The 72089-nt window shown below is 41.2% G+C and overlaps 3 protein-coding genes across 5 annotated transcripts in view; 2 read left to right on the forward strand and 1 right to left on the reverse strand.

The window, feature by feature from the left end:
• Positions 1–2241: 2241 nt before the first annotated feature.
• On the forward strand, positions 2242–13054 carry ism1 (isthmin 1; the record flags this gene model as incomplete). The annotated part of the gene is made up of 6 exons (XM_083988635.1): positions 2242–2373; positions 8128–8331; positions 9532–9820; positions 11433–11576; positions 11666–11755; positions 12082–13054. The coding sequence occupies 6 exons, from the start codon at positions 2242–2244 to the stop codon at positions 12597–12599; spliced, it is 1377 nt and encodes a 458-aa protein (XP_083844761.1). The 3' UTR covers positions 12600–13054.
• Positions 13055–17880: 4826 nt separating this feature from the next.
• Positions 17881–46068, reverse strand: tasp1 (taspase, threonine aspartase, 1). Of its 2 annotated transcripts, none has more exons than XM_083988429.1 (14): positions 45870–46068; positions 44933–45137; positions 44750–44814; positions 42886–42954; positions 41100–41220; positions 40183–40267; positions 40028–40107; positions 39795–39901; positions 36207–36326; positions 34668–34746; positions 29500–29610; positions 27057–27164; positions 25934–26007; positions 17881–19102 (listed from the first exon to the last, which is right to left on the reverse strand). In XM_083988429.1, exons 2-14 carry the CDS (start codon positions 45093–45095, stop codon positions 19010–19012), a joined length of 1275 nt encoding a protein of 424 aa, XP_083844555.1. In that variant the 5' UTR covers positions 45096–45137; positions 45870–46068; the 3' UTR covers positions 17881–19009. The 2 variants fall into 2 exon arrangements, with proteins under 2 accessions (XP_083844555.1, XP_083844554.1); XM_083988428.1 differs by having other exon boundaries at positions 44750–44817.
• An 8179-nt stretch (positions 46069–54247) lies between these two features.
• macrod2 (mono-ADP ribosylhydrolase 2) overlaps positions 54248–72089 on the forward strand; it is a 410263-nt gene continuing 392421 nt past the window's right edge. For both annotated transcript variants that reach the window (XM_083987841.1, XM_083987842.1), the window contains exons 1-3: positions 54248–54471; positions 58035–58136; positions 59659–59769. In XM_083987841.1, coding sequence (XP_083843967.1) covers positions 54435–54471; positions 58035–58136; positions 59659–59769 — 250 coding nt within the window. In that variant the 5' untranslated portion in view covers positions 54248–54434. The remainder of the gene's footprint in view (positions 54472–58034; positions 58137–59658; positions 59770–72089) is intronic.

Below are 72089 nucleotides of genomic sequence, written 5' to 3' on the forward strand. Positions count from 1 at the left end.
CAGTGTATTTACATGGATATCTTTAGACCAATGCAGACATCGGCCTTATCAGATATCTGTGACATGAAGTTTTGTCCAACATATAAAGGTATTAATGAGGGATAATCTCAGTTCAGGGTCTTCATTTCATCAAAATAGAACTGGAAACTTATGTCAGCCAGTAGCCAGATATTTGGGGTTTCAGAATTCCACATATCCAACACACAGATACAGAAACTCAGTGGTGATGGGAAAATAACATCTTGCTTATTCTTTTTTTTTTTAGGATTTAGGTTCATTTGTTGTTGTTTTATGTAAATATGTTGTGACAGGCATGATCCGGCCTGAGCTGTGATTTGAAGGTGCCCTGACCTTATCTTTGACATAAATGATCCTGTGCACTGACACACAGCCCCTGACCCCTGCAGGTAATAAGATCTCCTCAGTCATCAGGAACATTATTGTTCCACTTGTTGCCAAACTGAATGTGTTGACTTCAAAGGTGACAGATGTCATTAGAGGCACTGTCGGTCTTCTCCGGGAGCCTCGGGGTGGTGAGGTGTGGTGTGGGGGTCTTCAGTGAACTCACCCATGCTGAAGCAGCAGCAGCAGCAGCATCCCTGCTTGGCGCATAATTTCACACAGCGACCTGTCCTTTGAAGCGGACAATAAAAAGTCTCAGGACGACTAATCACATTACGCACCATTTGTCTTTCAGAAGTTAAGTGTCAAAGCACCTTCCGTAGTGGTGTTTCAGTCACAGTCTGAGAGCGCTGCTGTACACATGTCAAGCAGAGCCAGACCTCCTGTAACGCGCCTCCGGGTGTCTTCCTCTGCGCTGTTGCGCCTCCGGGGACCACCAAGGTTACTTGAGGTTGTCTCCTTGTCTCATCTTTTTTTTTTCTTGCTTTCTTTTTTTTAATTTTTTTTTTTACTTTTCATAATAATAATAATTCATTTAATTTATATAGCGCTTTTCAATAACCCAAAGACGCTTACAAAGAAACAAAAGAAACAGGGACATACAGGGGGAGACGAGGGAGAGACAGTACACAGTGACACATTAATGAGCGAGGTGATGGAGAGACCGGCTATGGGTAGGGGAGGTCATAGGCTTGGGAGAAGAGGTATGTTTTAACACACACACATGAGCATCAAAATTTAACCAAAAGATACAACAGTGATATCAAATTATAATTTATGGATCTCATGTAATTTTGATCCTTGGATTAACTCTAATGTGTCTCATCTGCCATGTTGAGTGGAGAATAACAGACTTTTCACTCCAACTTCCTGAAGCGTGTTTGGTGTAAAACCCTGTTGGACTCGAGTTTGGGGAGGACCGGTTGAGAGGGACGAAAGAGTTAACCAGGGGGAGGGCGCCTGCACAGGGCGTATAGTATAAAACCACCTCAAGAGCACACAACAACAACAGCGTGTGTGTGCGTGTGTGTGTATGTGTGTGTGTAATCCTGTAGATTGATATGGTTTGACTTTTTTCCTCATCCAGCTGGACTCCTTTCACACACACACACACACCAGCCGGTGGGCTCAGAGTCCACAGCAGAATGGATGAAGATTGTCTCTAGGACAGAGCTCCAACGTGAAGTCAGAGCTGAGAAGACACACTTTAACTACCTGTACTTGTTTCTTCTTCTGAAGGTATAATCTCGTCGAAGTTGCGCGCCCGACGCTGCAGAATGTGGACAAAAACAGAAGTGCGTAAAGCGGCTGAAGTGGACGTGAGGGAAAAGTGAAGTGTGAGGCTGAGAATGTGGCGGGGACACCACGGGGCAACTGGGCAGCAAGTTTCCTGAGCTTGGAGATTTTGGCGAGGGCGCAACAAGAGCGGAAAGTGTTTATGCTGCACGCTGGATGAGCCCCGCAGTTTTCACCACTGTGGACCATCAGCACATGAACTCAGCACGTATTTTGGCTTAGAATCAAACTATATGATCGATCTGTTCAAGTGGATACACCTTAATTTAGAACAAACCCACCAGAGTTTACAAAGAGAGTCCCCTGGGTCCAGATTCACCCAGGTTACCTCAGCACTTCTCTCAAATTATTCGACTCCCCCCCCCTCCCCTCCGATTCCTTTTCCCTTCACTTTTTGCAATTCTGATTCCCGAAGTGGCTCCGAAGTGGTGTTGCGGCTCCTCGTCCCCGGCGGATCCGGAGATTGGAGTCTCTGCACCGGGAGGAGGCGGAGTGGGAGCTCCGGCCACACCGCAGGCTCCCAAGAGCGGCCGCGTCAAGAGGATGGTGCGACTCGCGGCGGAACTGCTGCTGCTCCTGGGACTCCTTCTCCTCACCTTGCACATCACAGTGCTGCGGAGCAGTCCGCTGCCCCAGGGGAATGTAACTCTGAGCCTGGACTCAGCACTTACTGAGGTGAGTGGGGGAACCTATTAGTGGTGAGGGGGGCTTTTCAGAAGGGACATTTCTGAGGGGAAACTTGATGCAGAAGGGGTCTCGTTTGGTCACAGATGGGTTTGATAACATGCTCACATGAGCCAACGGCCCAGGTAATATAAATCACCCATTCCTGCGAGTCTTTAGAGATTGTTGACATACACGCGGATGTAGTCTCCCCAGGGTGCCCCCTCCCTCTCCCTCCCCTCTCCTCCGGGAATGGCAGGGAGCCAGCAGAGGGACGGAAGATGAGGCAGGGTCAGAGATCAGCCCCCTGCGCCAGACACACCTCCCTATTGTTGAGGGTTAAATGCTAGCTGTAGGCACTGCTCTGTCATCAGGGGCTCATCACTGTCATCCAAGTGTTCACTTGATGGGGCTGAGGGTCAGAGCTGAACCTCGTCAGTGCCCAACACCACCCCCACCCCCCACCCCCCTTACCCAACAGCCACCCGATCCACCACCACAGTTGTACTTGGAGAGGCTTCTGGCACGTTACTGACTTCAGATCGAGCTTTTAACGCAACTTGATTAATTTGAACCTGCACTTACATGTACTCACATGTTGTGGACAAGGCCACATGAAAACATCAGGATCAGATAGGCCTATTGGTGTTAGTTGCAGTTAATTCATTAGTGAGGAGTAAAAACAACAATATAAGTAAATAAAACAAGTTTTGTGAATCTTTAGAAACTGGTTAAGTCTGGAGAGGACAGTTTTAGTGCCCTCCTTTTTGTTGGTTGTAATGTGGTCCTGTTTAAATCTTGCACCATCAATGCACGAGGGAGACATTTGTCAACATGACACCACTTAAGACAGGTTTAATAGTTTAACTGCCCATTTTAACATCAGCATAAAGCACCCACTCTCCAGCAGAGCCTCAAATCCTGACCCGAGGGTTAAGACAGGTCTGGGATCAACAGGCTTTTTTAGAGAGTGTTAAGCATCCTTCAGCTGCTTTTTGATGTATATTTAGCATGCTACTGAAATGCTGTCTTCATGTCCCAGTGATAAATGGGTATTTATGTCAACTCCCTTCATAAATGCTTTATTGGGGCTTGGGGAGGCTGAATGGAAAGAATGTTTACTTCAACAGATGATGATGGTGAGGGTGATTTCTCTTATGACCACCATATAGACTGACCTGCCTGTGGAAGAAGCCTGTGTTGGTGTAGGATATTAGGGGCATGCAAAGCTGAGGAAGTATTTCAGGAATTTATTGAATATTTGTCACACGGCCAAATGCTGGATCGTACAAGCAGGATAAGGACCAGGAGGCATTTTCTCCTGAAGGAATCACAGTGAAAAATACTGAACGCATGCCACCCATTCCAACCTCCACGCTGCTTTTGTCATAAGTTCACATAGAGATTCTGGCCTGCGATGAAAGAGCCCAGCCTTGCCACCCATGCCCCATGTCAAGGCAAGCGCTGAATGGATTTTTTCCTGCTGCTTGTGAATGCTCTGACTATGTGCACATATGCCTCACTGGTTCGCCACTGAAGACAGTGATGTCATCTTTTAGCCGAGCTTGTCACGGCCCAGGGGATGTATTGTCATCCCAAGGTGTCATATTTAAAATGGCATTCACAGAGAGACAAACGACAGGATGCGGCTCCATGCACCTGTAGTAGAGAGAGAAAACTCTCTGGTCTGAGGCAAATTATCATCAGCGACATAGGAGGGAGACTCATCTGCTGTTAGACCAGATTTTGAAAGTGTTTGTCACAACTTTTTATAAGAGCTGTGTTGATTATGGTTTTGAACTTTTATGAACATCTACTTTTTAACTTTTGGAGTGTCTTATATAAACGGTTGCCTTCCGAGCTCATACCTGCTTATTTCTACTTGATCATGTAACTAAACAAACACGTACACCAAGTATGAGGCGAGTGACGGGGGGAAGGATAGTTTTCTCTTCCACCTACCTAAGTGCAGTGTTGAAAAGCATCTGGCACAATGTGCATTGCCTTCATTTCCTGCCAGCGTCCCTGGGGGAAGGACCCCTGAGTTGCTCCCAATTGAAAATGGAGTCATGCCCCTTTAAGCAGCCCTCACAAAGTGAAAAAGGGGGAAGCGGGAAAAGAAGAGCAGATACTGTGAGGAGGGAGAAGGGGGTGGCTTGTGTATGCAAGTGTTCATTCATGGCTTTGGGGAGTGGGGGGTGACATCCTGGGAGGCCCCTGATGAACTGAGGAATGGTGTGTCACTTTTGATCTTCAAATTAAAGCATTTGCCTCATTGAGGAAGATCTCAGATGAGTGATTGTAAAGCAGCTCAGAGAGAAACACTGATGGTTTTTGGTGAACATTTAATTTGCGCACTGTTACAGTCTGAGCAGTATTAGTGAAAACTGCATGTTTTTCTCATTACGTTGTGTTAAAAAACTCCACAGAGAGTCGTTTGGAAAAGACAGAGTGCGGTGTTTATGTCGACATTAGGAACGGAACAGACTTTACACAACTGATACACAACTGCCATTCCTTCCTGATGAGTAATTCCTATGTTCCCTGTGCATTCTTTCCATCATTTCCAACTCAACTGACTGTCTTCAATCTCTCCTCTGAAATACTGATTGAGATTGAGAATGTGGACGTATAAGATTTCGTGGTTTGTCCTTCACACTGTTAAGCTCCCAGATGGAAAATATAGATTTTGTGAAATCTCAGTGCTTATGAGAGAAAAACGATCTTAGATTTCCCCCTTTTCTGTCCAGTTGGTGATTTTCAGCAGCGCTATCTTAAGGCTTTAATCAACAGTGAGTTATTTAAGGCTGATATTTCTCTGTGTTTTGGCAAGATTTTGATATGTTTACTACAGGGAGAAAATCAGCATCAACGTCCTGTTGCCACCACAGAAAGCAAGACAGTAAACGATGTGTCAATTCTCTGTGCACATTCCTGTGGCAGCCATTGTCAAAGCTTTGGCTGTTTTGTGACTGAAAATGAAAATGTTGATTTGACATAACATATTGACTTTGAGAAATTCTTGACAAGTAAAATTATTGTGCCTTCTTAGGCCCCTTGTGGATGATGCTGACTCATAGACTGGAGAAATAACCTCTACGTTCAGTGTTGCATTTTAAGATTAATATTAGCTGAGTTGCTCTGGATGAGCAGTTTCTTCCTTACCTAAACGTAACTATGCTGGAGCTGCCATATTTAATGTTGGTAAAAATGGGGGATAATTTAAGTAATATGGTTCTCTACCAAGTGATGACTGGTATCACCTGGGCTGATCATGGATCACTTTTTAACCTGTGTAGCTTTTTTGCAGCCCATAGCAAACTGTCCAAAACCTTTTATTTTGATATCTGAGTTTTACAGATCATTTTAATATGGAACTCACTGCAGAGTTTAGCTAGTGACTGGACTTTATTTTAATGTTTTTGTTTACAAACTGTATCTCTATCCCACCATCTGCTACATAATCAATGCCCTAAACTAAATCACATTCATGCTCGTATTCCTGCATTTGCTCATAAACTGACACAGTCCCTGTGTTTACAAGCAGGCTCCAGCTCCCAAACCTGAATGAAACATCGTCATCAAGTGCAGCTCCGGGATTAGTTGGAATACTTTGAAGTTTTCCTTTCAATAAACCAAATTTATGTCAGGATTAGATGATCTGCCCGCCATGTGTAATACAGCATAATATGATACAACAGAAGATTCAGATAGGATTACACTGGATAAGGGAGGATTAATCTGCCAGCAAACACTGTGACTGCGTTTCCTGACCCAACACTTCGAGTGTTGTGCAACATTTGTGTTGGCATCTGCTTTTTTTTATTAGACCAACGCATGGAGAAAGTTGCAAGTCATTACTCAATAACAGTTATTATTGTTCTAATCATTATTATCATTTAATAAACATCCCAGAAGGGATTTACTTAAATGAGAGGCTTCGTGGATGAAATGTCACAATCTTCTGATGGTAAATGAAGAGAATTTGTTAGTTAAATGTTTTCTGGCAACAGATTTAAAAGACTCTTTGTAGTAATATATCATATCAATGTCATAAAACAGTAATGTCTGGAATGAGAAGCAACTTGTGTGGTCTGAGGTTGATGCGATTCATTGCGCCTAGCTTTCAATTACAATTGAACATAATTATAAATGTATGTACTGTGTGTCTTTACACTGTGGCTGAGGGTTGTGTTGGAGCTGCTGCCTCAGTGGAGCTCGGTTACAGCCACTGAGTGACTTCTGAGGGCTGGGAACTTGAAAGGCAGGGTTATCACATGGTCATCTCAAAGCCCAAGTACCAGCGATAGAACCAAAGAGGGTCCTGTGATGTTCACATAAAGGGTCGATAGCCGATGCACAATCTAAGCCGCTGAAATGATTTCTCTCTCTCTTTTTTCTGTACCGAGCTTCCTGTCATAATTGTTTGGTGTGTGGTTTTAATTGGAACCTTCTTTTCTCAAAACCCTTATAACATAAATTCTCAATTAAAAAAATCTCATCATCTTATCTGAAGTAACCTCTCCCTCCTGCAGAACCATTCCCTCTTCCTCTTCCAAATTATGGGTCATTGTATAATGATTGTAATTATAGCGTCAGGTTGCCCACATTAAGAAATGTGATTTGAGGGTTTTTATATTCTTTTAAATGCATCATATTATCACATTAACTCCATGTGGCCTCAGGAGCAGTAAGAAGTGACTGTAAATGGATGAGGGAAGTCTCTCTGCAGCTGAATTCAAGTAACATGTACATTTATAATCTTTCTTCTCGTGCTGTGCAGCTCCATTTACAGTGCCTATATTGTCCCAGAGTGCACCTTGGCTGGACACAAACAGCTCCACTGGGGGCTTTTATTCCCACCACAATGTGGCTGAGCTGACACTTTGTCTGCGACTGGCCACCGCAACTGTATAGCACTGCTGCCATATTCTCAGGCCTCAGCCCGGCCACAAAAACACTAGGGAGGAGGAAAGGGGACATGAAAAAAGGAAAACAAGGGACGTGATTGATGGCTTTCTTTGATCTTATTTTCTGCCAACCCAGAATGGATGATTGCGGACTACTTTTGGCTATCTGTCGAATTGAGGAGTAATTGTTTCTTCTGTGCATACCTGACAGGGGACATATGCCCTGACAGTCCTTTAGGGACAAATTTACAACCCCCCCCCCCCCCCCCCCCAGCCCAGCCTTGCCAGAGGACCAAATGTTTTTTTTCTGTCTACAAGAAGGCAGATGTAATTATTTTTCAATGTTTGCTTAGGTTTTTCTGTATAACCTCAGCGTAGGAAAACCATCAGTCTTACATAGCTGTTTTCTCTCAGCCAGCACGAGAAGAACATGCTATATATGCCCACATCGTATTGCTACGGTAAAGCAGTGGGCATTCTGTGTGTCTGGTAAAAATGGAAACATATATACAGTCTTACTGTGAGACTGGCTCTGGATGCGGGCTGGAGACGTGTTATATTTTGGAGCAAGCAGACAGACGCCTAGGGCTCAGGGTGATGTTTGCCTCAGTGTGTCAGTGGCTCCTTCTTTCTGGGCTCCGACTGGTCGAGAGTCCACTGTCTGCAGGATTTATGACAGAGGTCACTGCCGCGTGAACCTCTGTCAACATGAGAGGTCAACCTAATACTGCTGGGAGTGCACGCTGCGTAGTAGTAAATGTCATTAGTTTTAACAGTAACACAAAAGATACTTATTCTAATCTTGTGAACACACCAACAGTAGATTAATATCGTGCTCTGTCTTGTGTCTCTGCAGCAGAACAACATAAATGCAAAAAGCAGCTCCTCTGCCCAGCTGGCTCCTGAAGACCGGAGGTCTGGTCCAGAACACCGGCTGGCCCTGCCCTGGGCCAAAGGCAGCAACGTACACAGAGACGGTCCTGGCACCTTCCTGCTAGATCTGCACAATTTCCCCGACCTCTCCAAAGCCGATATCAATGGACAGAATCCCAACATACAGGTGATGATGTGTGTCTGTGCACCTGCCAGTGCGCTTTGATGCTTTCACCCACTTGTAAGACATGGCTACTCAAGCACATAGGACAGGAAGAGCAAACAGGAAGAAGGAGAATAGTTTGGTGCACATCACTACCCCCTTTTTCTGCCCCCTTCCTCCTTCCTTCTCCCCCTGTTGCCTTTCACACTCCCTGGTTCATAGTGAAGCTTAAGATAGATACCGAGGTCCCACGTCCATCATAAAGACAGCTAAAAGGCAGGCGCTAACCAGCAGAGCCTCACTGCTAACCCATGTGCAGGAAGACAGGCGGCGGCTTATGTAAATGTGTGGCAGGCCCTTGCCCAGAAGTCCCTCAGTGGTGCAGATGGCCGAGTAACCGCTGCCATGTTTAAATCATTCTGCTGTCTAATCCAGCGAGGGGGTCTTTCCATTTCTGAGAGCATCACTGCTAAATCCGAGCACGAACAAAGTGTATTAACATCTCAAGATGTGGTAAGAGAGCGGAGCAACCAATTGAGCAAGGGCGTGAGGCTGTGGGAGAAGGGGAGGAGGGGCTGGGTTGTGTCTTTGATCCTGGGATTCATCTGGCTTTCATGGTCTGGAGGAGGCTGAGTAGCCCTTTGAACTTTGTGTTTAGGTGGAGAGGGCCCGAGAGGTGGGAGGGTGGCTGTGGGGCAGGGGTGGTCGTCCCCCCTCATCTGGGAGGCACATGTGTTAGGACAGCAAGGGGGAGGGGGTAATATTGTGTGTAGGGGTATCAGATCAGTGAGCGTCACCTCATTGTCCAGCTCTGTCCTAGAACGTTACTGAATTAGCGTCTGTGCTGCAAATCGACTTTAACCCTCCTGTTGTCCTTCTGGGTCAAATTGACCCAATCTGTTCACTTCCTCCATCCTTCCTGTCTCTCTTCCTTCTTTCCACAATCCTTTTTCCCTTGCTTCTTTTCTTCCTTCCTTCCCGTCGTCCTTACTTCTTCTTCCTTCCTCTTTTGATCCAGTTGACCTGATCTGTTCCCTCCCTCCATCTATCTTTCCTTCCCTTTTCCCTTCCTTCTTTCCTCCCATCGTTCCCTTTGTCCTTCCTTCCTTCTTTCCCTTCGTCCTTCCTTCCTTCTTTCCCTTTGTCCTTCCTTCCTTTCGCCCTTCCTTCCTTGATCCAGGTTGACAGCAGGAGGGTTAAACTGACTTGTGTTCTTTCCCCCAGGTGACCATTGAGGTGGTGGATGGACTGGAGGGTCATGAGCCGGAGAAAGGCCTCCGCAAGGAAAGCAAACCCAGCTGGGCTTCTCCTAACTGGAGAAACTGGTGGCCTCATACCTCTTCATCATCCTCCTCATCCTCCTCCTCCTCCCCCTCCTCGTCCACCACGCATCAAACGGAGAACGATCGCTCCTACACGAGCAACAGCGAAGACAGCAACTTCCTCAGGCCGCCGGCAGACTGGGACAGGAGAGGAGGCGGCGGGGGAGGAAGCAAAGCCCAATCTGAATATGGTGAGAGTGACAGGAGGGTGCGCTGGCTGTTTTGCACGGAAGTGAGTGCACAATACCGCGCGCGCTGCAGAATATTCAGCCAGGGATCCATGGGCTCTTATTTGCGCACTGGTCCATCGTTTCCACAGATGGTCATAGTCTGATGTGGAATCTGTAATTTGCAGATTTGCTGATTTAAGCTGTCACCATAATAAGTGCAGTCATCCCAGGCGAGCCTCTGGGAGCCCCTGATTGAAGCCTTTAACACTCTTTTATGAGATGGATTCCTCTGTGGTGTGGAGCAAGCTACGTGACACAGTTTAAACGCCTGGCGACATCAAAGTTCAGCAGCAGGAATGGGGCCAGGAGCACTGTTAGGCTGCCACACCATTCTCACAACACTCTCCAAAAGTAACCCCACAGATAAATCTGCCGGGGAAGAATTTACACTCACTGTCATACAGTGTGCGTCGAGGCCCGTGTTGTAGCATGCCTAAAACCAACATGGTCGAGCAGGAATGCGTGTGCTGTGGAAAATGTCATTTCATCCACTTGCACTTGCTCTGCAGTGGTTAGGAAGGCGATTTTATAATCTTTTTTTTTTTTTGTCAGACCATAGCCAATGTTTAATGTTCCTGGCTTATCGCTGCGGTCAGCTCTCAGTCATACCACACAAATAGACAAGGAAATATTTTATCATCATTACTGTCCTGGTTTTAAACCTAATAGTCATAATTGCGGACAAGCGGTGGGGGTCATTCATCACAAGCCATTCGTAATGTATTCACTTGCGGGCTGAGGGCAGGTTATTATAAAGTTCTCTAAATTCAGAGTTTTGTCAGAGTGGCCACCATCAGCTCTCAGGCTGTAATAAGCGATGAGAAGGAGGGGGGGACAGGAGCAGAGCTAGACAGCTATCTGGCCTTTATTCATATAAAATGCTCATAATGAGGGGCAGATGGCAGCGGGGGGAATTACTTCCATCCCAACATGCCCACATTAATTCTCCTCATTGATGGAGTACTGCTTTCAAGATGTGTGTGTGTGTGTGTGTGTTTGTGTGCAGTATTGATGGCGGCGGCGGCGGTGGTGGTGGGCCGAGGTGGTCGTAGAGCCTGTTGAAACCGTTTCCATGTATACCCATTATAGCGATCTGCTCAGAGATAATTGGAGTTAAAGAGGATTTCTCGCCATTTCACTTCCTATTTTCGAAGCAATGAATCACAGATAGAGCAGGCGGATGGTGTCCTGTGCCGCTGAGCCTCTGATGCTCTGGCACCACTGAAAATTTCTATCTGTAAATTGCCTGCTGGATCCCTGGGAGCTTTGGTGGAATTTGCAAAATGCTGCCCCGTTACTCCGCTTTCCCATCACAGCATGAACATGTTAGTATGGGCAATAAAGTGCATTGTATGTGTGTGTATGTGTGTGTGTGTGTGTGTGTGTGTAGCCTAGGTATCTGCTTTGTGGGGCAAAGTCAGAGAGAGAGAGAGAGACTTGGAGCTCCCCTTCTTCCCCTTTCATGTCCTCCCCCCACTTATTATTAGTGAGGCATGTTAACAGGCTTGAGTAAGTTCAGCATGTGGCCTGCATCAGAGCTGAGGATCTCTCTCTGTCTGTCTCTCCGATCCAGACTACATAGATGGAGAGGGGGACTGGAGCAACTGGTCAGCCTGCAGTGTGACCTGTGGAAACGGCAACCAGAAGAGGACCAGGTCATGCGGCTACGCCTGCACTGCCACCGAATCCAGGACCTGTGACATGCCCAACTGTCCAGGTAAAAGTCTTGACTTTGGATCTCACAACAAACAAAAAGTTTAAAAAATCTTTTGATCCACCGTAGACTGATAATCCATCTCTCTGCAGGTATCGAAGATGCCTTCAGGACGGCAGCGACAGAAGTCAGCCTGCTAGCGGGAACAGATGAGTTCAATGCAACAGAGCTCTTTGGTGTTGGTAAGATTTGCCCTGCTCTTGTCTTGCTGCAGACTATCCCTCATTCAGATGTTCTTACATTATCAAAGGCAGTTCATCCATCTGGCAGCAAAGTTCCTGCACACACTTAGCATTCCTCATGCTCGGGCTGCGGCCCATTACTGCGCAGAGATGAAAATGTGCAGCAGGGCAGGAAGAGCACAGTGTGCCGCTGCCCACTCCATCTTCATCTGCCTGTTCTTAATCAGCCCAGTGAAAACACACCTTCATGTTCAACATCCCTCCTTCACACTTCTGGGTTCATATTCTAAAGCTGCAGCGTTTAACAGTGTCTTCATTTCCTCCAGACACAGACAGCTGCGAGCGATGGATGAACTGCAAGAGCGACTTCTTGAAGAAGTACATGACCAAGGTGGCAAACGACCTTCCCAGCTGCCCTTGCTCTTACCCGACCGAGGTGGCGTACAGCACGGCAGACGTCCACGACGCCCCCACGCGCCGGGATTTCCGATGGAAAGACGCCAGCGGGCCAAAGGAGAAGCTGGAGATCTACAAGCCCACGGCTCGTTACTGCATCCGCTCCATGCTGACGCTGGAGTCCACCACGCTGGCAGCACAGCACTGCTGCTACGACGACAACATGAAGCTCATCACTCGCGGCAAAGGGGCCGGCACGCCCAACCTCATCAGCACCGAGTTCTCAGCCGACCTGCACTATAAGGTGGACATCCTGCCCTGGATCATCTGCAAAGGGGACTGGAGCCGCTACAACCAGGCCAGGCCACCGAACAATGGGCAGAAATGTCCCGACAACCCCCAGGACGAGGACTACTACAAACAGTTTGAAGAAGCAAGGGAATTCTAGCCCAGTGCGGTGTGAGAGGAGGAAAACAAACACTGCTTAAATATTCAGCTAAACCTCAAATTGGTGCTGAAACAATGTTTTAAAAAAAATCTCTTTAAGGTCAAATAACAAATGAACTTTTAGGCTCTGAGGAACAAGACTCACGTCTCCAAGAGGAATAAAAATCCAGTGTCAGAAGCCTCACTCGGTCAAGGAACATTTCTTGACTTAACCAAAAACAGGCACAAAATGATGCTTTGTTTTTAATGCTGTTTTTTTTTTTTTTTTTTTAATAAAAAATGCCTCTGATATTGCGCCAGTAATTGTGTTGCCAATTATAACTCTGTCAGATTTGGTCACTAAAGGGAGAAACTGACTTTGTATTCTTAAAAGGGAAAAGTGTTATTCTAGAAATGATCTTGTAGATTGTGTCCGTGTTCGTCTCCATAGGTTGTTTGTGTTTGGTGAATCTGAGAGGCCTGTGATAATAGAATAATGAGATCCTTCAGGAATGTGTCGGGGGGTGGGGGGTTAGGGACATAGGACAGGGCAACAAACGTATCCCATTTTCTCCATTGCAATATCCAGGTTCCCATGTAAGCTTGTGAGTATGTTTATTTAGCATGCACATTTAAATCTCTAACAGTAATTTACCACCGTGTCCCTTTGGGTCTCTGAGGCAGATCTCCATTGTAAAAAGCCTGCATTATTTTTGTAAAGTATTTATTAAGCTGTAGCTGTGTATGAGTTGGGTGTCTATGACTGTGCTTTCTGATTCACAGGCTGTATGGCTCAATGCTAACTTGAGATTCCTCCCTAGATCCAACTCCTCCACCAATGTGTGTGTGTCCCTGTCTCAAGTTAGGATTAAACCGTAATAGACCATAAAGAATGTGTGAATTCAACTGTATGGAAAGATTTTTTGAAATATAAATCTATAAATAAATTTTTAAAAAATGCCAATGAACGTGTCGCTATTAGATTTCCCTCCTGCTGTCAGAGGAAATTCATCTGTAGGAAAGTAAAAAATAATAGCATCTCATCAATTAAACTCCTCCACCAGGCTTAAGCCAGCGCACAAGACTTCCATTAGTTCCATCCAGTGTGGCTCTCAGGCCAGGCCTTTTGATGGGATTGTGATATTTCTTCAGAGGGCGAGGAGGGTAAGATTCCCTTGAATGTGACTCAAATTATTTGTCTTTGGCATGTATCCTCACATTCCTGAGTAATTTCTCAGTGTACACACACTCTCTCTCTCACTTTCTCTCCATCTCTCTCTCGCTCTCTCTCACACATACTCAAAGCTGCCTGTCCATAGCAGGGACCTCTGACCATTCCCTCCGCTGAGTGCTGCAGTCATTGTCACACAGAGAAAGCCATTCATGGTGCCCTCATTCCTGCAGTCTTGTGTACGGCACAGCTGCCTGGGTGCAGTGCTTGTCTTTATAATGAAGCAGGCCCCAGCACGTTCCACACCCCGGAGGCGCTACTTGCAAGCGCCTATCACTAGTCATACAAAATTCCTCCGTATGCCTCCTTCCACCCATTTATCCCTAAAACGGCCTTTTATCAATGACCCGCCCTCTAATGCTCACTGTAAATCACCAAGATGCTCCTTTAAACTGTTGATATACTGTGTGTGTCAGAGCTGCAGTGTGTAAAGCTCTTTTAAAGTCCTCTGTCTGTGTCTCTAGTAAAGGCATGGTCCTGGTCTAAGATTACAGTAACTGGTGTGGTTATCTTAGTAGACCGTCTGCTGAGCAGGCCATGCAGATCAAAGCAAGGTGTTGGTCTTTTATTTTGAAACATTAAGGCCCAGCGCAAATTGATGACACCACCCTCCACAAAAACCACCTACCCCCCCCATCTCAGAGTCCTGTGTCTCTTCTCCAGACAGGCTCCACGTGTCTCCATAGCACACAATTACTCATATACCCTCCTCACTTTTCATCTCTCATGTCGGCCCCCCTCCCCATGAAACACTAGCCCAGCCTCTGGAGTGACTGCCGGTGCCAAGGTGCAGGTAAGAATACAGAGCCGAGGCGTGGAGGGTGTGTTGGTGTAATTGGTGTTAAAACGCATGAGAGCGCAGACATACTGTAGACCAGCGGGTGCAGAGAGCACAGGGAAAACTTGTTGCGTTGGCTGCGGGACGTCAATGAGGCCTCGCTTTTGTGTTACTATTTCCAGGACCCTACTTTGGTATGTTTCAAAGGATGCAAAGCACCATATTAGTGGTATATTGTCAAGGATCCGAAAGGGCTCATTAAGCATCACCAAGATATGATTGTTGGTATTTTGCCTCTATTTTTGTTATGAGAAGGAAATTATGTCCAACGAACTTACACTGTTTTAGACCCAGTTTGACAGCGCTGGCTCTGTGACTTCTCAGTAGATCTCCACATAAGAGCAAACTGTGGGAATATGAAAACAAGGGGAGTTAAAAAGGAGAAGAAAGCAATGGAAACTTGGATGAGTTAATGTTGTAATAAATGAAGCGAAAGCTCAGCTGTTCTCCACCTCTTTTCTCGAGAAATATTTTGCGTTCAAGCGAGTCCAGGTGGTTTGTTGTGCGAGCTGGAGCTCACTGTGAGGATCTTTGTGTAAATATCAGGGCGCATGGTGGCAATCAGGCATCTCTTTGTTTTGTGGCGTAGTGCAGATGTGGCAGAACCGTATTTAGCCTCTCACTCCCTCACTTTCTTTCACTCACTCACTCCCTCTCTCTGCTACTTTATGGGTGGTGTAGCACAATGCAGGAAGTGTCTGGGCCGCAATACCACAGGGCCCTAACTGCACGGCAAAGCTAATTAAAAGGTTTTTCTTTGGTCTTCTAATCTAGAATAGCTGACCTGGACCAGGAGGCTGCTTATCTAGTTGTACTGCGAGTACAACTACACCCCCACCCCCACCCCATCCCTCCTTCCCCGGCGTGTCCTACCAGCAAAAACAGGGGCAGGGCCACTGGCACTCTGCTCACCATAGGTTTGCATCTTTGGCACAGAGAATCAGGGGAGGGCGAGGTGGTGGGGGCAAACATGTGCCTGAGTGTGCAGCTGAACAAACAGGTCAAGTAGCTGTGGAGCATCCGCGAGGGCAGAGTGCCTCACTTAACCCCTGCTGCCAAGAAACAGGCTGAGCCGAGGTGCTGCAGGGATCTACAGCTACACCATCTATAACATAACTGAATGCTCCATTTCACTTGAATATACCATGTAGCCTCCCTGTGTTATGAACAGCATCTTGTTAGACGGCCTTCATGTCTTGAGAGGTACCTGACCCTTTACTCCTGACTTCAATCTAGCTCAAACAAAAGCTAGAATAACACGCACCCACTCATAAATTCACCCAATCGAAGCTGTGGCATTAATGAGGACAACATACCTCATAAAAGTGTAATTATATTCAGTAGCTTTCATTGAGCTGAACTTATGACTAATGTACCGCCACATTTTACACGCTCTGCTAGCATCATGTGCTAATAGAAGTTAGGGAAAGTCAGTTTCAGTCAAATGCAAATGGCCTTTTAAAGAGGCCGACATTATTTAAAATCCAACGGATCATTACATAGAAAAATAACATCCATTTTCAATCAAATACACAACATCATTGATTTCAGTGTTTGAAAGAAAGCAAATGCAGGCTCAGTGAAATTCTGCACCGAGAGGCAGGGGTGAATAAAGTGCTGACATGCTCCACTGTTTGGCTCTGATCATGCTAAGAGCAGATCCTGATGTGGATCAGTGTGAGGGAAGTCTGGCTCCTCTGTGTCCTCGGGGTCGGCTCGAGCTTCGTCTCACAAAGGCAGCTCCTTTAACCCTGTATGTGTGAGAGTTGATGTTAGACACTGGCACAGAGAGGCTGTAACAGTGTCAAGGGGGTTGGTGGTGGTGCGTGTGTTTATGTGTATATGTTTGTGTGTCTGTGTGTGTGGTGGGGGGGGGTCAGAATGAGCATGGAAGCTGCATGGCCGTGATTCACTGTGACAGCACCGCTTGGCATGTGAGGACAGCAGGCCAGGCAGGCAAGGCTGCCGCCTTTGATCTTTATTTGCTTCACCGTCTGTTTTGCATTTAAGAGCCTTGCTGAGCGCGAGGCATTGGATACACCTTGAATGGCTCAGGACCCCGTCCACTTTTTTAAAGACCTGGGATCCTTTTTCAAAGCTAAGGGGATCCAGGACAGAGAGGGATGATGTTTGAAGGGGAAGGTCCTGAGCTGAATAGGGCACCGAGGGTCTCCCAGCAACACAGATTAGCTCTGAGGGAAAAAAGAAAGAGCGCTCTGTAATAACACATAATCAAGCTAATGGAGAATGGTGTGAGCGCGGGTGAGGGGCAAGGTAACCTGCATCTCCTTTTAGATGGACCCTCAAGATCAAACCGGGGTCAGGGGGCTGTGGAACAAAAACAAACACGCACAGCACCTCCCCGGCCAACCTTCTGCTGCTCCTCCTGACCTGTCAAATTCATTTTGCACGTTAGTGATGTCGAGAGACTGTGACATCTTACACCTGAGAGGGAAAGCAGCTGGAGAGCATCAATACTATCCCACAACCAGACCTGATGCGCTGACAGCGAGGCATCCCTCTCTTCAAACAGCGAATATATTTATCTTCTCCAACATCTCTATTGCACGTTCCTCTCAGACACAGTGGCCATGGTCCAGAGTCAGCAGCTGTGCAAACTCTTGCTCTTGAGAGTGATACAATTGATATAAATAGCTGCTCCGTCTAATCAGAACCTTTAAAATTATATTAAAGAGGAATCAAATCATCACAAACACTGGAGAGTGAAAAAAAATATTGGTTTGGGGTTTTTAAATGAGAAGAAAAGCTGAAATGTCATAAACAGAAGCTCAGAAAAAGAACGTGTGTGTGTGTGTGGCAGAGATGCACATCACATTTTAAAAGCGACCAATTTTCCTCAAGATGCACAAACTTCATTCATTTCTCCTCTCAGAGTGAAATGTTTCAGTCCTCCTCGCAGAATTCTTTCTCCACTCCACTTACTGCCCAGCATGTAATTTATTCCCAGACTATACATTTTTGGCAGTCCACAGTTCAAATGATGATATTTATGCTGCCTGTCGGGGTTTACACACACACACACCCACACACCCACACACCCACACACACACACACACACACACACACACACACACACACAAACAAACACACTGCTCTCTGAATAGCAGTGCGTGTCTTTTTGTGGAAAAGGTACAGGAAGAACATGTCTCGTGTGATGGAGGCAAAAAGACAAAAGATAAATGTAGCAACATAGATTTTATTTACTTTCTGAGCACTGTAGACAGATGTGCACATATTTATCATTTCCATAGCTTATACCATTTTATATTAGTTGCATTTTCAAGTAAAGAATATTTGTGGAGACTCTTAGTAGTAACTGAATGAAACAGCGAAACCAGAGAAACGGATTATCCCAACAGAAGTATCAATTTAGGCCATTTCTCCTTTCAAGTACAATTCTCAACAGCACCATTTCATGGGCTTGATGCATAAATTAGTTCTTAGCTGTCTTTTTCAGCAAGAAAATACATGTCTCTCTCAGCGTGACAATACAAATATAAATTGTTATCTTTAAATGATGACTAACAGTCATGTTTGGCGGTGGGGTCAGATGCTGCTACCTGAGCACTATATATATATTGTATATATATATATGCCTGTCAATATATGCCTGTCAAAGAACAGAAAGTGGCTTACTGTAGATTTTGTACATGCAATATCTATGCATTCACATTTCAAAACAATCAAAGAAAAGCGTTCTATGGCTGAAATGATTATAAAATTCATCAAAGATGCACATGATGCTACATTATACAGTATGCTGGAGGATTAATAACAATGGGCCTGCAGGAATACATGAATTCATAATTATTTTGAGTAGCAGGCATTCCACATTCCACAAGGTGAAATCTGACATCTTCTTAAACATGAAAAGTATTAAAGAACAAAATACGGTCTTGCGTTTGAAATTCCTCAAAGTTTGAAAATAGTCACATCTGTTGAGCGATACAAAAAGAAATAACATCCACCCTGTTTTCCTAAATCATAGCTTATATACAAAAGAGAGGATGTCACTTTTTGGAAAAGAGTAACAAAGAATAAATGGTGCATCAAGTCTAATCCAGGTGACACTGCAGAGCCTGGGGAGTTAGATTGGCATAGAGTACATGCTGGAGGCAGACAGTGGCAAAGGGAAGTCCTGTAAGTGCACTAAGTAGAAGCTAACACCCCTCCGTCCTTCCCGGACATCTCTTAACGCAGCTAAAGCTCATTTACTTCTGCCATCAAAAAGGTGGTGGCCTGTGAGGGTGCAGTACGTGCGAGTATGTTTGTGAGTGGGTGGAAGAGTACTGTATGTATTGGAGTATTGCTGAAGAAGCCCAGGAGAAGGGGCGGATGCGGCTCACTCCACTACGCTCATCAGTCGGCATACCCCTCCCTCGATGGCCAAAGACTGTCCAGGAACTGTTCCGGGTGGTAATCTGGATATGTGTGTCTGAAGGCAATAAAAAGAGCACACACAGGCCACACACACACACACACAATGAGAAAAACATCCAAGGAAACATATACTTAAAGAAGCAGGACCACATGGGAAAAACATTAACAGGTTGCTCTTCTCTGATTTTCACTATATGTGGAGCAAATGTAAGAACATGAAGGTATGCACGATGATGGGATATGATCTTTATTATTGACTGTTAGTTCTGATAAAAAACTACAACAAGAGAATTTACACAATACCCCTTTAATGTTTTTATTTGCTACAGTTCTGTGCATTGGGAATCTCTCTGCGCCAACACAGAGACACAAAGTGGCTGTGTTTTTTGTTGCAGCACTAATGTGAGTTAAACACAGCATCAAAATCTTAATTCCAGGGTGCTGAGTGGTCAAGTGGCTAGAGAACATCCCATGTTGGCACTGCCCGAAGCAGTGATGGCCAGTTCAACTCCGGACTGAGGCAGTCTTTACCGCATGTCTTCCCACAGTCTCCCTCCCTGCTTTCATCTTTCTCACTGTCCTGTCTAATAAAGGCATAAAATGGCAAAAAAAATGACTAAAGAAAAATCTAAATTACTTGAGCTAACCTTAAGAAAATAATTCAACATTATGTGGAAACAAACTGCTGCCCTGGCTCTGATCAGGCTGACTCCTCCCAATACTCCTGCTGTTAACAAGTAGCTCCACCTGGGAGACAGGACTGGGTGCTACTGTATCTGAGACCAACAGCTCACTGGGGGCATTAAAGCTATAGTGCGTAACTTCTACGTGTCTGTAAATATCCGTTTCACCCAAGCCACTACAAGAGGAGATGATACAACGCTGATTAAGCCGTTCGGCTCCTCTAACACCTCCCGGTATTTTTCAGTATTTGTTCTTTTTGTATTTGGTGTCTGGGGCGAAAATTTTTTTACCTGACAACGAGAAGGGAGGGGGGAGGAGAGCGCTGTTAGAAGCAACATGCCGGAGAACCCAAAGAAGCGACCAAGAGGTTCAGAAGTGGATCCTACTAAAAAGAAAAAGCCTTCCCGTTCGGCAGAAGAAAGAGAGTGACCAACGGTAGCGGTGGGGAGGGGAGGGGCGGGTTATACCGGGCCATACGCCATATTGAGGTGCCGGCCGTATCGTTGTAATAACACAGAAATCCTCTAGGGGGCGATATATGTTACGCACTATAGCTTTAAGGCCACCTAAACACAGCAAAATTTTAACTGCTTTCTTAGTAAATGGGTATGTTTCTAAAACTATCTCAATCTCATTTCATTAAAACCATATAAAAGGGTGACAAATAAAAGGCAAACCACAGAACATCCACAGGACTAACTGCTGCAGCATCATGAGGATACACAGCTGAAGTATGAAGATGCCAAGTGAGCATTAATAGACAGAGAACACACTGCCTGTGTGTTGTGTTTGAGTGGAGACAGAGGGGACCAGTGAGAGGAGGAGGAGGAGGGCCGGGGGCAAACACAGCTGTGAGGACGGGAGTGATACTTCCACTGGGAGATCAAAGGTGACTGACTCTCCCTGCGCCAATAATGGCTGTCATCCTCCTTCCTCTCTCTCTCTCCCTCTGCACCGAGGGCCAGCGCTGGCTCCAGCCCTTCGGCGGTCCATCCACTTATCGACCAGACCACTGAACTGAGCCTGACATCGCTCCTTCACTGGCAGGAGACTTCATCACCACTGGGCTTATTTTTGTGTCGGTCTGAACTCTGGCCCCCCCCGACACCCCGAGGGCAACTGCTGTCACTACAGAGGGACAACAGCCAGACAAGGACACGCACACATGGCAGCACTCTCAGGGGCTATTAGGCCTGCAGCAGCGCTCTCTGTGTTCATCCTCTCACCTTCATCTTCTGCAGATGAGATTAAAGAAAGGCCCTGTTTAAACTGTATTGAATGAAGGTCCATAGCTGAGTCATAGCAGACTAATGGTGACATGCTAAATGTTTTCCTTCTGATGTCCGGGGGGAGAGAGAGCTTTGCAATGTTCTTTTTTAAATTCTTACCGCATTGAATACACAGCTGAAAACACACAACTAGGCACAATTAGTGGCCAGCTGTATGACTTCATGTATTTAGCAAGAAAACTGTTTCTGACAGTGACACCGATGCACCCTGAAAACCTCAGCCCCTTCATGAGACCTTCGCGCCATACGCCAAGTCTTCTCGGTTTCAATCTGACGGAACGGAACAAGTTGAATGAGCGGGCAGGAGGAGTTTAAGGCTTACTAACCCGAGCGAGTGGGTAAACACGCCACCGCAGCGCTAACAGCATCGCGTGCCTTTTACAAACTGTGGCCCCGGTTCATGAGGGACACAGAAGTGAGGATGAGTTTTCCCCAGAAGTCACACAGCAGATGTCGTAACACTTCTATGACACCACATAGTCTGGTCAGCATCAGACAAATAACACCACAGCTTTATGTGTCAACACTAAAAAAACTAAATATTCACTGTTGTGTGTTTTTTTTTTTTTCAACAATCACTCAGTCAGAATTGATGTTTGGATTGGAAAAGTTGCTGCGCTCTTCCTAATATGAAGTCAACCACATAAAATGCAGCTACTATTTGAAGATTAGTTTATACTGATTCTTAGCTCATCTGTCAGTGTTTACACAAGCAATGTAGAATCATTCTAACTTTAGTGGGACGGAAAAAAAGGAGCAAAGAAATGAAGAATTAAATGATAGTTGGGTTAGATCGACTGAAAAAACAAAACAAAAAACAAAGACACGCAAACCTACAGGGAGTCTGTTGTCAGCTTGTTACCCAGTGATTGAAGTGACCACATGACAGGACTACAGCTGAGTCAAAACATAACGTGAAAAAAACAGTACCATTGTATCTTTTAGAGAAAAACAACATTCTTTGGAGATATGAATGTGTTTAGGAGCTGGAGAAGCCACACATTAACACCACAGTGTAGGCCAACCGACTATTTTAGCTCTATGACTGCGCTGCCGTTTTTGTGTTGTGGTTTTGACATTCTTTTCTTTTAAAATAAAAAAAACAATCATATGCTATTTATTCTCCACACGAGATGGATAATAAAAACAAAATGTGCCATAATAAAAAGCATTTTATCATTTAATGTACACAGCAGACAGTAACCAGAAGGGGTGAACTGCATGCCATATGATTTTTTTGACTAAACCCCTAACCCTTACACAATTTGACCGGCAAAAGCTTTATAGTGCTAATGATGTCCAGCAAGGGGAGAACGGAGCCATGGTGCCAGTCCTGTGGACCCTACACTTCTCTTTCATCTGTCTAATCAAGACAAACAATAGTCCAACTGTCCTTGAAAACACAGCTTGATGCTCTGATGTCCTATCCAGTGCAGACACAGGTGAGTGTTTGAACAAAACCAGATGCTCTCCCTTGGTGGTTTTATATACAGTACATATACACACTGCTGCTATTTTACAGTAATGTCAAAAGGATTAGGACACAGATTCGACTTTCTCCAGAAACATCTGATTGAAACGTACAATTCCAGTACAGTCTGTCTGGAAAAACTGGCCTGACATCCAACAGATTTGTTTGACAGAGATGCAGCATGCTTCAGTTTTCTCCTGGAGTTTCACTGTCAGAAAAAATACATACAAACAAACCAGAGAAGCCGATGTGCTTCAATACGAATTCAGGCTGACCTCTGTCCTAAATACTCCCGCTCGCGTGTATCAGCCCTTTTATGTTCTTATCACAGAAAAGCAGTGGAAGATGGACTCCGACTGGCTGGTTAGAAACGCCCAGTGGGATGCTAATAGGAATGGGAGGAATGTCTGTGGAATAACAGCTGAGGCGCTGGATGGCTCTCTGGCGCTGTACGCTTTGCAATCTCTGCAACTCAGCGTGCTGCAAACTTGTACATGCTTGAATGTAAATAAATTATGCAGACATCAGTGGGGACACTAATCCACTACCAAGTGTTTATGACAGCACAATCAAGGAAGTCGTCACAAGCAGAGCTGGTTCATTACAGCCCGTACTGCTGCGGCAGCATGGTCACCAGCATCGCTCCGAGTGAAGACAGCGATGATGACGGCAAGATGACAAAGACGTGAAACTTCTCAGGAGGACGCCAGGTGCCACATCCATGGCTCACAGATGACTTCCTACACACACAGCAGGTGTCATGACTGGAGGATAGGTTCTCATCTCTGACTTGTGAACACTGTGAGAGAAAGCAGATGCTCTGTTATAGTGTCCCCTCAATGAGCGATATATTGTAAATGAGCCGGGGGCCGACTCTGTGCCCACCTGGGAAGTGATGGGTAAACCATAGTTTTGTCTGAGGGCATGAAGAAGAGAAGAGCCAGGGTCTCTGGCATGCAGATGGTGAGAGCCACAGAGGCAGCCTCAGCCCCACAACTCGCTGCTCCGTCTCTGACAGAGCAGTGTGGGGTTTGGTGAAGCAGCTGTGTTCTTGGCTGCAGTCTCCAATATCACTGTGTCACCACCACTAGTGCCCCCCTCCCAAGAGGAAGTGGATACCCTATCACGGGGGATCCAGAAACCACTACTGACAGATGATTCCCCTGGATCTTAACCCAGTGGGAATGTTCATTTTATAAAGAACGTTGTGCATCTTAATGAAGTGATGCTGGGTGACTAGTTTGCCACATTAGAGGTGGTTACTTTAATGCCTCAGTGGTGCCCAGACCGAGATGTTTCAGCAGTTTAAATTTAGGGGAACAGCATGCAAGTGCGATGGATCGCCACTCTGCTCCTCCCCAGCTCTTCACACTATTTCTGTGAGGCTGTGAAACAGAACAGCAGCTCGAACCACTGTGGCAAAACATCTAAGGTCTCGTCCTCCAGTCTCCTTCCTGTGACAGCCCAAACAAAGCACATACCACTGGATATCTGTATTTGTCATCAGCAGAGGAGATATATAAATCCACTGTTGGTACCTACCAAAACTCCAAGTGTATATACATATAAGAATGTAAACAAAAACAACAACATACAAATAAATGCACAATTTTGGTGACTGAAAGCGCTCTGGACTGTATACAGTTCACTGTGTCCTGCTCAACACTTTGCAATGGCACAGGCGTGAAGGGAGAGCCTACACGCTCACATTCCTCCACAGGGCCAAATACACAGAGCACATCTGACTAATATGCAAATTGATACTGATATCCCCAGTGGACATGGCTTTCACTAAACTTTACGGTGTTTTAGGACCAGGTAGGGCCGGAGAGGGGGAGGGACCAGAGGAGAATGAGTGAGGGAGAACGGGAGGCGGGATGGAGGGGGAAAGACTTTGAAATCTGAACCAGGCTTGAACAACAGTGCCCTCTCTTCATACAGTGACAGCGATACATTGGACAAACAAATCAGTCTGAGCAGAGCCTCCATTTAGAGCCAGGAGACCAGAGAATTTAGGTCCTGTTGCTAAAGAAGACACAGGCTGCTTTAAAAACGATTCATGTATTGCTAATAATCTTTACTAAGTTAGCATCATGAAACCAGCCTCACATATTAATGATGCAGCTATTTACTGACCAGAGAATGTAATGTCTACTTAAAAGACTTCAGCTAAGAGTTTCACTCCCATAATCCTAAAGCCAAGGTCACCAGCAGAATTCATACCAAACAAGACAGCAAGCACAGGTGGTGCAGGGGAAAATTCTTGCCTATGACCACAGGGACCTCGGGTTTATCTTGGATGTGCCTTCAAGTGACACAAAAGCCTCCGGTGTTGGCAGGAGGGAAGACTGGTGGTGACTGGTTTAGCACTTTCAGCTGCATTAGCAACTGTATTGGTTAGGGAGGAGTGTGATCTGATGGAGATCGCATGAACCTGCACATTACACCCCTCTGGCAAAGCCCATCACCAACAGGTGAGAAGCAGCAGCTGCTCCCTGTGCATCATATACTGTGTATGTCATAAAGCTGTCCACCATGATGATGATTAGCTACAAATACCAGTTAACCGGGTAAACAAATATATAATAAATAAATCCAGTGACAAGAATAAACCAAAACAGGCACACATATGTTAAAATGTCAGAGATTGAGAATTCAAAATGACTGAGAGGTATAAACAAATTCATTTTTAAATTTAAAAAGTTTTTTTGGTTCCAGGTGGATGGTGCAAAATAGCCAAGAGCAATATTCTTAGGTGATTGAACTTGTAAATAAACAATGAGGAAGTTACAAACACACTGGCAGCCGCAGTCGAATCAAAATGAACAATCCGAAGTATAATAAGAAGTAAAGCAGATGCACACACTCCTGAGTAGCATTAAATTAAACACCCTCTACAGTTTAACATTTATTGGCCACAAATAGTGACCTGACCATTATTATTATTATTAATATTATACATCCTAACATGAGAAACTGAGTCATTCCTGGGAACTGTCAAACAACAGCCTACTTACTCTAACACACTTCTATTTATGCATTTAGAATTATATTACTGCAGTCTGGCAGAGTTTACAAATCTGTCATGTTTTTTAAACCTGGGTTTTTAATGATGTTTTTCCAATTATCATTATTCATGCTGGAAAATATGACGTGGGACTTCTTCATAAAAGTCAGATCTATGGCTTTAACTTTAAGTGAGAGACTGGGAGACAAACTAGAGCACATAAATTACCACACGAGCAGATTCAATTTTAAGCTGCTGGCTCTGGCCACTGATGCATAAATATTATACAGTGCATTTTACAAACTCTGTAATATGATCCAACAACCATGTGCTGTGTTAGGGTTTTGTTAATGAGGTAATGAAGGTCATATCCCAACCTCACCTCTCTATATTTGAAACTCAGCTCCAGACATTTTGCATAATTGGGAAGCTCACCTTTGCTTTACTATCTTGGGCAGACATGTAGCCAACACACATGCTCTCTGTGGTGTGACTCCATAGGAACTCCACTGTGAAAACATAGAGATAAAAAGGTTCATTACGAATATACATGGAAGTGTATTGATATAAATGTTACAGAGAGGGGTGGGGAGGGAACAGACTGTGTAGCTACAGTTCAGTGGCACAAAACAAACAGATAAACAGTCTTTCCGTCTGCCAGAGGAAGAAGTTTGGCAGGTGATTTGGTGTGCTTAACTGCAGTAAACGCTCGAGCATGCCCATTATTATGAAAATATAGGACTTGCGGTTGTGACATGACTGCAGAGGAAGGTAGAAGTTGTGGGTTGGATAAGAAACTCAATTACAGCAGCAAAAGGGATGTGGCTGACATGCTGTTTATTCTTGTAAATCAGCACAGAGCCCTTCGTAAGCGGAGGTAGCCCACAGTCTGCTCATGGGCTACGCTCCGTAAACAGCAACAAACAGGGTCTGTGCATCATAGTGAGAGCGGCATTTTGTAACATTTTATTATTCAAGATGACATAATGTATAATATAAATCATCATGTTTAATTTGAAATCTAGACATCATCCCCTCCTACACTGGGGAAATAACTGCTCTACTGCTCTACTGTCAGTGAACTTGAACTCATCCACTGGTTTTCTTTGGCACTGAAGCTTCGATACACATCATGTTAAAATTAACACAAAGGGCAAAGGCCACTGGCAAGTCACATGGCTCCTTAAATTCCATGTCAGTAGCTTTGGGAAGGCGAGAAGCATTCTCAGAAGCTCCAGGTAGAGAAACCAGATCCACCAATACAATCAGCCAAACTGGGCCGTATTCAGAAGGCCTCCACTTGTCTGAAGATTAGTGGTTGATTCCATAGTGGGAGGTCCCTGTTTGAATCTGAGATGAAGGGTGTGAAACCAGAGCCTGATTGTGCAAGTTAAAACACAGACCACCCGCGAGGAAAGCCGCAGCGCCTCCTCCCCCTCCTCCTCCTGACTATCTCAGGAAGGATTTTTGAATATTAACAGAAAAAAAATCTTTGTCCACCACCAACTGTAGCATGAACGTTCGAGCGTGATCGGGCCGGAGATGATTGATGTCTTACCCAATATACCCTGAATATTTTGAGATGGCTGCGCTTCCACACATCTGCAGCAACGCAAGACAATTACTCCACCCAAAACACGATCCTCACTGGCCAGAAAGGGTGAGCCTGGACACACAAAAGAAAACACAACACCTTACTTGACTAAAATGGCATAAATATGGAAAGAAATGGAAAGTTTCTCCTCAATCAATAACAAACTTTCAGTTCTTCTCTCGGACACGTTTAGCAAAGGATAACACATGAAAAGACTAGACAAACACAGCCCCATCAGATGGAGGTGATCTATGAGACAAAAATCCTTCCATTTGAGTTGTTTGCCTTTTTTGGCCAAGTTAAACAACTGTAAGCAATTATTCTATCTTGATGTATTTACTTTATTTAGCAGACTGTTAAATCTAAATATTTCACTCCATCTGTATGGGCAAATTTTAGCCTATAATAGCTTGTTGACAAGTACTGTCATTTTTAACTTTCTGCAAGAATATTTCAAGACAACTATAAAAATACATTGTGTGAAGTGAGAACCTTTCCTGCTCCCTGACTTAACTTCATAAGAGGCAAACTTGAATGAGGTGTTGTCTATACTAAAAAAGTTGGATTGGCTGATTAGTGTGAGCAATAAAAGGGTTTGGGTTTGGAAAAGAACAAACTAAAAACAGCTCTGACATGTTTTGAAATGTCAGAGCAAGTAAAACAAAGGGGAAAAAAACAGGACCAATTGATGAAAATATTGTTGTGTCTGCATGCCATTGTTTCTCGGCCGCATTTCGCAGATTTTGGTTCCATGTTGTAATGTTCCCTTCACTCTATAAAACACTGTTTAAGTGTAGCTTGGACAACATTCACACAAAATCTTGGTATTGTTCTACATTTTAAAAAGGCTCTTGGTGTTTGTTGTAATATTCAGTAACAGCTCAGACACACACTCAACAAGCACTTCATTAGCCCATTAAACACCAAGCTAATATTGAGGCACAGCCTCAATTGTTTGAGATTCTGCTCCATGTTGACGTGATAACATTACATCATTTCTGCAAATTTGTCAGCTCCATGTTCAAACTATTTTCTCTCATCCCAAAGGTATTCTGCTGAATTCAGATCAGGGGGGGGCTTTGGAGTTAATTTCATTCATGAAACCAGTCTGAGATGACTTTTGCTTTGTGACATGTAGCATTATTCAGAAGCATCTGTTAGAAGATGGTGAACTGAAAACGGATAAACCTGGTTCTATGTGTTGTTTGTTCAGAGGCAGAGTGGTAAAGTGTTGTTATCTGAGTTAATGTAGCATTTCTCTCGGCTCCACCCAGTCCGTCCCTTCTCCTATAACCTCTAAACGCAAGTAAAAACAGACTGTTGTGTGTGACAATCCTAGGGAGTCAGCAGCTTCACACATCCTCTAATCAGTCATTAATTCCAATGTTCACATGTTTGATGTGAACATTTACTGAAGCTCCTCACCTGCATGATCTGCATGATCTTATGCAGTGCCACATGGGTGGATAACTGCTTGAATCAGCAGGTACACTGGGGTTCTTGATTAAGTGTTCAGTGGTTGTATGTACCTGTTGTAGAGATGAGAGTTGTTCATCATCATCTTACCCGTGAAAATAAATAAGTATTAACCAATGGGATTAAACTATCACTAAATACAGGTGTGTGTCTTTGGCAGGTGTACCAATACAATAATATGGATATGACACAAACAGATCTAAAAGTACTGAGGGCATTGTAATTAAAAAATACTCTTCTATTTAGAGAACGTGACCCGGATGTATCATGGAAGTGAGTGAGTGGCCTCCACATCACAGACAGTCATCATTGCTCCTTCCAAGGCCGAATTTATGGAGCTTTGTTTAACTTAATGTGCACCTTGAAAGGAAACAAAGGAAGAATTAACTTCAAATTGACTTCATCCAGCCAGTCCAAATGTCTTGGTGTTACAGATGTCCAAGACAAAGCCAAATTGGGACGGACTTCTAAAGGAGGCCAGAAGAAGGCAGAAACCACCACATGTTTCCATGTGTCCTTTCTTCCTCTGCTGTCTTCTCTGAACTATCCAGTGGTCATTCACAGGCACAGCAAACACAGTTAACAAGACTTTCTAAAACTGACCACTTCAGAGAATATAGCAAGAAAAAAAATTACATCTTCACATGAACTTTCAACAAAACAACCAACAGCCACAAAATTATCTGTGGCTGTCAGCTTATAATGTGTGGAACATTTGAAGACCCTGTTTAAACGGTGAAAAAGATCCATAAATCAAAAGCCGTCTCTTCTGATTCTATTATTTCCAATGTTTCCAGTTGTTAGCTAACCTTAGGTTACGCAACATCTGTTTGTTCATTTTACTCCCTCTGTGTGTAGCTGTTTCTTGCAAACACGTTCTTGGCTGTAAGCTCTATGTGTGTGAGAATCAGGCAACATGTGGTTGACTTACTGATGAACTTGTTTTGCATAGCGTCCAGCAGTGCTTGGTGGGCATCTTCAGACTGCATGGCAGCAGAGCATTCCCGTGCCAGCATGGTGCGAATTAGATGCTCTCCACAGCCTGGCAAAAGACACACAGACACGGCTGAACCTCTAACATTAACTTGTATTATTTCCCTTCTTTATTGCAAGCATCAGCCCCTCAATCACAACTGCATACGGTAGAGAGAGGTGTAGCACATGTAGTACACACCATTTACACCCAAAAATCTGAGGCACGTAAATAGAAAAAAAGTCAGACTTTTCAAACTTCAGTTGTGTATGGTATTAATCACATCTTGATTTATCCCATCTTGATATTTAAGTGAATTTTGAACAAACCAGTATGTACGAGCACTTCCTGATTAACATTTGTAATACTATGCTTTGATATTCAAAACCTATTAAAAAGATCATCTTTTTCCAATGCATCTTATTAGGTTTCATAATGGAAAATATTGCAAAATGAAAGGATTTGATTTTTCAACTCATACAACACATCTATGCTACTGCAGTCATTTTGGCACCTTCTTCTCAGTGTAATTAACTTTTATTATTTCAGGTCAAGTTGACAGGCCCTCGGGGCTGCCAAGTGCAGCTGCCTTGCTCAAGGGCACACTGACAGTAATTGCCAAAGGAGGGTTTAGGTTTCACATTCAGCTCTCCTGCCCAGATTCCCAGCTGGTCTGGGAATTTGAAATAGCAACCATCCAGTATGAAGTCCACCTCTCTAAACTCTGTGCTGGCTCACTGCACAACTGCACAACTCCAGTGTGTGTGTGTGCATACCTGCAACATTTATGCATCAATTTCATGTTTATTAGACTGATATTTATTTGTAATTATAAGATGTATTTTAGGGACAATATGTTCACAATTAGGCTTCATTGGCCAAACACCAAAAAGATGTGTGGATTAAAAAAGAAACTATTTTTATGCTGGTTAAGAATGGGGAGTCAAAACTTGAAAGTGGTGGGATGTAAGTGACTTCATGCCAAATGTAACACTAGCTATTTTATCTTAACTTCAAACAATACACAAAACAATGCTACAGTGTAAAAGTTATGTCTAAACTCATTTAAAGTAAAAATGGCAGTCAGTGTGCTCCAGTGGACTCTAAGAACCTGAATCAGTCTGATGCTCTTATTCTGCAAGTGGTACATAGAAAGCTCCATGGAGAGAAAAAGCATTTAACCAAACCAGGAACCATAAAAAGTGTGGGCAGCTTCTACAAATGTCTCACCTTGCCCTCTCCCACTTCCAAGTCAAAACACAGCAGGTGTGCTTTTTTATATCTTAGATAATGTGCTATGTAATGCTGAAAGGACTAACATTAAAAACCAAAACCTCGCTGTTGCTAGGGAAGTGACAGATAATAAATGTATACTGCAGGCTTATAGAATGATCTTTCTCAAAGACAAGAAATCTAAAAGTAAAAATAAAAGACATCTGGCAAAGGGTCCTGTGAGAACCCATAAAGACTTGTTGTTTCTGTAAACACAAATCAAGGACTCATAAAATGTCAGGTAACTACAACAAAACTGAATGCAGTTTTGTAACCGTGGAGAACAGATGCCTGGAGCAATTTTAAGTTCTCATTTAATGAGAGCAGAATGTCCGACTGGCCAGGTACTGTGTTTACCATGACCAACGTTGTCTCGGGAGAACTTGGTATTATGGCAGCACAAACACATCTGAGCTGGAAGTGCAGCGAAAAAGTCCAGACCAAAGGCAACGGAAGAGAAATGTAAAAAATAAAGAGGCCAACAAGCAGAGATACTGTATGTGACAGCCAACAGCTCCATGAGTAAACACTGAAGTTAATGGGCTGTTCTCTGACTGGCCACAGCAAAGAAAAGGCCAGATGAAGCAGTCAAAGCATATAAAACACCGACCCACATGAGCTGCACATTACAAAACAGACTAGAATGAGTGGTGGGAGGGAGGGAGGGCAGATGGGCAAAGTGGTGGTGAGGCGAATGAAAGAAGGAGTGACACATAGGGTGAGGATCATACTCCACGTGTCAGGATGAAAATGATTGTTTTTCAGTTTCTTTTGATGGGAATGCCTTTCATGTTAGGAAATTAAAAACAGGTGCTGCACTGGAACACACATTATGTTCCCCATACCCATAAGGAAATCATCTTTTTTTTTTTTTTGCAACATCAAAGCCAAAAGCCACAATATAGGAAGAGAGGATGAGGTGAAAATACTTACAGAGGAATATCTACACTTCATCTACTATATAATATAATTGATGAGCAACAGACTACTTACAAAGGCAGTGGTCTTACGCTGCTTGTTTAGTGTAATGCTGTACATACAGGAGAGATCAGTTCAACTCAGGCCTTACTTATCACCTTCACACTGCAGACCACAAGAAAGTGACAGACCTTTACTACATTGTTATCTGCATTCGGAATGCAATTTACTATTTACAATATCACAATTTACTTCAGTCTGTGTCAAACCTCCTGAATGTAAACAACATATAAAAATGGTAGGCTGCCATTTTTGTTTAAATAAAATGAGGCAGAGAATGTCCATAGATTGAGAGGCAGATATTTGTCTGGGCCTTCTAACACGGTATTTTTGGCAAGTCAGACGACGGCGAGTTGTTATTATGGTACAAAATCCTATAACCCTATTATAGCTTAGACTAAATAATAGGTTTGGTGTGACTGCTTTTGTTGAAACACATGCCAAGATTTCTCACTGATTGCTCATCATTTAAACAGACAAGCTTTATGGTGCAAAATGTTGCTTATATTAGCGGTCCAAGTACATATGACTCAAACTTCAGCCTGTCTGATCAAATCAGCTCATCTGCACTGAGATGCATTAAGCTTCAGATCCACATCAAAAGGTTTTAATGTACCCCAGAAGCTATGTCACAAACGTCTACACATCTTAAAGAAGTGGGCTAATATACCGTAGCCTCGCTGCCTCGCATACAAAAACATACAGCGCAAAACCAGCAACACTGCTTTCAGCTGGAAGAAAAATTATTTTTGGATACACTAAACTAAAGCATGGTTGTATACACTGTAAACGTTCAAGAAGAAAGCAACTTGTTTTTGCTTCTAGAGTGATCATGGGAGCAAAGGATGCCTTTGTCTAATTAACTCTCTGTATTAGTGCTGGAAGACACAGACTCCATGATCCTGTGTGTGCTGCCCGCAGAATATGGGTGGAAGGAGGAAGGTGGCTGCTGTTATTTCTCCATGTCGACTTGTAATGGCTGAATATTTTTTTAAATCACACACTTCACAAGGCTCTTACTGCCATAATTTCCCTTTTTCTGAGATAGATGGTGAAGGGAAGGCTACGTTTTAGGCATTACAAGCACAAGCATATGCTTTTTCTGTGCCATGATTATGTATGTACCCTCGCCCATTCTCCCCTGTATCATTTTCATTTCATTACAAGCCTCTATCTTTAAACACAATTAAATCCTGGATACATTTACTATCTAATGAAGTCTCAAAAGTATGGAAGCCCTAGAAGGCAAGCAAACATTTTTCTTTTTGCCAAGATTACTTTTGACTATTTTTTTTCTTCATCCGTAAAAACACCACAGGGAAGCAAGTGATTTTTTTTTTTTTACTAAAGAATTATTAATCAAGACCACAGGTAGATGAGATTAAAAAGAAATCCATGGAATCAATCACATTCAAAATTAAGTTAGAGTTAGACTTGGGTTGTGGTGCACTTCACCCTCTTATTGCTGAAATCAGAATGACAAAAAGAAACAGAAAAAAAATACATTGCACGAATACTATGTTTTATTTGAATATTATTCCTATTTTTTTCTTTCTTTCTTTTTTTCAGATAACAGATGAAAAGTTGAACGTAACAAAATTACAAACTTGTGTTTCAGAGCACTTTTTTCACAGATGAAAAATTAGCTTGCCTGTCATCACTTCCATACAAAAAGTAGACTTAAGGGTAAGGTAAAAATATCTTCTTAAATGTATAAATAATTTCTGTATCTGTGAATATATCTTCAAATGTATGAGTTTACTTTATACTTTGCCTTACAAGGACTTCTTTGAATATGAGCTTTAAAAAATGTCCTGTGTGATGAATGTGATACTTTAAAATGTAAGTTGGCCTGGGCTATCGAAAGAGTTCTGATTGATCATTACTACTGCTTAAAAGGGCAACCCAGTAAGACTGCCAGTTGGCTTAGCTCAGCTTTTCCGCATGAGGAGAAACAATAGCAACCACCTACTTCCTCCCGTCCTCCCCCTGAAGCTGACACGGCAGAAAGAAAGAGCAGTAAGTGACAGTTGACGGCTATAAATCATTACTATCACACTGTGTCTGAGGTGGGAGGGTAGTGAGGTGAATATCAGAGGCTGTCTACAAATGAAACAAGTGACAGTGCAGAGGATCTGAGTTAATTGCTTACTATGCATGTACTGTAAGAAGGTTAACAATTTACTCTGTCTTTTTCAAGTAAAACATCTGTAAACTACTGTAAAACAGTCAACAGTGCCTTGACGCAGCAAAAAACAGAAGCTCGAAGTATCCTGTAAAATCTGCATGACGTTTAAATTTGTATGTTTAATTTGACAAAAAGTTTTGATTATATTCAGATTTAAAGCTCCAGAACTGGCTCAAGTTTAGCCATTTTAGAAATATATTTAAACATAAATAATAACACATGTGACAAAGGAAGAAAAACACTGCATGTACTGCAGAAATATACTATCTGGATCGAGATAACACCACTTGAATGTTGCAAATGTACCATCTTCTGCTGCACTCCCAGCAGCAGTTCTCCTTCTGTGATATCTACAGCAGGTGTCCCATGTCAAATGTCATTGCAAATCCAAAGAGCTTTGCAATGCACCTGGCATGCAGCTGACTAACAAAGAGCAGGGGCTGATGACTCAATCATCGGAGGAAGTGACTGATGAGGATCATGCCGCAGGAATGGTTGGAGGTCATTGGAAAGTATTATCAGGCTTTTTGAAGCTTGACTCACTGAGGCTAAATATGAGGCTCACGTTAAACATCTATTTCTGATTCGTATAATCTCCATGACAAAGGGCAGGCTGGTGGTAAACATGAGTGGGAAAAGTGACATACACACAACTGGGAAATTTGTAAGAGAATGTGCTGTAGTATACCTGAGGTACTCACTGCTGTAGAGTAAGGGTTCATATTACAAGCATTTTCAGCCCAGCAGCCACATCCGTAATGAGCAGCCTGAGAAAAGAGAGAGCATTTTAAATACATGACCGTTTGTTATTGTTTTAGTTTGCGATATTTGTGTTTAACCAGTACTGTAAATACTGTGAATTCTCAAATAAAGAGACTGAGAGTAAAACTTACTCATGTACAAATAAAATCCTTAAAAGCCTAGAGTAAACGCTGAGGTGGTCATTTCAGCCTAATTTACATTTCCACATCATTAACTACATTTGAACAGCATGCCATACACGCTACTCTTGCTCTCAGCCTCAGGTTTTTTAAAAGTGTTAATGAGGTTAAGGCAGTAAATCCTATCGGTTCATTCATTCCACTCAGCCCTCATTGTTAAGTTGTTGATTTTTTCTTCCAGTTAAGCTGCTGTTAATGCAAACTCATAACTTCCTGCAGCTGTCACAACGTAAAAGACTTCCAGCGCAGAAATGTTTTACTGGGGTTGTTGAGTTTGCATCACCATTTAAAAAAAAAAAATGGGGCACACAACATGAGGATGATCAGAGTGAATTCTACTGTGGCAGATAAAAGGAGGGGAAGCTAAACTTAAGCTGTGTTAATTACATCAAACAGCAGCAATGTTCGAAAAACACAGCAAAGGGAAAATAAAGCTGGTGGGCTTCTTTGGTAACAGATGTTCACTGGCAAATCTTATCTGCTGCTTTCAGTCTGTCTAAAGCTGCACCAATGAATTAATTTTGGCCACTAAAAAGCATAAAACACTCCAGAACACACAGCCCCGGCCTATTATCACCTAAATAAATCATTAGCATTATTGTGTTTGCAAGAAATTGCCAATAATCTTCTCACTGGCATTGTGTTTACGGCCACTTCAGGACAAGCCACATACCAAGCTTTTTTTTTTTTTTAAAGCTTGTTTGACAACACTTAACACTTGCTTGTATAATGATAAAGTTCTGTCTGCATGCACGTCACCCCAGGGTTCATTTGCGTTCTGAGTCTGCTTTCTCTGGCACACCTTGTACAGTGTGATTCCCACAGACAGCTGCTGAAATTACCCAAATCCCCTGTGGTTTATATGTTGTGAACTTCCCACTTCCCAGTAAGACAAATATATGGTGTGGCCTTTTATGGTTTCCACCAGTACAGTATGTGCCGCTACCTGAAATTGTCTTTTATTTCTCGGCTTAAAAAGTCTGCCTGAGGAAAACAGTAGCCAAAAAGTAGAGAAAGGTATGGCAGCATGCTATTATTCCCTGCAGCATCTGGAATTTAACAGAACCCATATAGAGAATATACAGACGAGATTATACATTATGGTACTAAAACCTACTTAATTTCAAGAAAAAAGGACACCCTGACATATAATCATTATAAATTTCCATTAATAATGGTCTAAAACAAAGGTCTGATTCAACTTTTAGTGACATAATAATGTATAATTCAATAAGGTTGTGGATAAAGACGTGGACAGTAGATGGGTGAGAAGAGGGTCTGCCTACCTGACCAACCCTGCCGGAGTGTTTCATGGCCAGGCCTCCACTGGACACGGCTGCAGCTACATTCCCTTCCAGGTCCACCACCACGGCTCCCACGGTGTCGAGGCACCCTGAACCATTTTCCTACATCACAGTAAGTGGAGGAGTCACATGTAGACAAAAACAACAAATCTATACAAAGAGATAATTTCAAATGAGAAATGTTGTCATGTGGAAATTCAGGCAAAATACAGGGGCAGAAATCCAAAGGTTCACATCATCATCTTTGACCAAGGACAGATTACAAACTGTAAATACTGCCTGGTTATTGTTTGTCTCCACCAATCATTCAAGTTGCAAGAAATAATTTCACAATTGCCAGTTCTTTACCTAAGTCACAGCATTGAATAATAGTGAGAGCTATTTATGCAGAACATTATGATGTCAAGTTGTGAAGTCGACCTTTGACCACTAAGATGTCACCAATATGGTGGTTTATCCAATCAGACTTTTGTGTGAAATTATAATGAGCAAACAAATCCATCAGTTGTGGTCAAAAGGTCATATTGACCTTTGACCACCAAATTCTTATCAGTTCATCCTTGAGTCCAAGTTAACATGTGCACCAGATGTAATGAAATTCTCTCCAGCCGCTCCTGATAAATTGCATTCACTAGAATGGGACACACATGAGGTCATAGTGACCTTGACTTTTGACCACAAAAAACAAAATCACTTCACTCTTGAGTCCATGGGAACATTTCTACCTCATTTGTGGTAATTCCCTTAAGGCGTTACTGAGATATCGTGTTAGCGAGATGAGACAGACGGACGGACAAACAACCTGAAAACATAATGCCTCCAGCGCTGAGTGACGCCAGCATTGAGGAATAATCAAGGCTTTGCTGCATGAATTTCTGTGTCACTCTTACTTGCCCTTCATATTTCGGCAAAGAATGTACGTTTGTGATTTCAATCAGCTGTTTCCCTTCCCTGATTGCAGTTTGCTTTGGAAGTGACTTCTTTGTGAACCATCATGACTCAGACTACATGATAAATTCAGCTCTACAGAGTAAATATGCAAAATGGCATCGTGTTACATGATCAGAGCTCCTCTCCTACCAGTAACTGAAGTAGTTCATTGAACCTTGGACTAAAGACGCAGAGTAAAAACAAAGCTGCAGCATTTCTCATCTGTCTTATGCACTTCTAAATCAGTCCTGTCTCTAAGATTTTGAGGCCAAATAGAACCAGAGCCAGACATTTCGAAATGCTACAAAGACCATCTTGTCACTCCCTATCAGTGTCCTTAAATAAAAAATAAACAGCAAATAATGACTGTGAAACTTAAGGGCATCTTTGGAATTAAAATTATATTTTTTTAATTTTCCCAAGCAATACACCATCACAAGACAGGTGCCTATATTGCACTGAAAAAAAAGAATGGAAAGATTTTATTGCTTGGCAAAAAGACAGAGGCAAATAAAAGAACCCTGCATATGATGATTTAAACCAGATTTACTGCAGTATGTTTTTGTTTTTTTTTGCTAAATCCACAAGTCAGCAATTCATGATTAAAAAAAATTGGTTATTTCCGCTTGTAAAAATGAAACATAAGGTAGATGCCAGTGTCCCGTTATATGATCTAAAACTCTGAGCACATAGGCACCGTGTGAACACAGTCTCAGTATTAGTCCTGTCCAATTCAGTGTGAACTCAACAGCACAAGTGGTCACATATTAATACTGTAGGGTCAAGCAGTTCTTTATAAACAAGTAAGTGACAGATGAGACCAGAGGCCGAGTCAGACCTCAAACCCTCATTTGGCAAACTTGTCATTTGACACAAAAATCAATCATATATTACTTGAACATGCCTAAATCAACAAACAGTCCATCTCAATTGTTAGTCTGTATCATTAATACTGAGGATTGATGTGACTGAACTAAATAAACAATATTGCTGTACAAAAACAGCTCCAATGAAGCATTAAGGGCTGTGGCCGTTGGTGCGTTTTACTCCATTTAACACAACTCACATCAGAACCAAGACAAACTTGCCCTCCCTTTTCTGTGCTGCCGCCACTGCTCGTGACTTCAGTGCAGAGTGAGCCGACTCAGCCGCTTTCACCTCAGCTCATCATCAGGCCACTCTCCACCTCTGTTGCTCAGGGCACTGAAACCTAGCACTACCTCTTCTGAGAACTGTCTCTATCTGTGCAACTGAGTAATGCCATATCTGTCAAAACACATACGGAGTCTACTTGATCTTTTTTTTTTAGCCTGGACCAGCAGCACTTCTCTGAAAGGCTGTCACCGAGTCAGTGAACTGAGTTTGCGATGAACTTGCACCATTGGTCACTAACTGCCATGCTAATTAGCATATTTCAGTAACATTTCACAACTTTCCCATCTGGCTTTAGCTACTTTCCATTGCAGCAGTTCCTCTAAAATACTAGCTTTTGACCTCCTCTGGTTAAATTCAATCTGGTGCTTTATTTTCTCATACAAAGCTTAACATCTGGTTTAGAACCTGCCAAATGAACTCCATGCATCATAAAACCAACTGAGCATCCAAATTTCATCATTAATAAACGCTTCTATAGATCGACTGATGCCCCACAGTCATGATGAATTTTGAGTGAGGCATGTGTCCCTCTAACTTTCTCCATTTTTACCTTTGTAGTCTAATATTATGTAATGAAAGTTTGAACAAGTAATAACTCTGGCTTCCTCCCAGAACACCATCCACATAGGAATTTGTTGAATTCCAGGGTTATTATTGCATTTACTGCAGTAAGGATCAGTCCAGAGGTGCAAATCCCCCATGCTTGCTTAAAGAACTGTTACTTAGTTTGCAGCAGTTATCTTTTAACTTTACTATAGTTTGAGATTGAAGCTGTTCTTGTAAAGAGCAGCAGAGGAATTAGATGAGTATTCGATCTCATCTGATATTTCTGTATTTTCTGAATGGGATTAAGTCAAAGCTTTTTTTTTTCTTTTGCTTGCAGCCAGGTTTAAGACACTAAAGACTACAGGTTTACCCAACATGCTGCTATTTGCTAACCACTCGTATAGAACATTTTGAGTTGCCTCTGGTTTGATGGTGACAGCCCAACTTTATACAAAATCAGCAGGAAAAACTGGGTCCATTGTCACTGAGGTGCTGCTGTTGAGAAGGAACTGACTTAAAGTGACAGTTCAATATTTTGGCAAATTCGCCTATTGCCATAATCCCTATAGTCTTAGGGGTATCATCAAATACACAACTCCGAAACGTCACGTGGGCAAGTTGTGACCTGCACATTCACCACGTTATGAGATAATAATGTAACATTACGAGACAGAGAAACTACATCCAGACACGGCTGCTGGGCGGAGTGATTTCAAAACGCAAGTAGTTCCGAGTATTTCCTTCATATACGTTATTATTTCATGGCGTGGCAAATGTGCATGTTATAACTTCTTCACGAGAGCAGCTCTGCCCTGCCGATCTAAAAATAGCTTGCACTGACAATTAAAGGTAATGAACCTTCCTCTAATTTGTGAAAATGTTGAACTATCCCTTTAATGCAGTTAAAGTAAGCACTCCGACGAACAGTATAGTACTCACATTTTCACTTGATTGTCTCCTTTTCTTTGTCTGATTATGTCCTGTGTCCATTTTCTCTGCCAGCTCCATCTTTCTCTTGTTCCTCTTGTACGCAGATAAACTGAACTCTGCGTGTGACAAAATATTCCTTTCTACTGCATCTACATAACGTCATGATTCTTTAAACAGATTTTCAGCTACAAAAAATGCATTTCTTCAGAGACTTATTTGAGAATCAGTGCAGTAGTACTCACTGGTGGCCATTTTCTCTGAAGGGCATGGTGGTATTCCATGGCTGACGGCCCAGTCATGCGCTCCTCGCCCCACTAAAAAGCTAATAAAAATAAAAAAATTAACAAGTGGATACAGTCACATTATTACAACTTTAATTAATAACCATGATAATCACCAGGGTGGTATTCTGCCAGCTGATAGTTTCCCTTTCTGTGCTTCACTCAGTAGACGGTTTGCAACTAAGACTGGGTTCTTAATACCTGAAGGAAAAGTGAGAATTATCCAAGGGCTAGCAGTTAATTTCAAGTGCTTTATTATCATTTAGAACACGGCTCTCTTGAATACTCGATTCTGATTGGTCAATCACCAATATTCTGCGGTATTTATTTCTCGAGGACCGTTGCTAGGGACTCGATAGCAACGGCCAACTGGAGGAGTAATCACTCATCAATCAGTGAATCTGTCCAATCTCTTTTAATCATTATTTTGTGTTACATTATTGAATGATTTAGTTGTAGGCCGTGTTCTAAGCCGGATAATGTATAGTTGGTTGGTTGTTAATGGAGAAATAAACCCCTTCAGACATCCTGTCAGGGTTTATTTCTCCATAACAACCTCCAAACTATACATTATCCCTCACATAAACAAAGCAAAACACTCAGATTATGATTACGCTTCACAAATACATAAAGTCATCCTTTAATCATACTAATGAGCAAAATAATGGATTTAAATGAGAAAACAGGAGTCGTTAAAATACTAAATCAGGAATCTTTCGGTGACCTGTTGAGTTTCATTGTGCAGGTGAACTGAATGTGATTTGTTTGGAATAAATCCAAAATTAATTTGGTAAAAGGCATCAAGGAAAACTAATCCCAAGTGTGGCATTTGAATTAATGAATGACATTTATTTATTTACTCAATTAATGGTTGGCCTCCAGGTAAAAACAGAAAGGAATCAAGTCTAAATCACTAAAACATATAACAGAGACTTGGCCCATTGCATTTACATTCAGTTGACTGAACTACATACTATACGTCACAACAACATAGAAGTGTTACACTAAAATCAAAACATGTGTAGTAACTCACCACTGATAGCTCCTACAGCTCCATAATGCAGCGACTTCCCATCCATGATACTTGCATCACATTCAATTTCTCCTGACAAATTAAGGTTGGATCCCATGCCCGCGTTTGTAAAAGGAGAATCCTGAGAACAGTTGAGACATGCAGATGCTACAATTGAACTTTATTTGCAATGAGCCATGATGCTGATGCTCAACGAAAGCCATTCCTTTGCAGATAGTTAAAACAATAACCTTTTATGATCTTAAGTCTGAATTGCATTTTTGTTCAAGGTAAAAAAAAAAAAACAGTACAAATTGTAATTACTACTTTTTTTTATAATCACTGATATCATTTTCAGGTTCCCTGGGTGCAGACAGTGCACATATTTACACTGAACAAAAATATAAACGTGGCCTTTTATTTTGGCCTGTGCAATAATCATGCTGTCTAATCAGCATCTTGATATGCCACACCTGTGAGGTGGATTGATTATCTCAGCAAAGGCGAAGTTCTCACTAACACAGATTTAGACAGATTTGTAAACAATATTTGAGAAAAACCTTTTGTGCACATAGAAAAAGTTTTAGATCTTTGAGTTCAGCTCATGAAAAATGAGAGCAAAAACAAGTGTTGCATTTCTATTTTTTGTTCAGTGTATATGGTTAAAGGGACAACGAGGAGTTTTGGAAAGCATTTCCCATGAGCCTCCACACGCACGGTGAAATTCTTGGACCGGCGCAAGACGAACAAAAACGAAAACATTTGCCAAGAATGTTTTCATTGATCAAGAATGAAAGTCGGAGGTTTGAAGACGATCAGATACCGTCATAGTTCCGACCATAAATGGTGATTCGGCAGCGTTATTCCCATGACCCGCCGGGCAGCGTCAGTGAAACCGAAAGCAGGAAATGCTTGGCGAGAAGACCACTAAATAATAATAACAAAATAACTATAAAGACAAAACGATATATTTATCGAAAATGGACCCATAAACAAGTGTGGGTAACGTAGATTCATCCACATTAAAGCAGAAGTAAGTGGTCCGGTCGTTTTCGCTAATGCTGCGTTCCAGGCAGGCTTTTGATATCGTAAATTACAGCTTCAAGTCACAACTTACGACTTTGTAGCGTTCCAGGCAACCCACTCGTGTTTTTCCGACCTGTTTTACCGGTGAAAGTCACTATAACGGCCACTCGTAACTTCTGACCCGTGAACTCGTACCAGATCGAACTGGTACGACTTCACGGTCGGAAAAATACGAGTTTCCTTGAACGCACCATAACAGTCCTCGTCCCTATGTCGCCACATTCACGGCGTTCCTTGGCTGCACACACAGCCCTGCATGCCGTTCACTCTCCTCATTGGATAAAAACTGTAGGATACGATAAATGTTTTCTCCTAGGCTCAGAGCAGAGCAGAGTTACTGACAGACCCGTGTTTCAGACCAAACACTCTATGTAAGTGATTGCTGTTGGAAGATATAACTATTTAAGACTTATATTAACACAAATATATCACTTACTTCTGCTTTAATATGAGACTTTTTTATAACCAAATACAAACTCCTCGTTGTCCCTTTAATCTAAAAAAGAATTTGCACTGTACCTCTCTGTACATGTTCATCCATGTAAAGTAAACACATACAAACGTCATATCAGTTTGTCATTCTTGCATGCATTTTGGTTGTTGTTTTTTTTAGTTCAAACCAAGCTTAAAATAATTGTTCTGTATATGTATCGGTAGTGTTTAGGGGGGAAAAAAGTTAATAATTGTTTATATTGTCAAACCTGGTTCACAATCAACTCACCTCAAGTTCAACCAGTGCTGCTGCCACTGCTTCCACTGCAAGAGCCCCTGCTTTGAGCTGGTCCACAGCCTGTAACAGACAGATTCAGACATCTTTTTGAAAACAAAACTTTCCTGTCAAAACTCCAGATACACCTTCATGTTCGCTTTGGCTTCTTCCATTACGTTCTTTCACCTAAGTCAGTATGTAACACTAAGACACTACATGGACAGAAATTATTTATCTTAACTTTTTTCCATCAGACTTACTTGTTGTTGTTATTCTCTGGCCCCTACAAACACACAACTACTACCTTTGTTTCCTGCCATTAAACAAATACAATAAAATGTTTAAAAAGTTGTTTTCGCAATTGGCCTTAGAAAATTAAGTAGATTAAGCTTCAGCAAAAGCTCACACTGGGAGATAGATTTATTTCAAAGCAAGATTGACAGCAATGGACTTGTTTTTAAGTGTTTTAAGGATGGAAGGAACTTGAAACTACGGAAGGAACAATGAATAAAATTAAAGTGAAGTAAATTTTGAGAACCTGCTTTAGAGTGCCAAAGAACAAAGAGGTCCTTCCAAAAGCAAAATGACTTTAATACAGCCAAATGAAAACTGGAAGGACTTCAAACCAAGAACCGTGGAGTGCTTGAGTGGTACAGCCAATACACAAATTGGAATCCCATTGAAAATGTACAGAATGACATCTGTTCACAGATGCCCCTCATCCATCATTTGCAAAACATTTGCTGCATGTGTCAAGAAAAACTATACCCTTTCCAAAGACACTGGACCCATTGATAAAACAAGAACAGACCACATCTGTGTGTAAAAATGTAGCACAGAAAAGTTAAACACACTTCAGAATCAAGCAGTTTTCAATTACCAACCGGTTGCGACACCTGACTCGATTTTAAGGTCAGAGCAAGAAAATCAACTATCTGGGTAGTCTTCATTGATTGGATGAAGGCATATTCATTTTCTCTCTCACATAGAAACATTTGATGCATGGGTCACAGCAGAATTATTTGGTAACAGGACATTATTAACACCAACATACGTTTCATTATTAAGAAATACATGTATATTTAAATATGAGTGTAATTGACAAAAGCACAGAACAGCTACTTTATTTTTGACAGATGTAATTTTGTCCTGTTGCTCTGAATTCAGAATTGATCCTTCATCAAATAATATGAAAAGTGAAATTAAAGCAGATATCAGTGGAATGTTTTTGTTAATATAAGTCCTAAATAGTCCTATTTTCCGTCAGCAATCACTTACATGAAGTATTTCAGCCTAAACACGAGTCTCTCCGTCACTCTGCTCTGCTGTAACCCGAGGAGAAAATTTTCCTTGTGGGATACAAGTGTTATCCAATGAGGAGAGAGAACGGCATGAAGGGCTGTGTGTGCAGCCAAGGGATGCGCGTGAATGTGGTGACGTAGCACGAGGACCAATTGATGCCTGACAAGGGCGGGGGCTGCTAACTCATGGTGCGTTCAAAGAAACTCGTACTTTGTGTTTTTCCTTCCTGTGAAGTCATACCAGTTCGATCTGGTACGAGTTCACGGGTCGGAAGTTACGAGTGGCCGTTATAGGGAACTTTCACAGACAACAGGATGGTAAAAACACGAGCTACGGGTTACCTGGAACGCTACCAAGTTGTAGTTGTGACTTGAAGCTGTAACTTACGGTTTCAAAAGCCTGCCTTGAACGCAGCATTAGCCGAAACGGCCGTGAAGCTGATATCTGCTTTAAATGAATCAAACTTTACTAACATTCAATTTAGAAAACAACAGATCGTGTGCAGTGCAAAGTTATGTTCCTCCGTTCCACACACATACAAATTACAATGGTGATACTCATAAAGTAAACTTACGCGCTGGCAAGCTCTTTTGCACACATGCTTGTACTCCTTTGCCTTAGACTCTGAATGGTATCCTGCTCCTGAAAGTAAAGAATGGGAACGTGTTGAACCATTTATAAAGTGACGATAGACAGAAGGATTTTAACTAGCCTATTTGACTTCAGTCTACTTGTTTATGAGGGTGAGAATAATTACCTGCATGCACTAAGACAAATCCACCAACACCTTTTGTTTTTGGAGGCTTGCTTGATTCCTGTTTTTTGGACCATGCGTTGAGCAGGGGAGAGGAGGGTTGCTGCTCTTCAGCAGAATTCATTAGACTTTCCATAACCCCTGCATAACTTGACAAGCCTATCATGGCCTATCAGACAGAGGTAAGAAAATCATTTTCACGGCACACCTATGACAGAAAAGGAAATACAAAAATAAGTCACGGATATTTTTCATGTACAACATAAAAAGAGGTTGTTTTTAGTAGTATATGGTTGGATAAAGTACAAAGCTATACACAAAATAGGGCTGCATGATATGCAAAGAAAATCATTTTTTTTTATATGAGCAGAAATTGTGATTTGAAATATGTAGCCTATTTGTGATTTCAGCTGAAATTTGTGCTTTTCATTTTAACTTACAACATATAAAAAAGTGATGATATGATTGTTTGGGGAATCTTGTATCAAACCAACATGTCCCTTTACATCATGTGTGGTTTGTTGTTTGTTTTGTTGGCCAGGACTTCTCTGTAGCAACACAACACGTATGGTAGTAACAATGCACAACATTGTTGTGACACATTAATCAAAAAACTTGCTGCTCATGCGATTTGGATATTGGCGTTAATTCAAGCTTGCACCAAACACTATTTATTTCCACTTCAATGGTAACATCCATATCGTTAACGTATTAGCTATGACGTTGTCAACTTCTCAAACAGTTCCTGTTGTCAATGCACCGTTAGACGTGTCCAAGTCTGCGCTAGTAAACACACCTTACTTGATTTGTGTTAGGCTTTAATTTAACGAGTAAACTGTTAATACAGTCAGTCAAATGAGTTATTTCAAGTCAAGCGAACAGTGCTGTCGTTAGCTTGTTAGCTAACCGCTCGCGTATCAACAAAACAAGCTCAACTTACACTTTGCGGTCCTCTCCTGTCAGCGACACAACTGCCCACTAACCACGACGTGATCCGACATGTGTTAAATGCAGGCGAACAGTAGCTGGACTCATAAATCTAACTAAGACAAACTTTGCTGTCTTTCACTTTCACCCCACTCTGCTATCCATAGCTAGTTAGCTACAGCGTACACAAGTACTTCCTGGTTCAGATACACGTTGCTAAGGAAGTGCGTTCACTGCAAACATTGGCACACGTGGATGAGGCTGCTCCATACATCCATGGGCTGCTCCTGCAAAACATGCCTTTTCCCTGCGGACGTACAGGCTACATGCACAAAAATACATGCAAACAAAGTACAGATGATGTACTATAAAACCATGCATAATTAAATCATTATCAGTTCACGATTTGACGTTTCCATTCATATTAGGCTACTCAGATATAACTATTCTATTATCTTTAGCATTAAATGAGGTCTACACTGAATTCTCATATGACTGCCATGAAATTATTATCTCACTCTGCCGACAATCTGTTTTTAACATGCTTTAATATTAACTAAAGCAAAACACTATATATTTTCATTTGCCAGCCTCTGAGGTAGCCTAGCCCAGAGCGATAGATTGATAATAGATGTGAGTGGATACAATGTCTATGGTGCTCACAGCATGGAATAAAATATTTTATTTGTTTGTGTGTGTTGTCTGTCAGTTTTTACTGCAACATGTCATTTACATTTCTTTATGTCCTCTTATTCTATAAACAGACTTTGTTGTGGGCAGTTTCATAGATCTAGTTTAGATAGGCTATAGTGACATAAATGCACCATTAATTAATTAATTGGCAATAATTATTAGAATGTGCCTCCAGACTGCAAGATAAACCATTAAACAATAGGGGGTTCAGGTTTTGTAGTATTTTTAATTCAAAAATAAAAATTAAATCTGTGTTCTTCTCTTCATGGCATGGCTAAATGTCTACTGACCGGTGGACATTAGTCTCTTTTGTATGCTTCTATGACAGATTTCTGTATGACGTGCTGGAATCTAACATCTTTTTTTCTTAGTTGTTTTTGTTGGATGAAAGAGGCCCAGTTTGTGCCCAAGACCACTTCACCCCTACTTCACACAAAAGTCTCAAAAGCTCAAGAGAAAGTCAAAGAGATGGTCAGAGTTTGAAATAAAACAGTTATTTCTTTCACAAGAGATAAGCCTGAGTTGGCTCTAAAATTGAAAAACTTCCTCAAACTTAAAGCACACCAGTCTAATTAGGTCAGGACAGTTCATTTATTGAGTGTAGGCTATATTTTTGACATGTAATTATCAACAGAGTAGGCTACGTTAATAACTCTGCGTTTCATAGTAATGGTTCACTTCAACAGTTTTGCTGCATATTTCTGGATACTGTCAGGTTGAATAACTGAGAATAGTCAACCCGGGCCATCTTCTAAAGAGATATTTTTAGTTCAAGGGTAGGGCCCACAACTGCAAATCAAGTCAACAGTAATCACATTGCTCTCTTTGAACAAGAGCAGGGAGATGGGGCGGAGAATAGGATTTACTTGTAGTAGAATGCGGGCACTCTGAAATGTTGCACTGAATTTGCGAGGCAGCAAGAATGACTCAGTGTTTCAGTGTGGCTAGACACAGATAAAAGTGTGAGATATGGGCCACTCAGTATCGTATTTGAATGACCTTAAGATCTGAAAATCAGCTCTATTTCTTCCAAATTTATTATTATTAAACCACACTGTGAATCACCTCAGCATGGAGCAACAAATCAGCTCATAACCCCTGATGATCGAAAATCAACAGAAAACCTATATCATTATTGATCTGGAACAGGCACTTTCAAGTTTATGGCCTGTGCAGAGGTTGTGTGGGTGGACCAAAACAAGCACATTCCTTAATCATAATGTGCAGCATAATGTTATTTGTTTTGGATCAAGTCAAAGGAGATGAAAGAACGCCGTTGAGCAATTAATGGAGAGAGAGCTGGGGCCAGAAGAGGGGCCAGCGAGCCTTTAGGGGGTGGCTTTAGTATCGCATGCCATCAAATCTCTGTGGAAACTTCTCCTTGCTGTTGTTAATGGTGTGCAGAGGAAAACTGCCAGTTCAGCTTTAATAGAGGTGTTATCTGTTATGACCACACATGCGGCAGACATGATTCATTTGAGGCCCCTTCCTCTTCATCTTGAGACAAATTTACCCTTGCATATAGGCTATTTGTGAACTGAAACCAGCTATACTGTAGCTACAAAATGACCCCACCATAACCTCTGAAATTAAGCATCATAACAAGTTACTTTCAGAATGCTACATACCCTGATGTGTTAAGATATCATGAGAAATTACATTCCTTCCACAAAGGAAAGATAGATAGATAAAGTTACTGTAATTTGCCATTTGTACATGTGTTAAGGTATAGGAATTCTTGTGCAGAGGACACTCAGAGTAGGCTACAAACATAAAAAAAGAAAAAAAAAAGAAAATAACCGAAATGCCTTTGAAAAATAAATTCACCTTTAATGGGCAGATTCTTGAAGCAAAAGGGCATTGTGTTGAGCTGGATTATTGCAGTGTGGCTGGGGCATAGATAGAAGTCCAGACACAGAAAGGAGGAGGCTAATAAACCTCTGTAGCATTAAAAGAGCGGGCAATATAGTGTGATGGTATTTTCTCTCTCTCTCCGGGTTTCTACCTCCACAAAGCCTCTGGCATCTGGCAGACAAGGTAGTTGCTCATTTGGGTGAGTAGCTCTTTCCCACTGTGAGTATTTGCATAGTCACAGGGAACATGTGATATTTTGATTTGTTTAAGAAGACTGCAGCAATGGATTAAAAAATGTTTCCATCTTTTTCTTTATTATTTTGTTTGATTAAAAAAGGAGAACAAGTCAAAGTTTAAAACACCATTAAAGTATATAAAATGAGTTACTGTGCTGGAAAAATGGAAATGTAAAACTACATATCAATATAATATAAGTAGAATTATCCTACAAAGCAAACTGTTGATACATAGAAGCCACATTAGTTTGGATCACTTATGTGCATATGCTTTGAACATCTGAACATCTATCCACACTAAATCTATTCAGCTTGAGTTCAGCCAGCGATCAGGGAGGAATTCCTGCTGCTTTGAGCAGGCAGAAAGCAGGCGTGCTCTGGTGTGAAGAGACATGCTGGATGGGGGCTTTATTAAATAGACTAAAATAAACAGAGGGAGCCGTTGCAACACATTTTGCCAAAGCTACAACCCACAGGAATCCTGCAGGAAAAGAATACTCTCAGTGTGATGCTTTTTTAATCCAACCCCAAACCCATTCTAAGGATGTAGACTAAACAAAGTACCATTCAGTAAACCACCATATTCACATCAATACATCACAATGCATCTCATGACAAATTGCTCTTGCAGTTGAATTACAGACTAGTAGACAGTGTGAACTACAACAGAAAATCACAAATAAAACAGATGCCAAAGCCAGGAACGTGAAATGCTATTGGAAGATTAGAAATATAGGACATTAATATCCTAATTGAAAAAAGATAATATTATTGTGCATAAAAACAAAAAACAAAAATACATTTGTTAAACACTCTTTCATATTCACAGGCTGTTGCTGGAGCTGTTTCTTTTCACTGGTTTGGTAAAAGTAATAAAATGGAATTTTTGTGATTATTCGCTGCTCAGATGAGTCAGAACTCAGGAGCATGCTTCAACATCAATCTTCAAGGTTATTTCATATTTTTGTCAAATACATTAAAAGTGCACAGTTTTTGTGATTCTGAGTAAAACAAAATGTATATTTTGAAGTCATTGACAATCACAAGTGCAATTTACTGTGCATACTGTAGCTGAGATTATTCACAAAGTGTTATCAGGGACTTTCTTGTGCACTGCAAAGTTGATCATTTATTCTCATGAAGCATAATGTTTTCAGACAAGTGTGTATCAGATTGTGTCTATGCACACATGTCTTCATTGAATTAGCCTACTTGATGAAAGTTTTGGGCTCTTTTTGATCAGAATAGGGAGCCGCTGTTCACATCTGTGGAACACATGAGCATAATGTACGGCAGGACACAGTGAATGACATGGGCAGACAAATGTTTGATTGAGAAGGTTGAAAAGAACCCACACAAACCACCACACTATACAGTGTTTTCATGTTCAGGGTAGATATTGCGTCAAAGATGGTGCTAAGTGATCACAGCATAGATTCTCTGACAGAGTGGCATTGCTACAAATTTCCCCCTCTGTTAACTGTAAATTAGAGCCATTGCAAAGCTTTATATAAAAAACCTGTGGTATGTCTACATGTGAGTGTATGCAGATTGGCTGAGGAATTATTTTGGTTCCCAGAAATCACCCTCAGCAGGCTTTAATGTGCTGTGTGTGCACACTGTCAAACTTTATCTCAGGCTTTTAGTAAGAGATGTTTTCTGTAACTTTTATTGTAATTGGCAAGTTATGAAAAATTCTATAAACATTAAGACCACTGCAGAAAGATCCAGTTTTTCATCAGACATCCCCATAGAATAGAATGATTTAGTCTTCACTTGGGACTTGAACTATGACTGCAAAAACAACTAATTCTTGTATTTAACAAATGATGTGTTTTATCACCAGGTAGCCTACTGACTGCAAACAGACATGATAATATAGTTTCTTCACAGAAATGTCAAAGGACTTACAGATAGTGACAATAGAACATGTATGAACAACATTTGCCATAATTATAGTTCCTATAGCTTCCAGGCTGACTTTAAGTTATGGATAATTTTGTGTATCTCTCTGGAGATGATTATATTGCTTGCTGTTAGTATGTTATGTTCATTAGGTAGCCTACTGTATGTGAAAAAATACCTATCAAGCCAACAACAGATCAGACAATGCAATGCTCTTACATGTATGCACAGCCACTGACATAATCTCCTTGCGCTGTTACCATGACAATAACTATAGCCTACGCATGCTTACACAAATAGATGCTCCCCAGTTTGGAATATACAGATTGCCCTGCAGAAAATCACTATTCACTGGGAATAGCAGCCAAGTTTTCTACTTTTGCTCATCTCAAACAATGAAAAAGCTTATACTTATATGAACTGTATAGAAATACTGTAAATAATACAGCCCAGACAATACACGGTTGTTATTTGCGATTCATCAGATTCATTGTGCTTTGAGTAACCACAAAAAAGCACATGTAAAAAAAATAAGAAGAAGAAGAAGACTGAATCCAGGAATTTACAACACTTTTTAACACACTTGAGGAGTTGTTCTCCTGATTTTAGAGACATGATTTTAAGGTTGAAAAACTACATACTGTTGCTTTAAGGCCACCTATACCTACACAGGTGTTTTCAGTTACTCTGGCTGATTAGACCACCAATCAAGTTAAACTGTATATTAGGAATAATGTGATGCCACAGATCTCCATGGACCATTAATGACAATGACAGGGTATACTGGCCCATTGTAACAAATGTAACAAAAGTATCCACATGTCAATGAAGACTGGATTGTACACAGTCAAGAACAGGACTAATCACGCAACATAAGTAGACACACCTCTGTGAGTGCGTGAGTAGGAGTTGGGAGCTCATAACCATAAATATAGGCTATGGACTATACTTCAGTATACTGTATGTACTGTAGTTCATAGCTTCATGTTTTCAGTTTTGTAAAGTGTTCTAAGGCCTAACAATAGGTTAAAATAATCTGGACCAGGACCCTCAGATTATTTCACCACCTATTAATATAAACATATCTTTTAAAAAGTAGATTTGATTATTGACTCATTACTATTCACTAATTTGACTAAAAAAATACCAATATCCAAATGCCTCAGTAAAATGTATCCCACTGATTATAAGATTAGTTTTGAGTCATAAACCTCTCCCAGGCTATTACATGTGATGCCAACTATGACCATTGCTTATGACCCACACCAGTTTCCCAAATCACTCTCACTATGCACTGATGTTTATAATGCTGCAAGATCGACATCTAGTGGCTCAGTTTGAATAGTGCAGGGGGCAAAACTGCAATGGCCACTTGAGTCAAATTACTCAGCTTGTCTAGACACAGCTCACAATAGTTTAGAGTTTGTTATCCAATTGTGCATTTCGGCCTCATGGCCATATACTACAACAAACAAACAAATAAACAAAAAGCATTAAATATCACTTTTATTTTAATTAAACCAACACTGATACTTTGTTCTACTGTTTTGAACATACAAGTAAGATTGTTATATTGAAAATGTATTAAGATTTTACAAGAACAATGATGAATTTCTGTGCTAGATATGAGAGCTGATTACTTTGTTTTAATTTCCTAAAAAGGGCAGCAGCTCAATGAGATAGAGATCTTTAATTTGACTGCAATATGGGATGGCTGATGAACATTGTTAGAGAATTGTTCTGCCATGAACCAAAATGCAAATCTTTTTTGCCCTTTGAAATATGAGTTTTAGCTATAATAAGCCCAACTGGGTCACAGCTCCTCACTATAATGGCAGTTTACAGTCATAATTATTGATATGGCCTATTTATGTATACATCAACCAGCTGCAGTCACTGAAGTGTTTCAGTAAAATAAGTCTCAATTTTAAAAATCTGGATCTGGATCATACCAAGCCTTCAGCTTGGATGAAAGTCATTTTCCACTCTGAGATAATGTCAGCGTTTTTTGGAGCAGATGGGTTTGGACCAGAGCAGAGCTAACACAACAGATGACAGACGGTAGTCTCTGGAACCAGGCTCACACATATGACAGCCTGAGTTACTAGTCTGATCCGGTCTATCCCGTAACTCTCCTCTGCCATAAACAAGGGTTGGTTACCATGCATCTGTGTCCATTTGTGTTCAGAATTGTTAAAGTCTCACAATATTATAACAGATAGGCTACTAGATTACAGGTTTTAATCATCAAAACAGTCCTCATGTTACTTAAATTCAAATGATTACCTACACAATAATTTTGTAGGTAATATTATAGTCCAGGGTTTCAGCATATTATCAACAAGACTAAGAGTATTTACAACGAGTTTGAATTTTTTAGTTTGGAATCAAGAAAGGTTACAAAAAAGGCAAATAATCCAATTAAGTTCGTTATCAATGGCCACAATATTTCTTATAATATTTCCATTTTGTCATTCTGATACAGGTTTAACGACTGGGAATAGTAAGATGTGTGATATAGCCTAAATAAGTTATTATAATGATGGCTTACGGATGAACATGTTATCACCAGTATCCCTGTATGCACCTGTGTCCAACACTTTCCTATACAGTAATGAGATTATAAATGAACTCTAAAGACACGCTATGGTAGGGGAGCAAAAATATACCTATCTATCTATCTATCTATCTATCTATCTATCTATCTATCTATCTATCTATCTATCTATCTATCTATCTATCTATCTATCTATCTATCTATATACAGACTGCATACATTCAAGTCAACTTTATGTCACTGCATGGAAAAACCGTCATGTAGCCTACCTTTATTAAAAAAAAAAGATATAATAAAATGATATCCTAATATAATATGATAATATAATATAATATATAATAAAATGAAATATGTATAATTAAAAAAAAACTAAATATATATATAATTTTCTTTATATATATATATATATATATATATATAAATGTACATGACGGTTTTTCCGTGCAGTGACATAAAGTTGACTTGAATGTATGCAGTCTGCATGCGACTGGCCCGGCGTTACCAGCCCCAAGGGGGTAGATCGCACTACACGCAGGCGCAGCTCACAGTCGGCCATATTTGAACGGGCAAATTACTCTGACTCTGGCTGCAGTTACAGTGCAGTAGATAGGTGATCCACTCATCTTCATTAAAAAAACGATTCATAACTCTGTGAAAAATAAATCAGTATGTAGCTATTACTTTAACTATTTGCATAATGTCACTGTAATGTTACTTTTACCAAAAAAAAGTACATGATTAAAATGATCCGTGATTTTAAGTATGCTGCATCATAACTGCATAGACGTTCATAAAAAATCAAACCGTTTTGAAATCGGACAAAAACTGAGCAAGTTGTGGTCATTATAGCAGAATATGCACCATAGGCTCAATGCTCTGAAGGAGAGAGTTGCCCGTTCCAAGATGGCCGCCGTACTGGCTACGCCGTGTCATTGGGAAACAGCTGTGGGTGAGTCATCTAGTTCTTATATATATCTATGTACCAGCCCACTACCTCACACGCCAGGCGGATGACCCGCCGGAAACAGCCTAGCCTGCTTCCCCAGTCTGTGGAGCTCGTGTGACTGACTGGACCGCTGAACCAATCAGACGCCGAGTTCTCCGTTTTCGCTAGCCAATCACTTCACCAGGATTTGTACACATAATTTACGGCGCAATCACGGTAGGTTGAGCTGACAGAGGTCCATAGAAATTTGACAGCTTCACAGGTGAGACAACCGTCCAGAGGCTGTTTCACTTTCCATTTCAGTTTTTTCCCGGAACACTATTCACTGTGAGCCTGGGGTTGCCACAGTCAAAAAACAACCTCTCGAAGTCTAATCATTCCGGCAGCATGAGCAAAAAGAAAAAGGACTGGAAGGCTGAAAAAGGTAAGGCTTGTTTTTTTGGGGGGGATGAGGCTATCATCATCTCCATGGCAGACAGCATGAATCCTAAGCATGCCAGTGGACTGACAGCCACTCTGTCTGTTTCCTCCCTAGTAGCTACTGTGGTAGGACTTACTCTCCAGACTGCTAATAATCCCCCACAGTGACTGGACAGATGTTGAAATCATGTTGCGACTCTGTTTGGCAGCCGTAATGCATGTTTGACATTCGCAACAATTCTGTTCACACAGTGCCCCTTGCCTGCTTATTAGCTTGTATGTAAGGTGCTAACTGATCACTGTATTCACCTGTTAGACGAGCCTGCTCCTAACTAACATGTCCTAGCCTCCACCTGTGTGATAGCTTACTTCTCTGCTGTAGCCAAACAGCAGTCACACCTCGGCAAAACAAAGGAGCGGAGTGTCTTAATAGTTTAAAACGCGGTTGTTCATTATTTATGAGAGGGCGAACAGAGACTGTTTCTGCGTTTCAAAGGCGCAGTGAAAGTTGCATATGATGCTAGGGCTGAAACTTGTCTATTTGACTCTGTGGTGCTTTGGGTTTCTGAACAGGCTGGACCTGCTGTGCGAAAAAGGGCAAAAAAATAAATAAAATAGAATAAAATAAAATAAAATAGCCTAAAATAATACGTTTAAAGCCATTATGCCCATTACCCCGCTTTGTTATTCAGAGGTAGTTTATTTAGCTTTTTCATGCTAGGTGATTTCACTTCCCATAGCAGGCAGGCTAATGCGCAGGTGTAACTAATCACATTAATTAGTGACGGCTCTATTTCATTAACGGCACCTTGTGCGTTTATGTCAGTGAGTTAACCTGCACAGTACCAGAGCTGCAGACCAGTGAACCCAACCGGAATGCATTGATCATACCCGTGGCCCTCCTGGTTGGACTGCCAAACTGAATGTGTGTACATCTCCATATAATTAATCATACTGGCTGTCAAGTGGACTACTTGTTCAGACAAATTTAAAGACCTGGAGAAAAGATTATTTGTAGCCTAGTCATTGATACCACTGTTAGTTATTCATTAGAATGTATGGTGGTCATTCCTTTGAGAAACGGTGTAGTCCCCAGTCAAGTCCTGTTTCACTAACTCAAGACCTATTTCTTGACTTAAAACTTTGTGTATTTGTAATAATTCAAATTCTCCGAGAATGTAATAATTAACTGTAATAACTAACAAGGCATTTGCAGTTTTAGCAGAATGAGCATCAGAAAATCAGGCTTCATATTCTGTGCATATAGGCTACCCCTCTAGCTCAAATTTAAGAGATCAAGGCAAGTCAAAATGTGACAGCAATTCTGAAACTTGAGGAATTTAATGTGATTTTTTTTTTTTTTTTTTTTTTTTTTGAAATGGTGATTTAGCCCAGGGCTAGTACTGCCAAAGATGGATTGTTGTAAGTTAAGGTGGCACTTGGTTTAGTCTTTAGCAATATCAGCCTTATTTCAAAATGGGCGAAAATGCAGCCTTCCACTATGATGTTGAGTCTGTGAAGGTTGAGAACTGTCATGAAATTCAATAAGGCAACTTTTAGCCTAAATGTGGTTCAGGGATGTTGGCTGCATGTAGCGATAGACCTTTCCATTCACAACTCATGAAGCATAGAAAAATCACATGTGCTTCATACACAACTTGTAGACACTGACATGAATTTGAACCCATCCTGTTTTAATGGTAACTAGGCAAAGCTATGGGGTTCTTCAGTGACTAAAAGTTCAGCACAGTAATGAAGCACTTCAGTGTAGTCCAGAGAGCGTTGCTGTGTTCAACCTCAGAACTGCCTTTTTATTCATCCATGTAGAATAAAAGCGGCCTTGGGAATGACAGGAGTGGGCAAGAGGGAGAGAAAATACAGGAGGGATAGAATGAATACCTCCCATATTTCAGAGATACCTTTGATGTAAACCTGACCTACAGTGAGATGTTACCAAGTAATAACCTCAGGAACCTTGTATTTTTCACCAAAATGTAGTCATTCCATACTGCCTGAATATGTTAGGCTTTCATTGTGTTTGAGCCAAGTGTGATAACTCAAGCTGCTTTGAAAAACAGTCCTAAGGTACCATGATGGAAGCTAAGTAGCAAAGCCCAGACCAGATAAAGAAAGTGCCTTGTTTAGTTCACTGTTATTCTGCTTTTGTGTGGTCATATCACATCCAGTTTACTTAAACTGCTCTAGAGAGGAGCTGTTTTAATTGACCAAAGTTTTCACTGTTCACACTGGCGTGTTACAATGGAGCACGTAATTAGGATGAAGCTTGTTTGTCTGGAGCTGTCTGGGAGAAACACTAGCAAGCTGAGGATCTTTTGCAGTAAATGAGGATGAACATGAGGACACAAGCTGTGAGGATTAAAGAGTGATACAGCAGTGCAGGGTAACCATCAGTCAGCTGTGTGATCTATGAATGTCAATCAATTATGTTGGAGTAAGTGCTTACATGGCACAGTTCAGTTCAGATACCTAGGAGTTTAAATACAGTTGTTATGACAAAATTTCTCCGTGTTGAACACCAAACAAGGTGCAGTTCAAACACTCGGTCACTGTGTGATTTTAACAACTTCATTTAAGTTATTCACCAAGCTATTGATAAATAAAACCACATAAACTTTGTGCAGAGCAGCTCAGAGCGGCAATGGTGAAGGAGGAACAGTTCAGTGTGCAACAAAGCTTAGACAACATGGTGACCATAATGCAGTAGCTCTCAAAGAGTCATGGAAACACAAGAGTATGCACATTTTCATTCCAGCCAATCCTAACAGCCAGTTTGTTTTGGACCTCGATGGCACATAGCTGACAATGTGACGGACTAGATCAGATCAGAGTCATCATCCAATCATAAAACATCTTTGAATGGCAAGCAGCTACCTTACTGAAGTGTACTCAGAAACCTACAGCTCCAGGGGTGCTCATGGTGTTGATACCGTCGTTTGACCATGGAAGCCAAATGGAATTTTTAGTGCATGAAGCAGGATCATACTGTCACAGATCACATTATTTAGGATCAGATTTGTCATGAAGAGAATTTTAGAGAGTTGAACAGGTAAGGAGGAGCAGAAAAAGTGAGGAGCAGGGCTACAGGTGTTTACGATTGTTGTAGCAGTGGTGCACTCTGGATCAATCAATCAATCAATCAATCAATCAATCAATCAATCAATCAATCAATCAATCAATCAATCAATCAATCAATCAATCAATCAACTTTATTTATATAGCACATTTAAAAACCACAGGGGAAGCCAGAGGAGGAGTCTAGTCAGATGCGAGACCTTTGACAGCTGCTAAGGTGGATGGATGGCATATAAAGGGAAGGAAGGGTGCTGGTAGACATTTTGTTGTGACGTTAAGACACGAAAATAAGCAGATCATTCAATCAATGGATTTAACCAAAAAGTTTGACCTTCACTGGAAATGAATGTTAAAGTTATTTATTTCCATTCTAGTGCATTTCTATTCTAGTGCCAAGTTATTTCCCTCTTTCTTACCTCTTTTATTCTTTAACATTGTGTACCAGCAAAAATGTGTGCTTACTTTCCTCTGCAGAGAGACTGCTCCTTCTAGAACGGGAGGAAAGACGCAAGGAGTATCGTCGTCAAGATTTTATATCTCTGGACAAGATTACAACCTGGAGAGAGGAAAACAAAGGTAAGACGGCTAACTGTTCGAGTGTGTATTGTCCATACAACAATTTTTCTATTTCATCCAAAGCATTTTGTACATTCTTGTGTATTTAACCACAGTGTGTATATATATATATATATATATATGATTCCCCAAGTTCCTCAGGAAATGAGGCAATGAACCCAGAGAAAGGGAAGTAGAGCAGTGTCACAGGACAGCATAATCCACATATAAACCTGGAGAGGAGCACAGACAAAACAATGTGTCATACATTTCTCTTGACAAGCAAACAGAATATAAAAATATAAAACAAAGGAAACATTTTATAAATAGCCCTCAAAACAAACCTTGTTGCTGATGTTTCTGTAGGAAAACACATAACCTTCTATTATGATTTTATCCCCTAAATAGCTTATCATATCATGTCAAGGACATTATGTAGATTGTTAAACTCAGGAGACCTACAATTAATTTGGGGGTTTAAAAAATAAAATTAAAATTTCTGGATGGTTTGTGTTGAGGCTCATTTATGGGGAACTATCCCAAAACATGTCTCCAGTATTGAAGGGTCCCAAGGGTATAATTCTCGTTTGAAACAAACCAGGACTTCACTTTGAGCTGGCCACCCAGCAAAACTAAGCAATTGGGAAGAATGAACTTGGTAAGTGGGTGACCAAGAACCCGATGGTCACTTTGACTGAGCTGACCTGATGGCCAAAGTGCTTCAACTATGTACTGAGTAAAGAGTCTGACTGTTGCTGTCAGTGTGATATATGTGTATGTGTTTTATCCATTTGTGTGCAGTTAAGTTGCAACCAGATTGCGATGAATGTTATTGACATCAACTTTCAGTAGAAATATCAATTTACTTTTACTACTATATATACATATAGTATACACAGTATATAGTATATACACACAGGCTACAACTGATGTTCAATGAAGTGAGGTAGTCTGGTAAATTGTTTAGGAGTGCTTGGTGATGACATCGCTGTTGTGTTTTTCACTACATTAAATTAAACTGTGTTTAATAACTCTTAGCTGACAGCATCCTTGGCTCAATCTGCAATAGAGGAAATACTCTACAAAATATAGCGACAGCAAAACTATCTTCTCTAACCCTAACCCCATACGCAGCACTCACAAACTACTAAATGTAAAGCTCATATTTCAACACACAATTTGAAGTTTTTTCACTAACTGTATGAAAGAGGGAAGATGGAATGCTTGAATAGATTCACAATATCCACATAAAAATGCTATCTGGACTGTTGCCAGTAAATAAGGTACAGTATTGTCTACATTTATTACATCAAATGGATTTCTGTGAAGTCCATAGGGCATTTAAATAATGGACAACTGCATTCTAAACCTTTATAAATTGTATTATTATACACTGAAGTAAAGAGATTGACATTAGAAATGCCCATTTATATATAAGTTTACTGGTTCAAAGGAACAAATATTTATTTGACTTGCTGCATTTATTTAACAAAAGAACAACAAACATATGGAGGCATTACTCAAAGTTGTTTTCTTTTTTCAGCAAATGACGAAGAAGGGCAGGAGCTGACGGGCGGAGGCGGGCTGAGTGATAAAGTGTCTCTCTACAAAGGAGATATTACTGTCTTGGAGGTGGATGCCATAGTCAATGCTGGTAAGGATCCTGCTCTTCAACCCTTTGGAGTGTTGAATGTGTTTTTTGCTTCAAGGCAGCTCAGCTGTTAAATTGTCCTTGGCTGCCCTCTACTGTTGAGATTTGGAAAGACTTCCCATCACCTGAAATCCAGTGAACATTCAGATTCTGTTCTGAAATCTTTCTTCTTATCCTTTGTGAAGTTGTAGTTCCAACTCCTTCTCTTACCTTGTGCCAGTGACAACAAATTTAATTTTGATTTGGTTAAGTTCTGTTCTCATCTCATTTGTCAGTAATGTGGAATATGTTTGTACTGTAGTGACAGGTGGTCACATATCCAGTGCTGTTTGGGAAAACATCGCAAGAATCTCCTGTTTTAAGTAAAAGAGGAGATGCATAAAGAGGGTTAGCAGAAATGCCTTTTTCAGAGATTTGTGCTACTCTTATGTAATTTCTACAGTCTGCTGACATCCTACACACAATCAAAGGTGCAAATAGGTTGCTTCACCTATTGCTCCTGCAGCTGATGCATAGAATTGTTTTGCAGCTACTGTATTACTGTATATAGTAGCACCTATATCATACCGCTGCTTTCTGCAGTTGTGTTTCATAACTTTTACTTAATCGTGCAGTATTTTTTAAACACACTGTTACTGAGCAGTGTACATCTGGTGTGGAATTTAGACTCTGTAATTTATGAAGATTAATAGGTGTGAAAAGCAGCCTGCTCTGTTGGATCAGGCTAATGAATTTAATCTATTATGTAAATACACATCCTGCTGAGGACAGGGTGATATGACATTCTGAATTATCATCAGTATCATGTAAAAGACAGAAATGTGGTGCAGTACACCTAACAGAGACCTGACACACACCTAAATGTCATGGCAATTGTGTCACTACATCAACATTTTGACCTTTCATAAGTGAAGCCCTTGTAGCAGTTATTATGCAGTTTTAGGTCATTTGTTGTTTGCACTGGGTTTGTATAACTGCTACTTGTATTGAATTGTATTGCTGTATACATGCTGTATAGTACATTTGCAATATTTTACATTTAGTTTTGTTGCAGCCTCTTAGAATTAAAATCAATCAATCTTCACTCAGTATTCCATAAAACCTGTGAACCTTTTTAAAAAATGTAAAACATTTAGCTATGACACTTGAAAGTTAGCTCAGGTGCCTCCCATTTCGCCTTCGAGTTTCTGCACCTTGTTTTGAGTCCACTAAATTCTGTTGATTAGATATAATGATTTGTAAAGCACACACCTGTCAGGCACAGATCAGAGAAACGCTACAACTAGTGGGCTACATGAATAAGTTTGGATAACCAGGACTCTGGCAGCCTAGCCAAACCGAGCAATCGGTGGAGAAGGGCCTGGGCAAAAGAGGTGACCAGGAACATTTTTATCACTCAGGCTGAGCTCCGGAGATCTTGTGTAGAGATTTGAGAAACTTCCAGAAGGACAGCCAGAAGCCTCATGTCTGGTTTCCTAAAAAAATTGGAGCCAGACAATTCAATCTTGTTTTCATCAGACCAGGGAATCTCCTTAGTTACCTTTCTGCAACCTTTGACTGAGGAGAGGCTTTCTTCCAGCCATTCTGACATAAAGCCCCTATCGGACAAGTGCCGTAGTTGGTGGTCCTTCTGGAAGTTTCTCACCAGTGTTATAAGGTATACAAGAATGAAACCTTGTGAACTGACTTTTTTCACAACTTTATTTCAGAAATATATTGAGTCCTTGGACTTATTAGTCATTATTTTGTACAAATTAAGTTCAAGGTAGTGGGTAAGGTGACTATCAGAATGAAATGGAGTTCAGTAAAGAACATTGCAGGCTTTTATTTTAAACTATTGCTGACTATTGTGGTGCAGGCAGGCAGTTTGCTTAGAGAGTTAGTACTGCCAGACGTTCATGATCTGATTGAGCTACATATTACCCGGGAGGCAATTCATTCTGTTTAGCAGTCTGTCAGAGAGTCTGAAAGGTTGAAATAACTGCTGAACCCTTTCTATAATTTCAGAGGGTCTCAGCACTGCTGCTCTAGTCATATGGCAGAACTACTGTAGCTGTCTTTGCGGTTGGACTGATAAGAACATTGTGGACTTTGTTGCCCACTGTTATGACATCTCTGTTCAGCAGTACTATATTGTGAATGTAAAGTTAATGTGAATGGAATGGCCCAGGCCATATTTTTGAGGTCACTGGTAACAAAAGACTTTACAGTGTGGCACCATGTTTCATGAATCACACTTACAAACTATTATTGCTCTAATGCTCTTACGTATTTATTAAACTGGCTGGCATGTTCTGGCTGTCGTGGCTTTTGTCCAAATTTTAGTGAGTAACACAGTTGTGAGCTGCATGTGAACAAACATAGCGGATGTTAAGCAATATACACTGATAAGATCTTTTGGATAGTTTGTTCAACTTCTTTCCTTTCATCTATTCACTGCTTCCAATCTCTAGCCTGCAGTACTTCCATTTTCTCATGCTGTTTTTCATTTAGGCCTGGCACCAGGAGACTGCTATGTAAGTGTGGGACTTTTTTTTTTTTTTTTTTTTAGCACTGTGAAAGCATTTTTTAAAGCTTAATAAACTGTCAGAATGCCTTTTTCTCATGGGTCAAACATGAACTGCAGGCATACTAATTATGCATAATGCAGGTATGTGAAGGTTGGCATGTAAAATGTATGGAAATGAAATACTCTTTTCCACTCGTTACATATTTAAGTAGCTTATTGTAACCTTTTGTGCGTTCAGTGGACATGAATTGAATAACAACCACTAGCTGAAGATGCTTATAATACTGTGCTGGCCTACCTTTTGGCCGCTAGCACTAGTCTGAACTATTCAGTCCTGCAGTTGACTTGTTAATTCAGGATGGTAGTAGTGATGCTGCTGTGAGAGAGAGAATATTGAAATTTTGGTCATCATGTATTATGACACAGCTAATTGCATTAGAATTACTGTTTCCCAAATGTACTATGACTTATTCGACTGAACAGTGATTCCTAATGTCAAATTCAGAAAATAAGAACAGATGCAGTGTTCCTGCTTGTTTGCTGTGACATGTGGTTTTAAAGTTTATTATTATTATTATTATTATTATTATTATTATTATTATTATTATTATTATTATTATTATTATTATTATTATTATTCTACTTTATCACATAACATTTTATAAGCCAAATACACTGAAAATGTGCAAAACTCGTTATGACAGCAGGAATATGTGGGTTGCGAAAGAGAAATGTCCATAATTCTCAGACCAGGTCAGTGCTGCTGTTATGGTGGCTGCCTATAGCTTTTAGGGGATGTCAAGTTGCTTTATGCCCTCCATTAAAGTTTAATTATTAGGCTCATTGAGTTTTTAATTCTTCCTTAATTCTGTTTGGCTGGAGGTTGGAGAGGAGGTGCTCAAACTGTCACCTGAGTGAGAACCTAGAGAGAGCAAGGCAGGAGGGCCGTGGTGACATCGGTAAACTGCAGGGGTAGAGAGCATGGCTATTTCATGACAAGGTGGCTTTGGTGGCAGCATCCAGTGCCAGCAGATGGTCTGATTCAGCCTACTGTTTCGATTGAGTGTGAAGTCGTTTTCCACTGGTCTGCAAAAATGTTTGACCCACCACGCGTATGCTCTTTAAAGGATGACAGCAACAGGAGAGCAGCAACTCCTTTGTCCTGGTTATTGATTTCTTAAGTATGGAAGACTTTCTGCCAAGATCCTTGTGCTGGATGCATTTTTCTCTGTTGTATATACGTTTTGTTCTGTAACTTTAACGAATACCAAGCATTTTCCCTCATTGCTTATTCATAGACTCTAGTAGCCCATGTCTTTGGCATGCATCTTTGAATCGGTATCGGACAATAATACATGGAAAGAGCAGACTATCACAGTCTATCAGGACATGTTTCATAGAAAATTGCAGGGCTCAAAAAGTTGAAAGGACTCTCTCAAGCTGGGTTTTAATTTAATGTATGTCATTACTGTTGCTTTTACATGGCAAACACCAGATAATGTCTTCCATTTTTCACTTTGTCTTTGTGTGTGGAGTTCATGTGAGTGTCACCATCCCTCTCTGATCAGAATGAGGTCGTAAAGATAGCAGTGAGAGGTGGAGAGAACTTCTCTTATCATGATGACTGTGCAATTGATTGTTATGCAGAGGGGTTGACTCCTAATCCATTACCCGCTGTAAACCTTTCCCACCTTCCTGTATTAGATCGTTTTTTTAGAGGAGCCAATTTACTGTGCATAGGGAATCTGGTTATGATCACTGTGAAGAACCTGAAGGGGAGTTGAGTGTGAGAGGAAATTTGTAATCAGTTGTATGGAGTCATTCGTACTGCAGTCATCACAGGTGTGATGAGAGCGGTGACCCTCAGAGGGCAGAATACCGTGATCCCCACGGAGACTGACTTTTATAAGTTCTCTGATATGCAGTTAATTCAAATGGTATTTGCCTGCGGGGTTTCTTGGCCTGCTGGCAGAATTGTTTAGCTTCACAGTCATTCATGCATAATGTTCGGGACAGAAGGCTACATGCCCTGGTCTAGTCAACACTGATTAGAATACAATATACTGTAGTCAGAGCAAGGTAAACATGTAGATGCCCAACTGTTATTATGTGTCTGGGTAATTACAGTCATTATAACATTCAAAATTTAACCCAGACCAATTTACTTGCCAGTTCAAGGACTGTCAAGGTGTGGAAGCTGATGCACACCTAAAAAATCTTGAAAAACAGGTGCGTTATAGGTAGGGAGTGAACAAAGGAAAAAAGGGTCTCCCGCACGCTGTCAAGTCACTTGCAAAAGACTTTAATAAAACAAACAACGTTTCGGTCCACATGACCTTTTTCAAGCAGAGGTTTTTTTAAAAGACATTTCAGGCAAATATATGGCCTACTATGACTAAGATAGCCAATCACAGGCTGGGTCAGTGGGGGGTCCCAGAAGGTCCTACAGCTGTAGTCAACTAGTGGTGATTTGTGCAGCTCCACCCAAGGGGTGTGCCAACAGACACAGTGAGTAGCTGGATAGGTAGTGAGCCTGTAAAGTTAATTTCACCTCAGGCAGACATATAGAGTGAGAGCTCACATGTGTGTCTCTCTATAACGGCAGGGACACCCACAAATATATATCAACACAATAGTAGGCAAAGAGCAATTTAAAAACAGAAGAAAAACAAACACTACAATGTATATACTATACCAAGAGAAATATATATTTTTCATTTTAAACAAAAAACATAACAGTGCATGGAGAAGAAGAGAAGAGTCATAGTAAGACCATGCCTGGCATAAGTTAAAAATACATATATTTTTTTTATATTTTTAATTTTTAATTTTAAACAAAAAACCTTACAGTGCATGGAGAGGAAAAGAATATAGTACGACCATGCCTGACATCCTAATAGCAAGATAGGGGTCATGAGGGGGGGGCGTTGTCCAGCAGGGCTTCAATACCTGGTGATAGAGGCATGCAATGATAAGCAGATAATCATAAATAAAATCTTTGCTGATCATATGCCATTTATCACTAAATACAAAAGCTCAAGTTCAAGGACTGAACATTTCCCATGTCTAATGCAAGGTGAGTGTTAGAAAAAATATTCATCAAGTTTCTACATGTTTGTGCTGCTGTGTTTAATTATTTGTGTAAATGGAACAAATGTAAAATCATTCAATATCACTCATGTGTCTTGAAAGACAATACCACAAGCATCTCAGAGGGTTACTTTGTTGTCGGGATGAGGGAAGAAGATGATGGTTCTGGCTCATCCTGACTCATTTATTGAACACCTCATAGTTGTAGCAACAACAGTGCAGGATAATGGTGTATGATGTCCAGAGAATGTGGTCTCTCTGAGTCACAAGCCTTAATGGAGAACATTGCCTTATTTATTAGGGAATGACTCTGAGTGCTCTGGTAATATTTTAGCCTGCAAAGCAGAAAGCTTTGGAGAATGAAAAGTAGATGTGGCATTTTAATTCTCTTGCTGAGCTCTTGTCTATAGCCAAACTCTAAAAAAAATAACAGACTTTTCACTGTCACTCATCCCAACTTTAAAGTACTTTTAAAGGTCCAGTTGTAATGTATGGCAACATATACTCCTCTCCTACTTTGTGAAACCAATACTCTTGTGGGATTGCTTTGCTATCACAATCCTTGTTTTGCTGCATTAGTCTAAGAAGCTTTTGGGAGACCAAATTGCTGTTAAGAAACTGGGACATTTTTTGACTATTACTGAATAGGTTGTCTCAAAGGTCATATGGGCTAACACCAGCCTCTGGCATGCCATGCCAAGGAATGGTGTCAAATTTACAATTCAATTTAGACTTCTTCATTTCCCTTAGTGATTGATAAAGCCGATGGCTTTTGGTTTTGCGTCCTACTGTTTGGGGATCTTGTCAGTGTCAGCTCTTCATTAGATTTTCTGTCAGGCCAGGGATGTGCTGCACAATACACTCAGCCCCTCGAGAGTCTGGCTCGATCGGTCTATCTGTCTCTGCAGATTCACACCCTGTACCATAACCTCCCTGAGTGATGCAGCCATGCTCCCAGCAATATGACTGCAATTCAGGGGCTCTCGCTCTCTTTCTCAGTTCTCTCTTTTCCTCTGCTGCCAGTTGTGTATAGTATACAATATACAAGTACACATTGACTGACAACACACACACACACACACACACACACACACACACACACACACACACACACACACACACACACACACACACACACACACACACACACACACACACACACACACACACACACACACTGTACATTGGAAACCATGACAGAGGACTGGTAACTTCTTGAGCAAACTTGTGATTGTTGCACTGTCACACCAAGAATGAAAATCAATGCCCCTGGCTGAGAGAACTTGCTGCTCTGTTGAACAGTGAAATGACTCCGGTGAGTAGGTTGCATTGGGTCCTGCACTAAAAGGTCCAGTTAATCGTATCAGCTCTGAGAGATACAGCGCAAGGACAGAGTTTTCCCAGCCATCAGGGTGTAAATGTTAACTGAGGTGACAAACCAGTTGGAGAGCTTTCCCTTCCTCCGATTTCAGTTCGATTGCTCCCCTCCAGTGTCCAGATCGTCAGCAGCCTTGCAGCCGGCATTGGTCAACGTCAAAGTTGTTTACCTAATCTCCTTGGTCCTATGTAGTGCCAACATGACCAAATAGAAATACTTTTTCACGAGGTGTGGCTAATGGAAAGTAATCATGGGAGTCTTTGCTGTCAGTGTCTATCCGGCTGGCACTTAACAGAAATATCTCCCATTGCTTGCACTGCTAATGGTCTATGACCATATTGAGTGTTTTGGAGAATGAGTCTCCTCTTCCTTCACGGTCACGCATTTTGTGACCCAGCCGACACACTTACTCTCTTTCCAACACTCACACTTGAAAACATTAACACCACACATTCCCCCACAAAGCGGTGTTTATGCCATGAATCTGACTGTGTATTTGGAGACAGGTGCCATTGCTAATGAAGAGGCCCGTCATTCAGGTCATGTTCTCACTCGTCTCCCCAGTCAACAGAGAACTTGAGTCATTGTTGTCATTGTTGTCAAGGTTAGAATGTCGCTGTTTGCATCCCTGTTTTTCTTCCTGCCCCTTCCTCTCACCCCTGTTCCACTGCCCCCTCCTTGTCCTGAAACACACATTTCAAAACACCCCACCTTATGCTGCGCACATGCCAGTTCCCACCCATCAGGTCCGTGAGTAATTGTAATGGTACATGGGGAAAGAATCTTTCATCACCTTCCGTTTCTGCTTCCCTTCATCCCACACAGATTAAGGACCCTTTGATAACATGAAAAAAATGTAATTTATTGGACTTTAAAATAAAAATGAATTGTTAAAAACAAGTGGTTTTGTGTTATCATCCATCCTATTTTATGTTAACCTGATATCTCAGTAATGCCTTAAAGAAATGTCTTCAAATTTGGGACAAACCTTCTGATAAGTATCAGGAACTCACAGGACAATTTATGATCATAAAACAATGCAACCTATCATGGTTTCTGAGTGGATACTTAAGAATGTTGGTTGGAAGATGAATCATATCCTATGAAAACACATGTGCGACCCTCTCAGTGCAGCTGGATAAGATGTTCTGAAGCGGTGTAAAGCTGGTAAAGCTTTCATTTAACAAGTACAGTAACATAACAGGCAGACGATCAGATGGATAAATTCAATGCTCAGAAGTCTTATTTATCTATTGACCTGTAGGGGGCACTGTGGCTCTATCTCAGTATCATGGACATCTCAGATAGTGTATGTGTGAGAAGTGGAATGACTGAGCTGGTTCTGCATTTCAGATGGATAAATTCCTTTTTTCTGCCTCCCCTTCACAGATGTTTCTTTCGAGCTGTTCGCGGTGACAACTGGAAATTCCAAGGCATTTTATAGATTGTTAGCATCTGCTTCTCCAGTAGCTTAAAAAAATGTCTGAAAAATATTGTGATGTTTTTGGAACAAAATGAAACGGTTTAAAAAAAACAGTGATGCTGATTTTGGAGCTCAGTACAAGGTTTCAGATGTTACGGTATTATTAGCATAGAAGATGTGAGATTTGGCTTTGTGCTTCGTTTTTAGCTAGAGATGTAGAGATACAGCATGTGTGCTCTTGTGTAGTTGTATGCACAAAAGAGGGAATTAGCTCTTTTATCTGTAAGAGAATGTGGGGAGATGCTGGTTGAGACTGGCCCGTAACAGAGTGAAGTGCGGGTGAAAGGAGAGGGCTGAAGAAATCCACCCCTGACTGCTGACCGTGTCTCTGCAAAGTCCCCAGGCAGTGTGCTCTGCATGGTCTTCAGTAGGCGATGCACTGGTCTTCACAATACCCCACTTTGAACACCAGTTCATTTGCCCTGCTCCTGTTTCCTCCACTGTTTTCCTTAGCTCCCTCATTCCCCTCAGCTTTCAGTTTGTCTCAGTTTATCTCTAGTCCACCAAATATTGTAAACCTTCGTGGAAAAAACAAATGCAAGCCATGTACACCTAGAGCCCCGAAAAGTGTGCACCTTAGCAGAAATACTGATGAGCTACTCGGTTACAAGCCTGCAGTTGCAAGGTTTTCTATAATGGCTTCCTATGTATAATGGCTAGGTGATGGTAATGATGCAGGTAATGAGCAACATAATGTTACAAGTAAGTAAAGGAATATAAAGCACACATTTTGGCGAGGGCCTTCTCTTTGAGGGATGTAATTTGTTTTCACCAAACACTCCATTTGATAATTTTATACCTAGCATCACAGTACCTATTTCTTAGAGGAAATGCAGAGGTTAAAATAAATTCATACTTCTGGAACATGAAGTCGTGTTGAAGCAGAAATGAAATAATCCAGTGCAGCAAAGTCTTTCCACCTAGAACATCAGTGCCTTATGGAGATATGAAATTATGTCCCCTGCACTATTTTCCTGTTTGCTAAACACAAAAGTCACCCCATGTAAAAAGACCTCTGAGCTACTGAAATGAAAGAGTGTGATGTTTGCTGAGTAGCTTTAAATGAGAATACAATTCCTATAACCCAGGGCAGTTCATTCAATATTTGTGAGCAGTTCAAGTTTGTCTCAGTGCTGTGGAACCAGAGGCTGTGTTTCATAACAGTAGTTCACAACTGGCCATTTTGAATGCATTTTAGAATAACTGATGTTTCTCCCCCAGTTTTAAAAGTTTTATTTAAGAGTAATTCTCAGAGGAATATGGTGCTGTTACATTTCCAGAAGCGTATTCATAAGTCCTTCTAAGGGGAAGATTTGCTTCTAACTAGGCAATTGGGGAATACACACTAAGAGGAGATGCCATTTCACTTCTAAACTTCAAAATATGTCTCTCAAAGAACTTTGAAGGGTTAGCTGAAAGTACTCAAGCATGTAGGTGACATTTTGTCAGTGTGCCTGTGCAATAATAATCATGATACTCAGAAGCTTTAAGATGTTGTGCTTAACTCAAATCATGCCAAGATTTATCTGTCTCATAAATCTAACTTAAACAACATTTAGGTGACATTTAGTTTTCCAGTAAGTGTTTAACAGCTTAGTGTTCATCAAATGAATTTGTATTACAGGCTATTTTGTTGTTTAAACGGAAAAACATAATTAATCAAACGGTAATTATGGATTTGCATTGACAGATTATGTCTGGCCCACTATGTTAACTCCTAAAGATATGTTGGAATAAAGAAGCTGCTTTATGCGTAATAAAACTATAAAGCTATTTTCTATTTTTCATTTTGCCATTGGTATTTTATATTGGTATCAATTTCAAAGCAAATTGTGAGAAACAAGTTCAACCTTTTTCTCTATATATTTGCTTTTTATAATATTTATTGAAGACCATCAACAAAAGTATGTTGAAAATCGATTTTCTTGTTAAAGCAGAAGTAAGTGGTCCGGTCGTTTTCGCTAATGCTGCGTTCCAGGCAGGCTTTTGAAATCGTAAATTACAGCTTCAAGTCACAACTTACGACTTTGTAGCGTTTCAGGCAACCCACTCGTGTTTTTCCGACCTGTTTTACCGGTGAAAGTCACTATAACGGCCACTCGTAACTTCCGACCGGTGAACTCGTACCAGATCGAACTGGTACGACTTCACGGTCGGAAAAATACGAGTTTCCTTGAACGCACCATAACAGTCCTCGTCCCTACGTCGCCACATTCACGGCGTCCCTTGGCTGCACACACAGCCCTGCATGCCGTTCTCTCTCCTCATTGGATAAAAACTGTAGGATACGATAAATGTTTTCTCCTCGGCTCAGAGCAGAGCAGAGTGACTGACAGACCCGTGTTTCAGTCCAAACACTCTATGTAAGTGATTGCTGTCGGAAGATATAACTATTTAAGACTTATATTAACACAAATATATCACTTACTTCTGCTTTAAGTTGTGTATGAATAATGGTTAATAACTAATTAACAATATAAGAGATACAGAAATTATTATTTATAAGGGTAATATCAAGCATACTATTTGTATTCTCTAAATAAAATCCCTGTTTTAGTTTATAATCTCCCTTTTCTGCTAAACATAGCTGCACTTTCAAGTGATGGTTAATGATTTACCTTCCTGAAAGACAAAGACTGTGGCTATGTTTGTTGCATGATCTGTTTAAATACCATGGTCATTGCACTGGAGACGTTTATAGACTGTATATTTTAGATTGTTGAAACCTAAATGATCTTTTCACAGAAATAATATCCGTACTGAACCAGAAAACGACACATTACCTTAGAAAATCACCCTACGGTGCCATCAGGGAGACCTAGCCTTTCCTAGATTGAAAAAGAGGGTTTAAATAAATGTATTTTGTTTAAATAAACAAAATAACTTTTGAAACCTTGCAAAATTGTGAGAAGGAAATTTTTTTGTTAATCTTTTAAGGAAACGGTCCACTGAACAAACAGAGACAAAAAGCTTGTGAATGGGATGGCCCTGACTTTAAAGAACAGTGCTGAAGGCTCATTAATAGAATTTAGACTGTCCCCAGGAAAACATGCTGAAAATGAGTGGTTCTTATACTTGTATATACAGCTAAATGACTGATAAATGATTTGATTCTGATGATTATTCAATGTAATGTGGATCTTCTTGACATGATCAGTTACCATAACTCTGAAACATGCAGTCATGTTGTGGTGTCAAAGAACAGTTATGATAAAATATAGTGGACTGATGTATTGATATATGATGTATTAATTGAGCATCCTTTATCTTTTGCAGTCATTATGAAAATACTCTTGGCAAACATACTGACTGACAAATATATTCTCTGAGGCTTCGTGGCGGCACAGTTGTTGCTCTTGTGTATGGTAATGAAGCACTGACTGGACATCCTGATGAAATGGATTTCCCTTCTGTTGACACAAGTGATTGTGTGGTTACTGTAGGGCTTAGAGAATGTGAACTCATTATAGACAAAGACCTTTGTTCAACAGAATAGCAATGAAAACGAGGCAAGGTCTTGTTGGCTATGATGAACGGTGAGCTGTACTGTATGTGAAATGTCTTGAAGATATGATTCTATTAGGCATGATGGAGTTATTATTTTGGACAGGTCTTACAGCTTACAAGTCAGTGTTTGATGTAAGTCCTGTGCAAACAATGAGTACTAATGAAGCCCATTAGTTTTCCAAAACCAGCACCCATTTGGTCTCATTTATGACAAACGTATCTCTCAACACAGTTCATAGTTACTGTGTTAAATGAAATGAAATCCTACATTATAGAATACCTTCAGTAATACAAAGGTAGCAAGGCCTTATATGCTGAAAATAATCACTTAGATGTCGCCATCTCATACAGTGTAA

This window comes from Trachurus trachurus (assembly GCF_905171665.1).
Source record: "Trachurus trachurus genome assembly, chromosome: 15".
NCBI classification, from domain to species: Eukaryota; Metazoa; Chordata; class Actinopteri; order Carangiformes; family Carangidae; genus Trachurus; species Trachurus trachurus.

What these genes read in the sequence shown, in the direction of transcription:
- tasp1 (XM_083988428.1), bottom strand. Translation starts at nt 45,095, where the DNA reads ATGATAGGCTTGTCAAGTTATGCAGGGGTTATGGAAAGTCTAATGAAT. An exon ending in ACTCCGGCAGGGTTGGTCAG is followed by an intron (nt 34,747 to 36,206) that starts GTAGGCAGACCC and finishes CTCTTTTCTCAG; the next exon opens with GCTGCTCATTACGGATGTGG. An exon ending in AAATATTCAGGGTATATTGG is followed by an intron (nt 26,008 to 27,056) that starts GTAAGACATCAA and finishes ATGTTTTCACAG; the next exon opens with TGGAGTTCCTATGGAGTCAC.